Consider the following 72,089-nt stretch of genomic DNA (forward strand, 5'->3'; position numbering starts at 1 on the left):
TAACCTTATTTATCTTAACCATAACTAGTTCAAATGAAACTATTTAAAGAGTTATTCAATTTCTATATTCTCATAAAAGTATACAGGAACACAATTGAAGCAAAATCGGTTTGATTCACTCGAATTAATTCATGAACATTATAGCCACGGTTTGCAAAGATTGCATTCCTTATTATATAGATTTTTAAGTTCATGTACACAACCGATTTTAGAACTTTAACCTTCAAGTATGCAAACGGGTACGCATAATTGAAATACCCGGACCAAGATTGGATTTATCCAATACGCAAACGGGTACGCGTACTTCCAATCCCAGCAAAAATTCTCGGACATGAACTCACGCTAATACGGGTACGGGTACGCATACTTAAGTTCTTGGATTTCTCAAACCAACAGGTACTATAGGGTACGCATACTATGGTTCCCGGATATGGATTTACATATGTGCAAGAGTACACAACATGTTACAATCCAATAATGGTTAAGTATTCTAAACTCTTATTTCAATCATTGAAACTTTCTTTGAGGATGACAATATCCGTTTTCACACACTAATAGCATCAAAGCAATTTTCATGTTATTGAAATAATCATAACGAAACATTCCAAGTCTACACTAAATGATTGTATCACATAAACCATGTAAGATGTTACTTGGCAATTTTCACATGATCATCTTTTGACTTGCGTCAAGAATATAAGATGAACTTTGTCGAAGTGAAAGCTTACCAACACATATTTCGTGAAATATGTAAGCGAGTCAAACTCAACTCGAAATCTCAGATGTGTATAATAGAAAACTATATCGTAAAACGACTTATGTCTCAATATAGGAGATAAAGTAGAAATAGACTTTCCAAGTGATAGATGAGTTTCAGCTCCACATACCTTTTGTTGATGAAGTTCCACAAGCTCTCCTTAGTAGTTCTTCGTCTTCAAATGATGAATGCCGTGAAGTCTAATGCTCAACTGCACAATCTATGTCCTAGTCCGAGACATCTATAAGTAGACTAGAAATCAAGACTTATAGTTTTGATCACTAACATTAACAAACATGCTTGAGATATCAACATATGCGAGTTTGACCGAGAAGTGTTCTAACACCTTTTTTATCCACGCAACTAGCCTACTTTGGCTAGCGATCTTGGGCACTGCCTACAGGCTAGGGGAGTTTATATTGGTTGGAATAGAAGTAGTCCTGCTGGTGAGTATAATGGGAATTGTTTGGTCATGTTTTCAAGACTTAGGATTAGCTAACGGAGCTTACCAAGTTGTGTGGTCGCGATCAATTTGCGATTGTCTTGGACGACCAAGATCTATTTTCTTAAGGAATTTAAGTGCTCGACCAACTAACTTCCACCTTTAATTAAAAGTATAGGTTGCGGCTTTGGAGAAATTTGATTGGCCAGTGGGAAAGAGGGGCCGGCAGACAACAACATGGGGTATGGGTGGTCGGTGATAGGCGATGCAAGATAGGGCAAGCCGGCTGTCCAAGTGCAGCGGCCGCGCCCTTTCGGATGCTTCTTTCACTTGTCTCTGTTTCCCCTTTATTTCTTGTTATCCAACTTTTGGTAGGATTCTGCTCCTACTAGTTCCATGATGGATCAATTTCCTAGTTTGCCTAGGTTTAGTCTCGACCAATAGGGATCGAGATATTGCGCAGGCCACAAAAACCTAATTTTGTAAATTAATAAAATTAAGTTAGAAAAGTTGAATCTTGCGAGCTGACACAAAATTAATCAAATTTGGTGAATTTTGCGCGTCGATACAAAATCACTAATTTTATTCTCAGAGAGCAGCGCAACTTGTGTGATTCTGATTAAGTACTTTCATGCACATCTTAATCCTGACACTTCGGGAAACTCATGCTGCTCAGCCGAGAACGAACATTAGTTGTCATATCATGTCAATATTAAGAGTTCAGCTGAGAACATAGCATAGGAAAAATACTCAACAAGCCATGCATTGATGAATAATGCAGGTGGGAGATTAATAAAATTTACATAATGTCTGGGATTTTGCAACCAACACTATTCTGAATAAATTTCATATATAAGTATACTGAATTGCTCAATACATATGTAAGCAAAGAGGCGTAGGCACTCATTACTTTTAAATGCCTTTATTTTTTTGCAGAACGATAGATTAAATACATGGTTTTACAATTTTAGCTCTGAACTGAAAACCACCATCAACATTAAGTCCCATACTTAGTACATAACAGTGACATTGTTGTGGGGTAAGCACCAGATGGTGACATGCAGAAAATATAATTAATGAGTAGAGATAATAGATGTTACCCGGGAGATTTTAGTTGACTTCAGAAGCAGGGCCGTGTAGCTAGCTACTAACATGTTGCCAACCGAGTGATATGATACAAACATGGCAGTGCGGGCCCGGCCAATCACTCCGGTACACGAACCAAGAAGAGTTCCTTCTTCCACTCGGATTCGAAAAATCACGTCGTGTATAAAAGGGACATTAGCCATCCTTTCGTCCACAGCGTGCGTCCTTAGTTGCCAACAACTCTATCACTAAAAGCTTCGAACGTCGGCTTCGAGGTTAGTGTCTCTTGCTCTCTTTTTTTGCTTTTATACAGCAGTTTGATGAGAGTGTTCACAACGAGCTTGATTGGTAGCTTTGGAGACTTCTTCCGAGTGATACCCGTGGTGCTTCATCCAGCAGCAACAAGAGAGGTGTTAGCAGCAAGAGGAGTTCGAGGTAATCTTTGCTTCCCGTTTTTCTTTTGCAGGTACGAACCCTAGTTGTATGTACAACCTTCATAAACTTGAAAACCTATGCCAATATGAATGATTCTTCTTTGTTGGCAGTATTGGGGTGAGCACTAATAACAACATCAGTAAGGAAGTGATCAACATTAATCAGGATCAGCAGCAAGACTAGCAAGGAGAATTCGGGGTAAGTGCTGATGCTCTTTTCCTTTTGTAAAAGGCGGCATTTTTTTTTGTTCGAGTGGGCGCAAGCCCCAACTCAACCTGGTGGTGGGTGTAATATCCTGCGACCAATATTTTCCCGTGATTTTTTCTTTTTTGTTGTTGGCATACGAACTCCATATTACTCCATGTAAATTCGACTATTAGTGGCTATATCGAATTTTGATAATAACTTGCATGCATGGATCTTCTCTTTTAAAGTATGAAGTATTGACTCTTTTTCTATCTAGTTCATTGTAGTTCTTCAGAAGTAAATAGTAACGTAAGAAACTTTTATTTGGATAAAATTTCACCTGGAGATATTTCCGCTGTTAAGCCAGGAAGTATTAATGATTCCAAAGATATGCCGAACATAGATGATGAATTCTTCACAGTGCCTTATACAACTATCAGGACTCATCCCGGTCATATAATAACTCTCCTTACCTGATTCAGAGAATGAAGAAGTCATTCCGTCAATTTCTCCCGAACACGTAATAAGATTCTGTCTCTAGTAGAATGAGTATCCAACTTCTCCTATTGATTTTAAAATTTTCCATAACCCATTGCGTTCTTATGATGGTTGGATGATATATATGTTCGGCAATGATCATGTCAGGGACAATCTGAACAAAGCAAAAATAGCTGAAGCTGCCAAGGCGTCTACAATACTTCATATTAGAAAAGACGTGCCAGGCTTGATTACTTTCATTTCTCGATGGTGCACCGCTAGCCATACATCCATATGCAGATGGGGCGAAATAAATATTACTTTAGAGAGTGTGGTTGTTCTGTTGAGCCTCCCAGTTGTAGGAAATGTTGACTTCAGCTTATCCGATAAAGAAGAGATATTGTACGCTGCTTTAATAAAAAAGATAGGAGAATATGACCCAAAGGAAAATTTGAAAAATGCTTCTACATCTGGTGGGCATCTGAGTGGTATCCTATGGTACCGAAACCGGGCCAGGTATTGAACGACACACTCAGTGTTGTTGCATTTTTGTGTTTGTGGCTGTCTAGAGATGTTTTTGATGACGGTTTTAGTACAAAGGCAATAAGACCGAAGATTGTTCCCCTTTCCATTAAGATGGCGCAGGGTGTGGTACTGCCTATAGGCGGCTTGTTTCTTGGTTCCGTGTATTCCCATATGGATTCTCTAGCAGCAGATATGTATGCTTCCAATGGGTATATGAAGGTAGAATCACACATTCACATTGCATTTCTCCAAGCATGTTTATGGGAGCATTTCGAGGGTTATGCTCCTAATCCTTCATCTTCATTCTCTAGCATATATGGAGGCGCCAGAATACTTCGTTGGTTGAATAGGCGTCCAAAACCTGGCCTAAGACTTATTGATTTCTTTAATAATATGCATGAAATGAAATTTATTCCTTGGGCACCAGTTCACCCATCTATAGTTCAGCCGAATACCTTTGCTTCCGTCTCGGGTATAACATTGCACTCGGATGGAAACGACATGAGTATTGGAGAAACTGTATTCATGCGAAACTGCACATCTGGATATGTTCCGTCTTTCTTCATGGGATATTTTGTTGTGGTTCCTTATAACATTGATAGAGTCGCTCGCCAGATGGGTTTTGACCAAGGAGTTCCATTTTGTTGTCTGTCAATATCCTCAGAAGACCTCTTGAAGTCCATTTTGGATTTGAGTGTTCATGTAACAAAGAAAAGACTGCCATTCTTGCTTCTCGAAAGGAAACCAGAAGTAACTCCAAATATAAAGAATTCTGGCAGAAATAGCTTCTTGATCTTCATAAGTTTGTACAGGAAGTTGTAACAGTCCCGCGTGGCAAGCCTACTCTTGAGATCCTAAAAAAACACCAATTGTTGAAACTGCTCCCTTCGAGTAAACGGAAGCCCTCTGATGAATTGGTTCAGGTAAGAGCTCGTGTTTCTAAGAAAAGTGTGAGAAGTCTCCAGCAGAAAGAAATTAGGTCGAAGAGGTTGGCAGGTGACACCCGATCAACTCCTTCATCCCCGATGGTATTTAATTCTTCGAACATGAAGTTATATACAGGTTTCCATTTGGCCGACTGAATTATCTAAACATCTTCGAACTAATCCCATCGATATTTTTTTTCAAAATTTTAGTGCCTTGGGAAAATGAGTGCCTTCGCAAGACTTGCTCATAACCAAAACAAGGCATCTCCAGAAAAAAAAAAAAAAAAGGGTTCTGGTAATACTAAGTCCCTTGATAACGAAGATGAAGTCCGAACAGATTCAGGATCCGATGGCGATGAAGGAAGTACTTCTGAACATAGTAGTAGCAGGTCTAGATCTGCAAGCCAGCAGATGATCCGGTGAGTCTTCTACACGTTTTCTAACTTGAAATCATTTGTTCTTTAATAGAAAATAGGTATTAACCAGTGATGTTGCAGGATGAGACTGTACCAGGAGATAATCCCGATATGGAGGTGATTAATGATGTTGGAGATGCTATTGTACCTTCCCAGAAGAATGAGGATGTAACGTCCATGTATGTAGGCGCAAATGTCTCTAAAGAACCTCCCGAAACCGAAATGGAGATAGTTGTGCATTCCGTTGTAGGGGATGCCTTGATCCTTCATTTGATGTCCCTTTTACCGACCACGTGTTGATCGAAGGATTCAGAGTGCCAGCTAAGTATGCAGAGTTGTATACCCAAACACGGAAGAAGCAAGGACACATCGCCACGACCAAGAAAATAAAAAGTCGTGTTTCGTTGGTTAAACGCGTGGAGGAAACTCTACCTTCAATCCGTGATATGTGCAGCGTGACTGGACACACCGTTTATGAAGAAATAGTCTCAAACTGGGAGTACCATCGGGATATGTATGTGAATTTTGAGTTTAACACCTCCTGGTTCTGTGAAGGGTTTTCCAAAATCCAAAAGCTGCAAATTGAAATGAATGAAGTTCCCTCCATGGATCTCATTAATCAACATGAGTTGAAGTTGAAGCGGGCTGCTCTCCAGAATATGAAAGATGCTTTCTCTAAGAAGAATGAGTTGTTGTTCAACGATTTCCCTTGAATGCTTTTGTTTTTTGAACTTTCTCCTCTTAGGTTCTTTCTGAAAGGCAAGAGACGCCGCTTTTATGGTTTGATTTTCTGTTTTTGAGCTAGTAGGTAATTGTTTTGTGAGGATTTTGAGTTTATTTGAGATTTTGTTTTCAAATGATTCAAGAGTAATTTTTTGAAAAGAAATAATGTTTCGGTTAACTGATAAACTGAAATCCTAATTATGAATGCAAGCCAGTGCAGTCATTTTGGAGGAATTACAATTATTGCATGAAATGAAAAATGCTAGAGGAAATCCTAAAGAAAAGGCGACACGATATCTTAGGTATTGAAAGATTTGAGCCACCTGGCGTGTATTACCACGCCTTCCAAATTTCCAGTGTTGATAAGTTTATAATATCCACCTAATATAGCTTTAGTAACCAGATACGGCTCTTCTTTAGAGGAAGCAGTAATCTTATTAACCGTGTCTCTGACTTTGAAAAGATTAGGTATTGGTATATTAGATACGCAGTATGCTCCTAGAATAACCGGGTTGCTGGCTTTGTTCTTAATTAGTATAGGAATGGGATATATATTTGTATCGATTCGCTGACAGATTTCGAAACAATTCGTTATATAGACGATTGCTTAACGGAACTTACTTGTTCACGAAATCTCCTAAAAAACAAAACTGGACTTTCCCCAGGTAATTGCTTCAAATCCGAGTCCATTACGTGACACGACTTTGGTAACAAACAGTAAAGTCTTGATGGTTTGTTGGAGATCCTGGGTGGTATAGTTGTTGGTGAAAAAGATGCCTTCGTTTTCTTATCACAGATGCATGGGCGTCCCAAAATCAAGTCGTAGTCCAATCCCCTTTTGAGAACTCGGAAACTCGTGCAGGAAGTAGTGAGAAGTCTCCATCCGGGTTTCTAATTATTTTTTGTTGATTGCAACATCTTGAATCGGCTCAGACGGAGTTGTTATTCTCTCGGTAAATAAGAAGTGCCCACCAGAGACGACATTATTGAGAGCTGTGAAAATATCTTTACGTTGATCTGCGAAAAAGTGGAGAATCTTCGGTTCCTAGATGCAATTCTCCCGAGTTGATCTTTTCCTGGACAATGCACTTCAGACCGTTGCATTCACTGGTAGGATGATGGATGAATCTGTGATAGTGGCAATATATCGAATCTAAAATCTCCTGATCAGTCGGCGGGCGCCATACGAGAGGTAGTAGAACAACCCCGTCTAGTACCCAACTTCCAGCAACTCTAGAAATTTTCTTATTGGGAATGGAAAACATGGGTACCTCGAGTCTGGTTTTTATCGCGTTAGAAATTATTGTCGTGGAAACTCTTATAGGCTTTGACATGAAGCTCATTTCAAGGGTGGAGTCGAGACTTGAGTGGGTTTTGATGTAGGCGCGGATCGTTTATCTTGGAAATTCTGTTGAAGTGCAACTTCTCTCGAAGGCGCTGCATCAGTGACAATGATATGAGGTGGCTGAACCGAGTACTGTTCGTTGGCGCAGTTCTCATCTTCATGGATGCCTTGGTAGATTTCCCCTTCTTCAGGTGTTTCTCTTTTTAGCAAGGTTAGGTCGGTTGTAGCTGCGGACCATTGGACAACTCTCTGAACTTTTGCAATGGTCTGGAGATACATATTTTCCAACAAAGTTTCATAAGACGGTTAGATTAAGTGCTAAACTAGCGTATCTTTTTTAGCGAAGTTTCATGCAGGTATTGTGACACACCTGGAGTATCTCTTCCCTTAGCTTTGGAAAACTGCTCCAGATCCTTATCGTCGGCTAGATTCATTTGGTCGTTCCCTTTCCGCTCCTTTTCGATACGTCTACGCGATTTGTCTTCATTGTCGTTGGCGGATACACATACTTCAGACAAAGATTCAATATTTTTTGTGTTATCTCTAAAATTGGTGGTATTCCCCGAGCAAACGTTTGTTGATTCTTGCCACAACCGGTTTTGCCATACTCTTTAAGAAACAAAACGTCTCATTTTGCAATTTGATGATATCGGCTTGATTTGCGACGACATCTTCTTGCATTTTTACTATTCCTTCCACGGTGGTTGGACTCCGAGCATTCGTGGCTTTGGAAGAGTTTAACTGGCGGAGGTACATCCTAGAGTGGTAAGCTGGGATCGGTGGTTAAAGTGAATTCTGGTTAATAATTGAATTTAGACCTAAGATCCACCATTTTGAAATTGAGAAAATTGAGAAATTTATTTTGCAACCTAGAGATTAATCTCCCATTGTAGTCGCCAATTTGTAGTAGGGTAAAAACTGATTCTGCTGAAAAATGGTAAATTGGGTGTGCCGCCGAGAAACGGATCTAAACCCTAAACAAAGTGTTGCACAAGAGTACTTTAGATTCGAGAGAAATGGTCGTTCTAGTATTTATTTGGTCACAGAATGAAGGAGAAAGGGATGATCTTAAGGAGGGAAGCAAAGAAGGTATAAAGATCAGAATGATGAATTAGAAAGGGTGGTTGTTTTATGACTTGTGTCAAAATGTAGAACCTGCTTGCAGAATTTAAGCTATAAGTTCTTGGTGTTTTCTGGATACTTGTATTAATGAACTCTTTTTTGTGAAAATAGATTGAAAATCTATTTATACAAGTCATAGTCGAACAACCCTGATCTCATAGGAAGTGGAAATAGTTAAGTGATGGAGAAATGGGGATCGTGTAAAATGATGAAAACCACGTCCCTACTATGAGGGGAAAACTGGTCGGTTTTACACCCACTACTTCTCTACTGCCACTAACTATCCGCTTTTCCTGACACTTTCTCATAATAGGCATATTGCACGCCGCACGCTATAAACCGCCAGAACAATACCCTGATGAACATCCCCCAGTTTGTTACATGTTTGACGTCTCGAGTATTTTGTAGAAAATATGTAGCAAGTTGCTGAGTGGGTTTTGCTTTCAAGACCTAATTATTTCGATTAATCACGCGCAAGTTAGGAGGTAGGTAGTCATATAAATGAGACTTGCTATAAGCCAGTGCTCAAAAAAATATCATACAATGCTTTCAGGTAATATAATTAAATTATTCATGAAATCGATATTTATAAATATCATTTATATTCGGTACATGTAAAGTATCGTTGTTAAGCAAGCATCTCAAATTAATCGATGCATATAAAGTGCCGTTGTTGGGAGCGCAACCATCCTTCTTTGGTCGAACGGTTGGCAGCCAAATAAGTCGAGTAAAGATGACATCACTGACTCATGTAGAAGAGAAGTAGCTGCCACCAGTCATGGTGTCTCATTGGTCACCTAAGATTGGATCTAAGCCGGTCAACTCATCTAGCAAAGTTGGATGGTTGAGATGATTTGCGACAGTTGTTGATTATCTCTAACTTATTTAATACTCTTATGAGTAACGTGGCCAACCTACTTTGGGCAGCTGCCAGGAGCCGTTTGGGTAGGTTGAAGACAAGTCGACCGGTCCTCATGAAAGAGGGGCGGACGGCAATCACGACGGCATCTTATTGGCTCTCTGAAATCTTGGCTGGCCGAGATCGTTTTACGGCAGTTACATACTGTCGTTGATCGAATTCAAGGATTTTAAAGCCGTGTGACCGGCCTACTTTGAGTAATCACTGTGCCGCATTGCTGGTAGGTTTGAAGCAATGCAATTGGTCGGATCTACAGTTGAGCCGCCGTTAAGCATGTTCACGCCTGGCTGGTTGCTTAAAATCAAATCTAGGTCGGTCGATTTGGATAACGAAGTTGGACGACCATGATTTATTTGAGACTGCCATGTGCGGTCTTAATTCGATTAGAACCCTTTTTTATCTGCGCGACTAGCCTAGCTTGGCTAGCGATCTTGGGCGCTGTCTACAGGATAGGGGAGTTTCGATTGGTTGGAATGGAAGTGTCCCGGCCGGTGAGTACCATGGGATTTGTTCGGTCATGTTTGCAAGAACTATGGTTAGCTAATGGAAATTACCAAGTTGTGTGGTCGCGATTAATTTATGACTGTCTTGGACGGCTAAGATCTATTTTATTAAGGAATTTAAGTGCTCGACCAGCTAACTTCCACCTTTAATTAAAAGTATAGCATGCGGCTTTGGTACAATTTGATTGGCCAGTGGGAAAGAAGGTCCGGCAGACAACAACATGGGGTATGGCCGGCCGGTGATAGGCGACGCAAGCTAGGGCAAACCGGCCGCGCCACTCTGCTGCATTCACTTGTCGCAGTTTCCCCTTTATTTCTTGTTATCCAACTTTTGGTAGGATTCTGCTCCTACTAGTTCCATGATGGATCAATTTCCTAGTTTCCTTAGGTCTAATCTCGACCAATAGGGATCGAGATATTGCGCAGGCCGCAAAAACCTAATTTTCGTAAATTGATAAAATTAGGTTAGAAAAGTAGAATCTTGCGAGTTGACACAAAATTAATCAAATTTGGTGAATTTTGCGCGTTGATACAAAATCACTAATTTTATTTTCACAAAGAAGCGCAACTTGCGTGCTTCTGATTGAGTACTTTCATGCACATCTTAATCCTGACACTTCGGGAAACTCATGCTGTTCAACGGAGAACGAACATTAGTTGTCATATCATGTTAATATTAAGAGTTCATCTTAGAACATAACATTAGGAAAAATACTCAACAAGCCATGCATTAGTGAACAATGCAGGTGGGATATTAATAAAAATTACATAATGTCTGGGATTTTGCAACCAACACTATTCTGAATAAATTTCATATATAAGTATACTGAATTTCTCAATACATATGTAATCAATGAGGCGTAGGCAATCATCAATTTTAAATGGCTCTATTTCTTTACAGAACGACGACACATTAAATACAGGGTTTTACAATTTTAGCCCTGAACTAAAAAACACCATCAACAACTATTATTGCAGTATACGTTGATGATCTACTTCTCGTCGAGACTCTAGAAGAGCTTTCAGAAACCACAACTTATTTACAAAAGGAATTTGAGATGAAAGATCTTGGTAAAACCAAATATTTTCTTGGTTTACAAATTGAGCATGTCACAAATGGGATATTTGTCCATCAATCTACTCATACAGAAAAGGTCTTAAAACGCTTTTAAATGGAAAAAGGACATCCATTAAGTTCCCCAATGGTCATGAGATCACTTGATGTGGATAAAGATCCATTTCGTCATAAAGAAGATGGTGAAGAACTCCTTGGTCTAGAAGTACCATATTTAAGTGCAATTGGTGCTCTTATGTATCTTGTAAACTGTACAAGGCCTGACATTGACTTTTCAGTTAATTTACTAGCTATATACAGTTCTGCTCCAACTCTAAGACACTGGAATGGTGTAAAGCACTTATTTCGATATCTTAGTGGTTCCATTGATTTAGGTTTATTTTATATTTATGGATCTGAATCGAAACTAATTGGATACGGAGATGGAGGTTATCTTTCTGATCCACACAAAGGACGATCACAAACTGGTTATTTGTTGGGTCTATTAATTAAATACCCTTAGTTTTGACACCCAATAAATATACCCTTATATAACAATAAAAATACCCTTATCATTTAAAAACCTTATCCATTAAAATATAGATTACATTAATACCCTCACTTATAATTATTTTCATTTACAAACCTTATCCTTATCCATTAACAAATTTTTTTCTTATTTCACGGCCACTACCACCACCGCCATTCCACCAGCACCGCCACCACCACCAATCCACCACCACAACCACCACTAATATTTCACCACCACCACTAATATTTCACCATCGCCACTAATATTTCACTACCACCACCACCATTATCATTGTTGTAACCGTTGTTGCTGCCGTTGTTGCCGCCGCCGCCGCCACCACCGCCGTCAAAATTTGGTGTCAACAACCGAAGGTGATCCAAAAAAATAAAAGTTCAAAAATAAGTTTACTAATACATATTCTAGTTCTTTTATTGTGTCAACAATCAAAGTGGATCTCAGTGAATAGGTCAACAACAAAAGTTGATCCCTTTAAGTGGGATCAACAATGAAAGTTGTTCCACAAAAAATGAGATCAATATATTTATATAAGTATGTTTCCTGTAAAAACCAATAAACCTGGAACCTGCAAACTGACATATCCTTAAGAAACACAAGAATAACATTCATAAAAACAAATCATAATGTATGGCATAATTATACTAATCCAAGGAAATGTTGTCAACAACAGTAGTTGATCCCATAAAAACGGTGTCAACAACATGAGTTGATCCCATAAGTGGTGTCAAGGTTGATCCCTTAAAAATGGTATCAAAAGTAGGAGTCTATCCCATAAATTATCAATATCATGCATTGTTGGTGATTTCAGTACCTGATACATACATAATCCCCAGTGTAGTAGTTCCCAACTCTGCTCCTGAAGCCAAAATAGTTGCAAAATAAGTCAATCTCCATTGTTGATTCCACCATCCCAACAAAAGCCACCACCAGCACCTTCACAACCACCACTACCATTATCTTCACTATAACAACATCCATCACCACATCAAACAATAGGAGTCAGTAGTTGATCCCATAAAAATGTTGTCAACAATAGGAATTGATCCCACAAATGGGATCAACAGCGGTTGTTGATCCGCTGAAAAAGGCATCAACAACATGAGTTGATACACAACCAATGTTGTAATCACCACCACCACCACCCTCACTACTATAAAAAAAATCCATCACCACCACCACCACCCTCACTACTACAACAAAATCCACCACCACCACCCCAACAAAATCCCAGCTTCAGCAATTAACTCAACAGAAAAACATTGCTGCTACCAAAAAGATAAAAGATAATAAATAAAAAAAATTACCTGCAAAAGTTCTGGTAGCAAAATTAACACCAATAGTTGAATTAGATTCCAAAACAGAACTCATTTCTCTTAAATCTCAAAAGAATACTAGATTTTTCAAAACCGGAATCGCCAATCGAGTCAACACGATCGATCTTCAATAGATAATCGAGAACTAATAGAAAACGATGGTGGTGGTGGAAATTAATAGTGATAGCAGCGGAGATAAGTGCTTGTGGCTGTGATTAAGATGATGGTGGTGAAGATTCAATTTTGAGATCTGAAATTAAAAGAAATCATATTATTTTTATTTAATATCTTACTAATATATCAGGGATACAATCTTAATGATAGATCTGCTGCTAATAATAGAGGAAGTCTTGGTGGTGGTGGCAGCGACGGAGCTGGTGGTAGTTGCAGAGGTGCCGGTGGTGAGTTGAAGGAGAAGGAGAGAAGGAATAAATACGATTTCAGATTTGGAATTGAAGTGATTCGATTTGGTTTAGAAGAGAAAGGGTAAATATGGAAAGAACATAAATGGTTAATGGATCCCTGATGGGATTTGGATGAAAAGGGGTAGTTTTATTGTAGGACAAGGGTATTTGTGAAGCCCTTTATAATTGAGGGAAATTATATAATTCCCACTTATTTTTTCACTTATGGAGACTTGGCGGTCGGTAAAGCAAACCACTGCAGCTACCTCTACAAATCATTCTGAGTTATTGGAAATCCATGAAGCAAGTCGTGAATACGTTTGGTTAAGGTCAGTAATACATCCTATTCAAGAATCATGTGGATTTTCTTCAGTTAAATATTCACCAACAATATTATATGAAGACAACACTGCTTGCATTGTACAACTAAAATAAGGTTTCATAAAAGATGATCGAACGAAACATATATCTCCGAAATTTTTCTTCATACATGATCTACAGAATGATGGTGAGATTGATATTCAAAAAGTACGTTCAAGTAACAACCTAGTAGACCTCTTCATCAAAGCATTACCAACTTCAACATTCAAGAAATTGGTTCACAAGATTGGAATGCGTCGTCTTAAAGATTTGTAAGTCAAGATTTTCTGAAGCATCCATCAGGGGGAGCATCTTTGTAAAAGATATTTTATCGGACTTATCGCGTTGTACTCTTTTTTCTTCGTCAAGGTTTTGTCCCACTAGGTTTTCCTTGTCAAGGTTTTAAAAAGGCGGCATGTGTGTGTCCAACACTATTCTAAGTTTCATTTTCAGGTTTTACTCTCTTGAGTTTCCTGGCATATTACAGTGACTTAGACACGGTGGTCATCAGGGGGAGTGTTATAAACGTCTCTTTATGTTAACAATATCCAGGGTAAATCCCGTTTATTATTAGGATGCCCTTGTGTCTATCCCTATAAATAGAGGCTGTAATGTTTATTTATTCTACTCATTAGTAAGAATTCTTCCTCTCTTTCTATACTTTTCTATCTTTCAAACTACAAACCTAATTAGAAGAAGTTTTTCTTTAATATGTAATGTGATTATGAAATTCCTTCATCTTTCTTTGGCTTCTACTGAATACGTCTAAGTGCTTCCACGGGATTGATCGAACACGGGATAAATCCTGTTGAAAATTTAGTATATGTCTAAGTGATTCTATTGAATAGTCCAAAGAATAGTATTTTTCACTAATGGGTCGAACTTATGCACATTTCTGATAGAAGTGTTGCGGGCGAAAAGTCATGCGATTTTCTTGCGACGCTTACTTAGTCAAACATAATTTTCTCATCAATTTCATCTTCATCTCCGTCTAAATCTTGATCAATCTTAAAGTTTATCATGTTCTCCTATTGATTCTATCTATTCTTATGTCCTATTTTTATATTTTTGATTATGTTTTCATCTCTAATTGATGATATTCTAGTTATGACCTAATTCCTAATGTTTTGATTTTTGATTTCTCATAGCAGTTGTTAATCAATCAGGATGTTTCTTTCAAGATCTTAAAAGCCTAAAGATTCTATTGTTTAATTGTTATTTTTACTTATCTGACTCACTTAATTTTATCTCTTTATGTCTCTATTTTAGGTCATGAGCTAAGGGAGGAGTGTTCATAGAGTTCTAGATCCACATCATGAGATTCGCAACAAGATAGGGTTTCAGGCAAGATTCGAAAGTTGATAAGATGGGTCTAATTTTATCAGTGGGTATTGTTCATTCTTTATTCACCCCTTTATGAATGAGTTTTGATTCATCTTAAGATTCGAGGTTTTGATATGATATTTAATTGGGTTGGGACATTATGAATGATGTGAGATCCTATAATATGTAGGGACTAGATTTGGTTTCTGCTACTACTGATTGTTAAGAGACAGTTATATGTAGCTAGAAATTTTTTGGAAATGGAATTTTATAGGTGATGTTTTTCATACAGTTTATGGTTATCTCTGTAAGGAAACTAGAGGATTTTTTGATTACCTCTGCTCTGTTGATTAGCTTGTTTATGCTAATCCTCTCTTCAGTTGCATCAAAAGTTGTGTTTTATTTATAAATTCTCAATTAAGAGGAGTATTTTATTTCTGAGTGGAGGGAAGAATTAAAGATTAATATTGTTTATCTGATTTAGAGTGGTTTATTCTGCAGTTTTTTTACATTTGGCATTAGAATTCATTACTCTCATCAGTTTATATGGTTATTGATCAAGTGGGAATTTTGCTCAGTCTCTGCCAATTAATGATTATTTCTCAAAGATTGTGTTGTCAAATTCATTTCAGTAAGCATGCTTATCACTTACTTAACTCTGTTCAGTTATTCTTCCGTGACTGATGGGATGGATTAATGAACTTTAATTATCCAGAACCTTATTGTCTCTCCCAATTCAATGAATTGTCTAATACTTATTTGCATGCATAAACTCTATATCTTCTCCAATTTTTGTATAAATGCTCTTTATTGTATGCATCCTTTATTCATCCTAAGCCATCAATTTTCTTCTCATATATTTCTTTTGTACCCTGATCTTGCTTTTCCAATACCTTTAGTTAGTTGCAGTAATGTCTCTTCCTGCAGCTCAGGTTAGAGTGTTAGATCTTGATGAAGATGTTGAAGAGTTCCCCTTTAGGTTTGCTGCCTTGATTTGTGATGACAGTAAAAATTATCATAAAACCTCTGTTAAGCACCATCTCAATAGAATTTTGACCTCAAATCTCCCGATTTTAAGCTAGCCAAACCTTACATCCATGGAATGGGTAACCAGAATTTATTTGTAGTTATGTTTAAGAAAAATCAAGATAAGGATATCGCTTTTGCTGCAAGACATATCTTGCTCTTTGGTAAACTCTTTGCAGTTCATCCACTAGGTGCTTTGGACTCTATCTTTGATCTGGTTTGGGAAAAAACTTTGATGCCAGTTCAAATTGAAATACATTCTGACTTAGTAAACAAAGGAAGAGTTAGAGGAGTTTTGGATCAACTTGGGTATTTTGTCTCAGCAGACTCTCCAGCTGGTAGCCTTTGTGAAGCAAAGCTGATGGTGCTCTTGAAAACTCCTTTGACAAGGAAAGTGGTCATCAATTCCACAAAGAGAGCATATTTCATGAGGCCTTTTTTTATCCTAAGTTGCCTTTTAGGTCTTGTACAACATGTTTTGTTTTATATCATGATGATGAACAATGCAGGCAAATTCGGAGGAGTATTTTTGTAAGGGCATTGCCCTCTCCTACTTTGAGAACTTCTCATGTTGTTGTTACCAGGGTCCAATCAAATTCAGAGGTTGGCGAAAGCTCGAGTCCGAGGAATGGCAAGCCTTCTTCTGCTGCTGCTGATGCTATTGCTGCTATGGAGATTTCCAAGCCTTCTGATTTCTCCATTAGCCTTAGGCCTGCTCCAGCCTTCAAAACACGGGTTTTCCACTTTTGCCCCTGCTTCTACCAGCTCTCTGCCTAAGGCTGCACCACTTACTATTAGGGAGCTTGCTGCACCTGAATCTGCTCCAGCACTGTGCCATCACTCAGCTAAGACTTTTACTGGTCTATCTCAATATTTTGATAACATTTCTTTTGGGTTGGATGGACTTATTCATGATAGGAAAGGTAAAAGAACGAGGACTCTTTTGAAACAATAGTTCATAGGAATAGCTATGTCTCCTCTTCTTTTACTATGGTTCCTACCCCTCACTGGCCTCCTACTCTTCAGTCCCTCCTTTTAGTCCTCCTTCGGAGATGTCTTTTAATGTTGGTAGTACTGTTCCTTTTGTTAGTCAAGGAAATTTGGAGTCTAGCATTATTTGGTCAACTTCTACTTCTACTTTTGCTCAATCTGTTTTCACTTCGTCGAGTTTCATCTTCAGTTCTGCCTCTGAGGCATGTTACTCTTCAGAATCTCTTGTTCAAGCAAATTCATATCTTAATGATGCGTCTTTGGTTGCTCAGAAAGTAATGCCTCTTGAAGATACTTTACTTGAACATATGCCTTTAACTATTCTCCCTTCGGAACCTGAAATCACAGTTGAAGAATTCGAGAAAGAAGTCGATCTCATGATGTTGGATGCTGACTCTTTGGATGCATATCCTGCCTCTTCTCATGACCTAGTAAGTCTATTATTTATTCCCTCATATTTTTCTTGTTAACTTTTTATTTCTGTGATCGACATTTGTTTTTAGCTTCTTATTTCCTTTTGCTGCTGAGTCTGGTTCTACTGTTTCTTCCTTTAACTTTCATTGGTAACTCTAGACCCTTGTGACTTGGTCTGTTCTTCTGGGTGAGCTTTCAGTATTTATTTTTCGGTCTTCCTTTTATCTGCTTGTTATCATGAAGTTCTTGTGTTGGAATATGAATGGATGTTGTTCGGACAAGAAATGGAGGCATCTTTTGAATCTTGTTAGAAAATATAAACTTGATAGTATTTGCTTGTTAGAGACTATGGTTGATGAAGACACTGTTAGAAAATACACTCATCACTTGCCTTTTGTTTCTTGGAATATCATTCCTGTAGTGGGGAACTCTGGAGGTCTTGCTTTTGGTTTCTTTGGTAATTCTTCTATTGAAGTTTTAGGATGCTCCCTTAATATGATACATATTCTTTGTGACATTACGCTTGTTCTCAAGAATTGTGTAATTTCCTTTATATATGGATCCTTAAACTTAGCTAGTATGAAAAATCAGTGGAATTTTCTTAGTGATATGTGTGATAATAATAAAAATCCTTGGATGTTAGTGGGTGATTTCAATTTCATTTTGCATGCTTCAGAAAAACAAGGTGGTAACCCGGAAAAGTCCTTTCCACCAAATTTTATTAAGGACAACCTGAATAAGATGAATATGCATGAAGTTCTCTCTTTTGGCAACCCGTTTACCTGGTGTAATAGGAGATTTAAAAATCCTGTTGATCTTATTTTCGAGAAGTTAGATAGGGCTTTTATGAATGATAGATGGGTGTCGATTCTTCCGAAAACTAGGGTCACCAATTTGGGTCGTATTTACTCTGATCATAGTCCGATTGTAGTCAAATGTTTTCATTTTGAGAAGCATTACAATATTTCTTATAAGTTTTTCAGATGCTGGCAGCTTAATCCTGAATTTAAAGATGTTTTGCATTCTTCTTGGTCTAATTCTGTTAAAGTTTATCCTAGTTTTATTATTGATAGGAAGCTCAGTAATGCCAGTCGTGACCTGACCAAATGGAACATCAACTCTTTTGGTCATATTAAATCCACAATTGGTATGCTGAACACAAAGTTAAAAAAGCTTCAAGCTCTGCCTTATTCTCCTCAAATTGGTGGTTTCATTCTTAACTAGCCAAAAAACTTGACCATTGGTATGAAATTGAGCACTCTTTCTATGAACAGAAATCTAGAATTCAATACTTCACTCAATATGATAGGAATACACACTACTTTCATAATTATGTTAAGCTTCGAAACATGTATAATACTATTCATACTATTAGGGATGATCAAGGTAATTGGTTAGAAAATAGAGATCAAGTTTCGGATATGCTCACTAGACATTTTAAGAAATTTTTTACTTCCTCTTGTCCTAGCATGGTTGATGTTGAAGACTCTCTTAAGTATGTTTCCCCAATTATCTCTGATGATGTTAATGCTTCTTTAACTGTTGTGCCGTCCCCAAAAGAAATAGTGGATATTGTTTTAGCCTTAGCTCCTTGGAGTTCTTCTGGGCCTGACGGTTTCCCAGCTGGTTTCTATAAGGATAACTGGGACACTGTTAAGGATGAAGTCATTGCTCATGTGCAAAATTTCTTCACTAATAGGTACCTGCTCAAACATTCTAAATGTACTTTTATTACTTTAATCCCTAAAATCAAGAATGCTTCTTCTCCTCATGATTTCTGACCTATTATCTTATCTAATTCTGTGTATAAAATAATGGGTTATTTGGTTTTTGGTACTCAGGTTTTGACCAAAACCTGGGTTTGGTCTAACATTTGTCCAGGCTTTGTGTTTGGTCTAAAGACCAATGTTGACCCGCACTAACTCGGTTTGACCTTGACGTGTCACTTATTCTGTTAACTAAATAGGAAAATACTAAATAAAATTAAACTTTAGTAACAATTACTTGTCATGTCCTAACAGTGCACGTGTGTACGGTAGCGGATCTTTTAGGTTTATGGACGAGATTCATTGAGAATTTAATTCATATAGCCGTAAAATCTATCGATCCAAATCATCGTCACCGACATCATCTCTAAAATGAAACCAAATTGAGAGACATAGGATATTGACTTTGATTCAGATGGAGTAATAGATATGTAGGAAGACTGACTTTGATTCGAATGGAGTAATTTTGTTGCAGATATAATGAATTTCTGAAATTGAAAAGTTAGGGTTTGCTGTGAAAAACAAGATCGAGAATGGTGATGAAACAAGGAAGAATTGATGTTGAGATGTGAAATTAGGTTATAGATGCAGTGATGTAACTGGTGTTGTGAAGAACTGACGGAACAATGATGATTTTTATAGGTACGATGGTGTCTAGGTTGGGGTTTGGTTGATTGAACATGGAGTAGAAATTGAAGACGATGATGTTACTTTTTATTTGTATGAGGTGGATTTATTGATTTGAAATTCCTTAAATTTGAGATGATGGGTTAGGGTTTATTGAATTTAAATCGATCGATTAGGTGAAAGCCAGCTACTGCTAGAAGACTCAAAGCATTTGAGCTTGAACAATCTCAGTCATGTAGAAAAGTGCAATCTCGAAAACAAAAATCACTCGAATCGTTGTCTAAATCGCTCTCCGATTGGCTGAATTTTATGTTCGAAAACCCTAAGTCTTGCGGTTGTGATGTTTCTTCCTTGCCAGGAGAAGGAACTGATCGAGGGGAACAATCGAGAAATGGGAAACGTGATAGTGGAGTTGGAATTAGGATTTCGACTAATAGAACATGGAGGAGTCCTAAACGGCTGAAGGATTGCTATGGAAGGTGTTATCATCTGCGATGTTTACTACTCTGAAAGTGTCGTTAATGATCAGATCTTCACTTACGATATTGAATTGAATTTTTTCTAGTCGGTGTTGAGTCCCTATCAAATCAGGGATGAATCACTTGCCGTTACCAGCGTTAATTAAATATCTGTGTTTTATGTTTTTTTAATAATTACCAAACAGAAGTCAATATCTAACCGGGTCAATGATGGTCAACGTTGGTCTTTAGACCAAACACAAAGGCTGGACAAATGTTAGACCAAACCCAGATTTTGGTCAAAACTTAAGTACCAAAAACCAAATAACCCTAAAATAATTTCCAAGATTTTAACTAATCGCTTAAAACCTATTTTAGATGGATTTGTATCTCCTTTTCAATCTGCATTTATTGCTAATAGGCAAATTCATGATAATATAATCATTATCCATGAAATTCTCCATGCTTTTTAAAAAAATTTGCCAAAAATGGTCATATTGCTATTAAGTTGGACCTTTCAAAAGCTTTTGATAGGCTGGAATGGTCTTTTATTATTGCTGTTTTTAAGAAACTGTGTTTTTATGAAGCCCGGTGTCAAATGATACATCAGTGTATTAGTACGGTCTCCTATTCGGTTTTGGTTAATGGCTCGCCAGGTGAGACCTTTTTCCCTTTTAGAGGTATTAGGCAGGGTGACTGTCTTTCGCCCTATATCTTTATTCTTTGTATGGAGGTTTTTTCCCAACTGTTGTTGAAAGCTGAGGAACAAAATGTGATACAAGGTTTCAAATTTAAGAAAAACAGTCCTTCAATTTCCCACTTATTTTTCGCCGATGATTGTATGCTATTTGCTAGAGATTCTATAACATATGCTAGAAATATAATGAAGATTATTAATGTGTTTGCCAAGGCTTCATGTCAAGCGATTAATTTTGATAAATCAGGTTTCTTTACCAGTGGAAAAATGCATCATCGACACATAAAACTTTTATTAAAAACCCTTGGAATGAAGTTTCTTAGTAGTGCTGAAAAATACTTAGGTACTCCTTTGTTTATTGGTAGAGATAAGATTAAATCTTTCAATTTTAGCATTGACAAATTTTATTCTAGGTTAAGTTTCACTAAGAAGACTAATCTCAATATAGCTGGTAGAACTGTTGTTACTAAGCATGTGCTTTCTTCTTTAGCTATTCATCATATGGCTTGTTTTCCTCTGCCTAAATCTGTTACTTATATAATTGATGCTATTCAAAGAACCTTTTGGTGGTCTAAAAAAAAACCCTAGACATGCGGCTTATTTTCGATCTTGGGGAGATTTAGGTAAGTCAAAAATGTCGGGTGGTCTTCGTATTAGAAATACTCACGCCACCAATAGAGTCTTCATTTGTAAGCTTGGTTGGCGAGTTTTGAAAAACCCCAGTCTCTTATTGTCTTCTTTTCTTAAGGATAAATATTTTCCAAACCAAAATCTGCTGGAAATTGATAAAGCGGCTGCTTCTTCCTCCTGGATTTGGAAAGGTATTATTAATGGTCTTAAGTTTCTTAAAGCTAATTCTGTTATCAACATTGGTAATGGGTCTTCTAAAAATTCGTGGAATTCATTTTGGATCCCAGGTATAGTTACTCCCCCTATTTCTTCTCATCCGAGTCGATCCAATTTCACTTATGTGAGTGATCTCATTGACTCTCATTCTAAGAACTGGAATCTGAACTTGCTGTCTACCCTTTTCTCTTCTGAGATAGTTACTAGGATTAGAACTATTAGATTAAACCATTGTCAAAAGGACACTGTTATGTGGGCTCATACAAAATTTGGTAAGTTTACAGTTAAATCTGCTTATAAGATCTTTGTGAATGATATAGCTACTTCTGAGAACTTTGCTTTTTGGAAGAAAGTTTGGGGTATTGATTGCTTGCCAAAGATTAAGTTTTTTCTATGGAAAATCTTCGCTTCCATGTTACCTATTAGTACTTTGATTCATGCTTATAATCAATCTGTGGATATTATATGCCCTCTTTGCCATAGTCATGAAGAAACGATCATGCATCTTTTTATAGAATGCCCTATTGCTGCTCATATTTGGTTTGGCATGTCTCTGCAACATCTGATCTCCTTTGATTTAGAATGTATTGATGAATTGTTTCTGATTTGGCATAGTATTGATCTCCCTGAGTCTCCTTATAGAGTCTCATGGCCTTCGATTGGAGCTACATTAATGTGGTGTATATGGAAGTTGAGATGTGATGTTCTCTTCAGGCATACTTCAATTGATTTACCTCGAGTAATTATTAATACTAAGAGAATGATTAACTCCTATATTACTCCTCATCGTAGTATTTCTATTCATCTGAGTGATTATAAACTCCCATCTTCTGAGGTGGATCATTTCATGTTTGTTGATGGCTCTTACAAGGATTTTAACATGTGTTTGGGTGTTATCTGGTGTGACTGTGAAGGGAATGTAAAAAGTTCGAGGGCTAACTTTTGATTGATTTCAGATGCAGTAGGTGTTGAAGCTGCTGCTATACTTTTGGCATTCTCTTGGGCAGAAGAGATGAATCTCTCCAATGTTGTCTTTGTTAGTGACTGTCTCCATTTGGTGCATTTTGTTAATGGAGTCAGCTGTAATATAGAGTGGTGGAACGGGGATATTTTAGAACAATGTCAAAGCTTTATTTCTAGGTATTTATCTTATAAACTTGTGTATGTTAAGCGTCTGAACAATAGGTTAGCGGATCACCTTGCTCGTTGAGCTAGGATTGATAGCCTTAATGGTCTTTTTTCTCCTTTTCCTCCATTTTTAAACTTGTTGTTGAGGAATGAGAACCTATCGGATGTCTGTAATTCTTTTTTGTGTTAATGGAATGGTGTGTGTTTTTCAGCAAAAAAAAAAAATATATATATATATATATATAGTCCAAAGAAAGATGCTACCCATTTGTGTTAATGGTATACTTAATGTCTCTAACAGTATTAGTCGCCTATAATTGGACAACTACAGATTTAATAAATTCTGAATTTTGTCGTTGCTATTAGAACGACTAAGATCAGCCGGAGTAGGATAGTTACAAGCATCAATGGGTAGCAGTATGGCATGTACCTGTTAATGAATGGGAGTGCCCATATCTTATATTAGATTGTAGTTAGCTTAATTAGTGTTAACTGTAACGGGTGGTTGAGATGTAACCACGTGGCGGGTTAGTGATCGTTAGATATTTGAGAGAGAAACCTAGATATATAAGCTAGGGATGCTGTAATGAAACTCTTATCAGATTATTAATCCAAATTAGAACTTTGTTCTTCTACAGGCTGTGTTCTTTTGAACTCAGAGGCTTGATTATCACGAATCAAGAGAGGTTTATCCTCAATCTATCCACCCAACCTTGTCACTGTACTTAGGTACATGACAATTGGTATCAAGAGCCGTCTTTCCTGAGAAATCATGGTTGATGGGATGAATTTACATGAAGAAAAATGGGTACAAATGAAGGGAAAATTGGTACCCATAGTGAAGTTGGAACAACTAGAAACGGAGAAATTAGACTGGTATCGGTGTCACTTTGAAAAGAGTATATCTCTAGGTCGAGAATACTCCATTCGGAGGTGGTCAAAATTGATGAACAAGGCGTTGAAGAAATTGAAATCAATCATGTTTATTAGGTATACTTCTCCAGCTCATAAACCTCCTTTTAGAGTGAAAAGAGATTCTACAGATATTTGTGACTCTTCCGATGAGTTGATTCCTTCTTATTTCTTTGAAGAAATGGTTGATTCAACAAAAAGTTTGAGTTCTCAAGCTAAAGAAGTTTCAACCGTGGATAAATCAGTTCACCCCACTGTCGATGAACTAAAAGATGATTCAATTGATGTCGTGAGTTTCAATTTAAAGAAATCGGCAAAGCTGAAGTGAGTTATTTCGATAGCAAGAATCATGTTCAAGTGGTTGAGGTTAGTTTAATCATTCTTTACAACAAATTGAAATGTCAGAGTTGTTTTCATATTGGTCTTGATGAGTTTAGAATCATTTTTGATCGTGGTAAGTATACAGTGGTACAACTGTATTATTATTTTGGAAAATTGATTCTTAGCCTTGTTCAATTCAGATTTTGGATTTCTATATTTGATAATTCCCCTGTGTGTTCATGATACTGAAATTTCTGTGGATGGGAAGCTGCTTGCTAAAATGCCTGAAGGTGTAACTTGGAATTTGGAGAATGATAGAGATGATTTTCTCTTACAACTTCAACAAGGTAAGATGGTTATTAAAATGCTCCTAATGGATATTGTATGTTGTGAGCTCAATTTTTTTTCAACCAACTGCCTATTGGGTTATTTTCTTTCCGTTGTTTCAAGTCAGCTGATATAATATTTGATCGTGGTAAGGATATAAACCTTCTCATATGGGTTTATTGTTTTCCTACACTTGATTCTAAGTTTGTGCATCGAATGAAAGTGTGGCTTAGGGACTTTTTGTTCATGGTGTTGGATATATCTGGTGATTTTGGTGATATGAGTAAGATGTTTGTTGAATTATCGACAAGCAATAAATTTTTCTTTCTCTTGTTGGCTAGTGTGGGGTGCATTAAGAAGGCTCGTCCATGGTCTGTTCAAGTGCTTGAAATTCAGGGAGCAGAAATTTTTTTCTTACAGCTCAAGTGTGTGTTGCTTGAGGTGAGTTCCAAGTTACTAATGGATGATTATTCCTTACTTTCCTTCGATTCTCTGCGTAGAATGTTTGATCGTGGGAAAGGATTTCAACTTATTAAGGGGTTATTTTTTTTGTTGGTGATTATTAATATTATTTTGATACAATTACTTCTGGTGTGATTGTTCTTCTGGTGTACTGTTTCGAGTTGTTATTTGAGTATATAACTGTATACTTGTTTAAGAACGGTGATCATGGGCTCGACTCAGATTCATTGTGGTGTGATTCAATTCCCTTGGTGTTGGTTAAATCGGGTGATACTGGTACTAGCAGTGGGCTATTTTTTCAAATATCAGAGAGTAGAATTTTGAGACTTCGATTGATTATAGTAGTGGAACATGACAAGGCACTAGAAATGGAAGCTCTCATGTTTGAGATTGTCGTGTGGAATTTGGAGGACGGGGTGCTTGTTTTTATCCTGATTGGCCCCCGATTAAGTTGTCAAGTCAAGTGATTCACTCCTTGGACTCGGCTAGTAATTCTGTGGTGATCTATTTCTATTCTCTTATGCTGTTTTTCTCATTATGTCCCAACGAGTTCAACATTTTAAGAGGGGAGTTATCTGTGCATTATCTTTTACCAGCACCTTCTGTCTATATTTATCTGATGACAGCGTGAACTCAGATCTTAGTCGTGGTATTTCAGATTCTTAAAATGTTGCCGTCAGTAGGATACTTGAGGTGGAAGTTCAGATTGGTTCCACATGTGTTGTGTATTGTGCGAAACATTAATTGGATTGATAAAAATTTCATCTCAGTGTTGTGTTCAGGGTTTAAGTGGGATACTGCATCCTGGAACTCAGTCGTCGTTCAGGTCCTACAAGATTATGAGGTCGAGAAGGCACAAGAGGGATTCGATAGACTACATGGTAGTATTTTGTGCATTTTTAGTAGAAGTGCAGAATTCTTACGTTTGTGGCTTCCAACTACAATCTATTATGGGGTCTGTAAAGTGCAACTTCGAGCTTCTTCTTATCATGCGCTGCTGCCTTTGGATGCTTGCGTTCCTCCCAATTATGCTTGTTATCGAATGTTGTTTGATCGAGGTAAAATTGCTGGGATGAAATTGTTGTTCGTAGCTTCAAACACCCCCACATACTTAATGGACGTATCTAGCCGAACTGTTCTTAGCACAAACAATTACCTAAATGAGATGGTAGAACTTCAAATTGCATTACAGTTGGGGGTCTCCTCGAGATGGACACTTGAAGCACATTCTAATACTAATCTCGACTGTGTACTGATGAGAATTCCTGGTCAGACTTGTATTTTTAATGGGAGGGTCCCAAGTTCATTCCACACTGAAGTTTTCAAGCACCGAAAGGTTCACTCTAGGTTTACTGCCATGTGTTTTGTTCCTTGTCAATTTATCTAAGCTACACAGCTGACGAGACAGCTACATTTTCCCATGGTATACAAAGTCAAGACTAATGCAAGTGGTGCTTCTATTGGTGCCTCCTCAACAAAGATTTACAAAGACAATGGGCCAGTTTACCTTGGGGGAAGAAATACTCGGGAGTTAACTCTACAGGTTCATTTTGAGTGTGTAATTACTACTTTGGGAATCACATGTAGTCTACCAAGACGTCAGTCAAAGGCTGGGCTTGGTATGTAGGTGTTTATGGATCTCATATTGGATTTCAGTGGCATTATGAGTTCTGGTCTTTTGATGCGTGCCTTTCCAATTGTCGGGCTGATTCTTTTCACTTCCATCCTTGAGGACAAGGATGTTTTCAAGGGGATTGGAATGTCATGTACCTGTTAATGAATGGGAGTGCCCATATCTTATATTAGACTGTAGTTAGCTTAATTAGTGTTAACTGTAACAGGTGGTTGAGATGTAACCACGCGGCGGGTTAGTGATCGTTAGATATTTGAGAGAGAAACCTAGATATATAAGCTAGGGATGCTGTAATGAAACTCTTATCAAATTATTAATCCAAATTAGAACTTTGTTCTTCTACAAGCTATGTTCTTTTGAACTCAAAGGCTTGATTCTCACGGATCTAGAGAGGTTTATCCTCAATCTATCCAACCAAGCTTGTCATTGTACTAAGGTACATGACACAGTCCAGTATATGACTACCGTGAACTTTCTTTATCTAGGATTTTTTTTATATGGAATAAGAAAAGATGGTGAAGGTGAAGGTCATGGGGCGGAGATGGAGAAGAAGAAATAATTTTTAACTTAGGTTTTTTATTTTTATTGGATAAAGGGTATTTACATTAACTAGCTGGAAGCCTAACAAGCTAAGCTCCAACAACATACTAATACATTAATTGAACAGGTTGTTGTGCTAGCCTATCAGCGAGCCTCAAGGATAACCTAGTCAAGGGAGCCGAAGCGGATGGGGCAGAGATTGTGTCACAAGGGGGCAAACTAACTCTACCTTTCATGTTAATTTCTACAATATTACGTCATTGGGGGCTTGAACTTGGGACCTCCTAGAACGCATGAAACTTTGAGGAACGAGGATGACCAGCTGAGCTAGATACCCGTTATTAAGTTATTGGGTGGTTTTACTGTTGGGTGTAAACAAAAAAGTCATGAGTAATATTTAGGATATTTTAAATTTGTAAGGGTCGTAATTAGGATAGGAGGGGTGACAATTTATGTGAGTGGCAAATAGGAAAAGTATGTGTGATAAATAGAGAAAACCAAAATATTTTAGAAAACTTTGTGGAAGTGCTTGAATAACGTTCTTCTAATTAGTTTCAGTTTGTCTATATTCATAAAATGCAAAATCTGGATTACCTTCTGTAGATGTGATGATCGGATCCATCACCGATATTATCAACATTTAGCCATTTCGGTCATCTGGCAGTGTGGATTTTCCCATGGGCATCGCTGTGATCGCCAACAACAGTTTTCCAGAATGTCACCCATCCATGGATTACTCCCGTCTGAGCAGTTTCACTGTAGAGATTTTAGCTAACTCTGGAGCCAATCGCGCTAAAAAACCTTGGTGCTAGAAAAGATAAACTATTACCTATATTCCATTCGACGAACACTACCTGTCGACCTGAGGTATTATAATAGCACCATCTTAAATTGGAGTCTTCTTTGGGTCCAAAATATATTAAAGATCTCCGTCGTTATTGTCATTCATGAGACCAATACCCGACCCAATCAGTCCAACGTACTTCTCACCCTCGACAGGTGACCCATAGTTAGCTATGATACCATATGGAGTTATTTGATCCACCACCGATACCGTCCCTACTTGGCCACTGCGGTCATCAGACAATTTGGGGTTTTCTAAGGGCACCGTTGTGGTCATCCAATAACAGCTTTCCAGGACTAAATTATTCATGCCTGAGCAAGCTTAACTGCAGAGCTTTTAACCAATTCTTGAGCGAATTGACGAGAGTAATCCATGGATGGATGACCTTCTGGGAAGCTGCTGCTGGATGACCGTGGTGGCTAAGTGATAACAATATTGGTTGTAGGTCGGGTCATCACAAGAACTAAAGATGGAACATAGAAATATTTGGAGTTGAGATAGCTCTTGCTGAAGTTCACTGATTTTGGATTATATGTGGCCAAAATTGATCTTATTCCATTTAGACTTATGATGCCTTGTACTGGAAAGCTCACTTGTAAGAACACAAGCTGTAGAAATTGTAACGTTAACACCCCAAGCATTCATAATCTCGTTGCATCATTCTAAAGCCAGTGTTCCAAAAATTTCAAATTCCCGTCACAAATATTGTTTTGACTATAGAGATTAAGTAGTATAGGAGAAAACAAATTTGAGGAAAATGAGCTAAGGTTGCATTAGGGTAACTAATAGTCCATTCACTATTGACTAGACCGTTATCAAGTCTAGAATTTACTTTACCTGGGGGAGTTTTTTAAGGAAGAAAAATGTGAAAGTGGATTTGTACTCTTTTTCAAAAGAGGCTGAAGAACGTGGGAGAACCAGAAGAACGTGGGAGAACCAGTACAGCTGATGCATAAAGACTCGTCTATCAACAAGGGTACCATTAGGCAGTAGTGACCCAAGATGAACTGCTTCCTGTCCATCTTAAACACTGTTATGGGAGAAAATATACACCCAAAGCTTAACAACATATCCATACCAAAGTTTAGATTTTTCATTACAAAAAAATATAGAAAAATTAATGTGACCAATTGTTATAAAAAGGTGCACCAATTACTATTGGCTACAAAGCATCTTGCTCCTATGTTTTTCTCTTTCGACTGTAGCGCGTACTTGTACTTATGTTCTTTGACGTCCCAACGTCACTCTTTGAGGATTCTACACCACTGTTATCTTCTTGATCAGTTGGTTCATGATAAGATTCAGTTTTACCGGATGACTCCTCTTCTTCCTGAGGTGATTTGCCACTGTGTTCCTGCTTCGATAGTCGGTCTCGCAGTTCTCTCAGTTTTGCCTTTTTTGAGTTTAAGACACCAACAAACTGAAACAGAAACAACAGTTGATAGGAGAACAAGGATTATCATCCATCCTGCATTCTAATATTATTGAGAGAAATACAAGATGACCACTAACTTTACTAGTTGTATCCTGTTGCATGTTAGTAACCAACTCATCAGGAAGTACAAATTTGGGGCATCACAAGTAGCTGTGTTTCAACTTGAGTAAAGGCCACCAGACAGAAGAAATAGTTAAGTTCCCTTCGACAAAACGACAAAGTATAAAGCAAATTATATACAAGGTTTATGTGGCGGGTTATCAAGTTAGATGTTTCCAGTGGCCAGTGCACGTTGGTATAACCTTTCATCATTAATGATTCAACTGATGAGATCATTAAAAACATTTGTGTATCTGTGAAGCACCTTTGCATACAGAGCTGATTCAAGCTCTGCCTTCTCATTGCTGAACTTCTCACTCTGGGCTAAGCATTTTTCAGCTTCCAGTTTCAACCTGTCAAATGACTGCGCCTTTCTAACGACTTCTTCCTATTTATGCCAAACAAAAAATAGAGTTATAACTTTGCGGTAGGAGGTAAAGTATAGAAGTTATTTTGAGGGCTGATTTAGCAAAATGAAAATATATTGCATTCAAATAACAAACTTTTGCAGTCATGTGGGAATGAATATTTACCGATGATTTTCGCACAAGTTAATCAACTATGTGTACTGATACTCCAACAATATCTTAAGTTTCTTTATCTTAAAGCAATTAGTAACCCGATAACAAATTCCTCATGCCTAAACGACATTTTAGGGAAAAAAGCAAAAGAGTCCAAGTTGTAGGCAGTAAAATTTGCAGGTGGGTGATGGCAGCCCGTGGTGGGTGAAGGCATATTAAATGGTAAAATGACTAAGTTAACAAAGTCATACATATCCTGATTTCTGAAGTTTGTAAACTCACACTGAGGCGTATATTTGCATCCATAAGAAAATCCAGAATTTCTGAAGTCGTCTTTTTGTTATCAGGTGATGGTTTACATTTCCATCGCCATTCTAACGTTGTTCCTTGCTTCTCAAATGTCCACGACAACTGCAAGAATACCATCAGTACAAGCATCAATCCATTTTTTTAACACAACACAAAAGTTAATTCACAAATTAAGTTCTGCAACCCAACATTGATAGAGTAAACAATTCAATTGACTATAACCCCAACATTATGCAGGTATACATTTATAAGTATCCTCTCGATGACTCAATGACGGTATAAATAAACTAAACCTAACAAAGCAGATCAAATATTCTAGATACAATGTCACTACGTCAGTACCCTTTCTTCCGAAAATGCTTATACTTGAGCACAGAATTTTCAAGGGAGTGTTACGCCCCTGTTTGGAGGAATGAGATTTGGGTTGCAGGACCATATAATTTACACTATCAACCAAGATGCTGGAAGTTTCAGGCTAAGAACATGATCAAGCTCTAGAATCTACATAGCAGTTTTCCATCCTCATAATGAACCCTTTTCTAAAAATTCAAAATCCTATTTATTTCAAAATCAGAGATTATATAATCAGGATCAAATGACAAAGAAACCCTAAAATTGCAATTGAAATAGTAAAAACCCTAACAATCAGAAAGACAAGTAAAAGAAAAAAAAATGGGATTTGACTAACTCTCTTATGTCCATCACCAGCATCAACAAAACCATATGTAGAACCAGGTTGTCGAAACCCTAGATGACGTTCAGCAGTCTCAATGTAATCAGACACAGGTTGATCCCATTGACTTGCTCTCCCTTTGACTTCACTTTCCAAAGCTACAAACAACAACAACAATTTGAACAATCACAATTTTTTTCTTACATGGGTCTCAACAATCACAAATTTGAATAATACCTTTGCATATCCAAGTGTTGATTCCGTCGGTAATGAAAAGTTCAAAACGAGAATCAAACCAGTTCCCTTTGATGAAAATTACTTCTTGTTGTTCATTTTCTCTGCCGGGAATTTCAAGTCGTAAACATGTTTGCCTGTAACTGGAATCCATCGCTACAGCGGCTCCGTATCTCTCTAGTCTTAACTCTCAACTTAAAGATTCCCGCCCACACCATACGAGAGCTAATGTAGAACTGCTGATGGGTCGCGCTATGTGGTGTCTTGGACCCGAGTTTCGCAAAATCACTTTTGTGATGGGAATAGGACTACCGGACCCCTCAACAATGCTGAGCGTTAAGACGTGTGGTTATGTAGCATCTGGTGACATGCCCATCTGGGTGGTAAGTTGTACACATGGGTTCTTGTTCATGTGTACGGGCCAGTCATCAGGGTCAAGTCTTTCGTGGCTATACCTTTAGCATGCGAACTTGTTACACCATCGGCTAAGCAGAGGCTACAGTATACTACTTTAACGGTCGTGAATGGATAAACCCAACTAAAGTGGTGTACCCAATCACTGCTCCGTAACCTTTGCGGTACGGCATGTGTCAAACTTATTTTTGCCTTCGGGTTGTGCAAGGCGTAGGCAGGCAGGCGTAAAATCCATGTCTTACTTTCGGGAGTTAATATTGTCTCCTACTCACCCGACCCGGTACTTGTTACTGGAAAAGGGTTTTGGTCTTTGGGTCTTAAGGGTTTTTCCAAGCCATTCCCAATTGCCTTTCCACGTCAGCTTGTGAAGAACCTAGGCTCAGTGGTAATTTCCAATTGTCATCGGGAAAAAAACGGTTTAGTCTAAAAACGCGTTAAAGAATACGGATTAGTTCGTCACAAGTTAATTAGATATAATTTAGTCCAAAAATTATTTAAAATACGGAAAATGCATGAATAGCCTTCCTGATTACAATTTAGTCCAAATAATTACAGTTTAGTCCAAAATGACTCATGATGGTGTCAGTAATTTTAAATAATATAAAAATAATTTATTTTTCGAATCGTTTGTCCATATTCGCAAACTTTATATATTCGGAAAGCTCTTTCCGAGATCTACAAAAATAATACCCATATGATTATATAATTTTCATTTTAATTTTTATTTTAGTTTATACTAGTGTACAACTATGTACACATATGCAAAATTCCAGAAAATCCAACGTTTGTACTCTCAAAACATTCAATATATTCATGAAACGGGACAATGGTGTACAATCATGTACATCTGCAAAAATCCGATATCAATACTCATAAAACATACAATATATTCATGAGACGGGACAATGGTATACAACTATATACACATCTATAAAAATCCAGAAATTCCAACATCTATACTCACAAACGTGCAATATATTCATGAGACGGAACAATGGTGTACAACTATGTACACATACAAAAATCCATAAAATCTAACATCCATAACCGCAAAACATATTCATCAGACAGGACAATGGTGCACAACTATGTACACATCTACAAAAACCTAGTCAATCCAATATCCATGTCCGTAAGACATTCCATATATCAATGAGACAAGACAAGGTGCACCCGTTTGTACACCACATACAACTTGAATCGTCTACTTAAGTACCAATAACGTTATCCATATTGAATAAACGTAACATGGAAACTCAGATGGATTTGAACCATCAACCTCCGTAAACCTTGTGATAGGCTTGGGCGTTCTACCATTTTGAGATTACGAGTCAAGTCCCTAAAGTAAATGCATAAAACCAAAAAAGATTGATGTCAAATGTGCATCAGGGTATATAATATAGTTATGTACCATAAATAATCAACATATGTACAATTATGTACACATTAACAATCAACAGGTGTACAACTTTGTATCATTAACAATCTACATGTATATAATTATACATTAAGAATCAACATGTGCACAACTATGTGCACATTAGCTAAAAAACATGAATATTTTAAAGATTATTTTAAGAACGGGGGGTTAAATTATTCAACTCGGACTAGTAAAGCTTTCATCAGGACCCTTACGCAATACATTTCAGATGCGTTAACTAAGTCTTTTGATGCTTATGAGTCCCTAAATTTAATTCATATATAACTAGTGTACGCATAGCAAATGACAAACAAGCAAGCTACATCAATAGTGTCAGCGAACGCGAAGCCTACTCCTCCAATAAAATATATTGTATGAACAGCGGCTATACTGATAAAACTCAACTAAAAAATCCTAATGCACACAATCCTTTTGTTAGCTGAGACCAATATTAAGATATGCATCAAAAAGGGAACCAGGTATATAACAACATAAGATGAGGACTCATCTCTATCAGCTTTGACTTTCATTCCACCTGCAATTGAGAGAAAGAAAAAGGTTGAGAATTTGAGATATTAACAGATTATGTGTTCATAAATCATGCAAAATATTAAAATAATAAGCTAAAATAAATTCGTACCAGTAATACAAACCATAATTTTCCTTCCCGACAAATCAGTCGCATGCTGTAAACCAAATTGAAACATACTGGAGTTCAATACAGGTGTACAACTATGTGTGCATTAAAAATCAACATGTGTACAATTATGTGGACAATAACGATCAACAGGTGTACAATTATGTCAACATTAACTAATATGTGTACGACCATGTGCACATTAATGAATAACAGGTGTACAACAATGTGCACGTAGGAAGACAACATGTGTACAATTATGTACACATTAAGAATCAACTCGTGTACAACTATGTACACATTAACCTATATACTTATTATGGTGTTTATAGGCTAATCCTTAACTGAAGACCCAGATAATAAACTAGAAAGTTGAATATTGCCTGAGATTTTGCAAATATCGGGCACCAGCCCTCTCCAAGAAAAATTTGTTTGGTAACATCAGAAATAAGCATACTCAAAGTATCACGCTTTCTCCTTTCTAACCTAAAAAATTAGGGAAGTGACTAAATGCAACCCTTGATTTGATTAAATACAACTCTCACCTTTAAATATACTACCAATATCACCTTACACGAAGTATGTGATGGTTACCCACCATCCAGACCGGTTACTATCACCGATTACCATCTTCTCTTTTTTAGTTCAATTTTATATCTTAACATGATTAGTTTGTTTTACATTTTGAGTCTAAATATCAATCCACAGTAGATTATATTACAACTTTGTAATTATATTTCCTTTACTAATCACGATTGGTCTAAATATAACCCAATTTAATATCAATTTAATATGATATCAATCTAACATTAGTTCTAAATTTTAAACTCGTTAATCTGATTTGATCGAAACCTTCACTTGAGTTTTTGGTAAGCATGGAATCAGGGGAAAATTAACTACTTTCTGTTCATGGAATTTAAAGACCTAATCAAACGATAACATAATCATGTCATGTGATTCATGTTACATGTGTATTTTTATTTTTTCTTATAGAGGGAATAAGTATACATGCCTTCATTCTAAAAGAGAAACCGTTTAATTAATGATTAATGATTCATGATCATGGATCTTTATAATAGTGTGGGTTTCCAATGTAAAGAAGATAAGGAAGGTGGTTTTTTTTTACACATATTAATTGGTTTCCAGTATTGAACATTTAGAAAAAGGGTTGTATTTAACTATAACGAAGGTTGTATTTAGTCATTGCTAAGATTAGATGGTATAGAAAAGTAAAAATAGACATTTAATATCAAGCTACATAAGGCCTAATCCATTACCATCCCCGATATCTCATTAGTAGTTTCTAATACAAATAACATATACCACGAAATTTACAAAATGAATGATACACAGATCTATAAACTCACCAAATACATCCACTTCTACAGGGGAACCTTACTTTCCATGAGTGCATTATTTTGTTGCCTTTTCCCAACATCCATGGTGGCTTCTAGGTCAGAAAGACATGATAAAACCTACATACAAATTTGATTTATGTAACCAAGTGATTAATTGAAAAACTGTAGGTGTAATAAATTCAAAAAATAAAATAATTTATAAACACTCCCCAACGCATAACACTTGATATGCAAACTACTTCCCTGAGTAGATAAACTAATAAACAACTCAATGCGAGAAACAAGCAGATGAACCAATATGACAAATCGAAAATAGTTGAGGGGTTACTTCTAGAGTCAGTTTCCGATGTTTGGCAATGTCCTCCAGAATAGGGTAGCGATTTGTACCAAATTCTTCACAAATGTTCACGACACTAGTTTTTACCTCTCCCAAGAGAAAAAGACCACAAACACAATTTTCTCAACCTGCAGACAGGAAACCTGAGGAGTTGGTACCTTTTAAGACAACTGGGAGTTCCAACTTCCAAAGGTAAACCTAAAATCATGCATTTCATTTGTGTGTAACAAGCTAAGTTTTCGATCCAACGGTTGAAAGATATTAGCTTGAATCTAATCAGGTTTTCATCTAACGATGAATATTGAATGCTTTGTTACTAAGCTAACATTGATTGCAAACCCTGATTTGAAAGACTATATAAGGGAGAACTCTAGCAACTGGGAAACCTAATCCCCACACCTCCTGTGTGGTACTAGTTGTATAAGCTAGAGTTGATTTTCCTTTAACCTTAGGTTTCTTCTCGAGACCCTGTAGGTTAACGACTTGAAGACTTCAATGGGATTGTGAAGCCAGACCGATACTACTTTCTTGTAGTTGTGTGATCTGATCTTGCTGATTCTATCGTGTTGAGTACAATCGTAACGATTGGCTTGAGATTTTTATCTCCGATAGGCAATATATAAAAGTAGTCACAAACATCTCCGTCTCATCGTTTGTAATTCCACAATATCTTCTTTCGCAGCGTCGATTAAGATTATTGTGAGGTGATTGATAATACTAGGATGTTCTTCGGGAATATAAGTACGGGTTATCAATTGGTTTCTGTTCACCTTGATTTATCAAAACACGGAACAAACCTTGTAGGTATTTCTGTGGGAGACAGATTTATCTATTATCGTAGACTTTTATGTGTGATACAGATTTGTTTATTAAAGTCTTCGACTTTGGGTCGTAGCAGCTCTTAGTTGTAGGTGAGATCAGCTAAGGGAATCAAGTGCGTAGTATCCTGCTTGGATCAGAGATGTAAGGAGCGCAACTGTACCTTGGATCAGTGTGAGATTGATTGGGGTTCAACTACAGTCCAGACCGAAGTGAATTTGTAGTAGGTGAAAAAGTGGGGGTACAACAACCACACCCAATATTTCGCTTAGCAATCTGTATGGACAAACTCCAATATACTTTCTAGAGAATCAACTAGACAGTCAGACTCAATTTAGATAAAAAGTATATCAAAGAGTTTATATCTCAATCTCTTGATTTGATATATACTCAAGAAAATAGAAATCAGCGAGTCTTTATAAAAAACTAGAGAGATAACTTGGATGGTACCAAAGACCAATATCCAAGTGTCAATCAATTTAAATCAACAACCAAAAGATCGGATATTCTAATTGATTGAACAACGCACAACCTGTGATATTTCAATTATACAACAAAATATAATGCGGAATAGAAATAACACAGATACTATAATTTTGCAAATGCAGAAAAACCCCGGGACCTAGTCCAGATTGAACACACACTGTATTAAGCCGCTACAGACACTAGCCTACTGCAAACTAACTTCGGTCTGGACTGTAGTTGAACCATAATAAATCTCACACTGATCCAAAGTACAGTTATGATCCTACGTCTCTGATCCCAGTAGGGTACTACGTACTTGATTCCCTTAGCTAATCTCACCCACAACTAAGAGTTGCTATGACCCAAAGTCGAAGAATTTAATAAACAAATCTGTATCACACAGAAAAGTCTACAGTAATAGATAAATTCGTCTCCCACGAATATACCTACGAGTTTTGTTCCGTATTTTGATAAATCAAGGTGAACAAGAACCAATTGATAATCCGGACTTATATTCCCGAAGAACAACCTAGCATTATCAATCACCTCACAATAATCTTAATCGACGCGGCGAAAGAAGATATTGTGGAATCACAAATGATGAGACGAAGATGTTTGTGATTACTTTTTAATTGAAATCGTACGATAGAAAATGGCAAGATCAGATCACACAACTACGAGAAAGTAGTATCGGTATGGCTTCACAATCCCAATGAAGTCTTTAAGTCGTTAACCTGGTTTAGAAGAAGAAACCAAGGTTAAAGGAGAATCGAATCTAACTTAGCACAACTAGTATCACACGTAAAGTATGGGGATTAGGTTTCCCAGTTGTTAGAGTTCTCCCTTATATAGTCTTTCAAATCAGGGTTTCCAATCAATGTTAGCTTGGTAACGAAGCATTCAATATTCATCGTTAGATGAAAACTTGATTAGATTCAAGTTAATATCTTTCAAACGTTGGATCGAAAACTTAGCTTGTTATATACAAATGAAATGCACATTTTAGGTTTGTGTAACCGTACCTATTAGAGCATTACACGGTCGAAATCGCATGTTTTGCTATCTCAAGCATGTTTGTCAATGTTAGTGATTAAAACTATAAGTATTGATTTCTAGTCTACTATAGCTAAGTCTCGGACTAGGATAGAAAGTGTAGTTGAGCTCAAGGACTTCATGGCGATTCATCATAAAAGAAGAAAAACTACTCAAGGAACCGGTGAAACTTCTCAACAAAAAGGTATGTGAAGACTTGAACTTATCTGTTACTCAAAATTCTATCTACTCTATCTCCTACTTCTTGAGACAAAAAGTCGTATGCTATATAAAGACTTGGATTATGCACATTTGGTATTTCGAGCCGAGTATACCTCGCCTATCTATATATTGAAATATGTGTTGGTAAGCGTTTCGCTTCGACCATGTTTATCTTTACCTAGTGACGAAAGTCATGATATGTTTCAATCACTTTGAAAATTGCTTTGACGAGAAATGGTGTAACAACTGTATAACGTCCTCTAAGAATGTTTCAATGGTTGGAATGAGAGTTTAGATTATATAACCAATGATGGACATAAGTATTGTTGTGGAAACACACATGTGCATAAGTCATATCCCTTGAACCAAAGTTTGCGAACTTTGTTGATCAAGAGAAACCGGAAGAATGTCTTGTTGCCAAGTCCGCGAACTACCGAACTTCTCATCCCGAGAAATTCTGCTGGAGTTGACAAACTTGTTGCGGGAGTACCAGTCCGCGAACCCAGTCTGCGAACCAGCGGAAAACCTTTGCCGAGATTTTCTGCTGGAGTTTGTAAACTCTGCCCGGTTTCTTAAGTCCGCGAACGTAGTGTGCGAACTTAAGAAGGTTATATATCTGAAGATGATTTCTGAACTTAAACTTATAAAGACTAAGGAATGAAATTTGCAAACTGTGGCTATAAAGTTCATGAACCGATTCGAGTAAATCAAATCATCTTTGCTTCAACTGTTTCTTGTGTAGTTATTTGAGGGTGAAAATAGTTTCTGCTGGTTTCGATAATTTCGTGTGATGTGGGTGAGAAACAAATCTACACCATGAACAATGTACTGCAAGGGAGTACTTTAGATTCGAGAGATCAATCTGTAAAAGTTCGGCCTAAACCATGAAATGGCCATTCCATACTTGCTTCGGTCACAAAGTGGAGGAGAAAGGTTGGTTTTGGGGAGGGAAGCGAAAAGAGTGTTGAGACCAGAATAGTTGATTCTGGAAGAGTAGTTGTTTTGTGACTTGTATCAGAAAGTGGGAAGCTAACATATGGGAAAGCTAGCAAACGTTTTCTGATTGTTGTATGTTCCTGACCAGAACTTGTTGTTCGGTGGAAATAGGTAATGCCTATTTATACAAGTCGAAGTGAAACGTACTCTGGTCTCATTAAGAAATGGAAAACGGGTGAGTAAATAGGAGGAGGTGGTAACCGGTAACGCTTGGAATTGATGTTCCATAAAAGAAAGTGTTTCACCATTACTTCCTGTATTTACTAACCGCCTCATCCTTATGACCCTTTATAATAACGAGCGTAGTGTACGCCGCACGCTGTAAACCGCCAAACCAATACCCAATGAGCATCCCCCAGTTTGTGACATGAGTTGAGGTCTCGAGTGTTTTCGTGGAAAACATATAGAATGTTGTTGTTTTCTGGCAAGTTGAGTTTGGGAGACTTGCCGGCTCCGTGGTGACCTTCAACGGTCGAGATTTTGCATCTTAAGAGGAATGTAGCGGTTGATTATGGCGACCTTTCGTTTGGTAGCCAGTGGCATGAAAGTATGATCAGTATGGCTTTAGTATGTCCCAGTTTAGGCGCGGCCAAAAGTTAGGGTTTTGGCTTTGTTTAGGCGCGACCAAACTAGGGCCAAAGGTTTCAATGCGCTAGCTGGTAACCTTGGACGGCTAAGATCTGCATCTTAAATGAAAAAGTGGTCGTTGATTGTTGTAGGCCTTTGTTTTGGTAGCCGCATAGGGAAGGCCGGAATGGTATGGCTCGGCAAGGTGGTTGGCATGCCATTGGCACATGTGGCATGGCATGCCTTGGCGCGGTTTGGCGTGGCCAAAACTAGGGTTTTGGTCCAAAGGTTACCATGCGTTGTTTGGCGCCGGCTATGATTTGCGTCTAGGATGGAAGGGTGGTTGTTGATCGTCGCACGCCCTCGTTTTGGTAGCCGCATGGGGAAGGACGACATGGTGTGGCGCGACAAGGTGGTTGGCATGCCATTGGCACATGTGGCATGGCATGCCTTGGCTCGGTTTGGCGTGGCCAAAACTAGGGTTTTCAGCCAAAGATTACCATGCGTTGTTTGGCAACCTTGGACGACTTGTATTTGCATCCAGGATGGAAGGGTGGTCGTTGATCGTTGCACGCCTTCGTTTTGGTAGCCGCATGGGGAAGGCCGGCATGGTATGGCGCGACAAGGTGGTTGGCATGCCATTGGCACATGTGGCATGGCATGCCTTAGCGCGGTTTGGCGTGGCCAAAACTAGGGTTTTGGGACAAAGGTTACCCTGCGTTGTTTTGCGACCTTGGACGGCTAGGATTTGCATCTAGGATGGAAGGGTGTTCGTTGATCATCGCACACCTTCGTTTTGGTAGCAGCATAGGGAAGGCCGACATGGTGAGGCCAAGGCCAATGGTGCAGATGGCTTGGCATAGTGGGGCCAAGGGTTTGGTACGGAAGGCTTGACATGGTGGGGCCAAGGAAAGGTGCAGTTGGCTTGGCATGGTGGGGCCAAGGGTTTGGCATGCCATTGGCGCATGGTGCGGCTAGCATGGTTGGGTCCAAGGCAATGCGCGGTTGGCTTGGCATGGTGGGGCCAAGGGTTTGGCATTCCATTGGCGCATGGTGCGTCTAGCATGGTTGGGGCCAAGGCAAGGTGCGGTTGTCTTGGCATGGTGGGGCCAAGGGTTTGGCATGCCATTGGCGCATGGTGCGGCTAGCATGGTTGGGGCCAAGGAAAGGCGCGGTTGGATTGGAATGGTGGGGCCAAGGGTTTGGCATGCCATTGGCGCATGGTGCGGCTAGCATGGTTGGCATGCCTTGGCGCCGTAGACGTGGCTGGCATGGTTTGGATGCCTTGGCGCGGAGATGTGGCTGGCATGGTTTGCCATTGGCACAGTGGTGCGGCTGGCATGGTTGGCATGCCTTGGCACGGAGATGTGGATGGCATGGTTTTCCATTGGCACAGTGGTGCGGCTGGCATGGTTGGCATGCCTTGGCGCGGAGATGTGGCTGGCATGGTTTTCCATTGACACAGTGGTGCGGCTGGCATGGTTGGCATGCCTTAGCGCGGAGATGTGGCTGGCATGGTTTTCCATTGGCACAGTGGTGTGGCTGGCATGGTTGGCATGCCTTGGCGTGGAAATGTGTCTGGCATGGTTTGCCATTGGCACAGTGGTGCTGCTGGAACGGTTGGAATGCCTTGGCGCGGTAGCATGAGAATTAGGGTTTGGTATGTACAAAGATGATGTCAGTCAATACCAAGGGTTCTGCCGTGGAACATGACACATGTATATAAAAAAAAGGTACCCTGGTAATTCTTACGTAGGTATGTCGAATGATTCAATAAATGCGCTAGTGGTTGTAGTGACGTCATGTCAGATGTAAGGTTTTACGATTTTAACCCTAAGCTAAAAACCACCATCAACATTAAGTCCCCTGCTTAGCTCGGAACAGGAGCATTGTTGCGAGGTAAGCATAATATGGTGATAGGCCAGGACAAAATCGAAATGGAAAGTCATGAAAATATGGTTAGGAAGACCCGACTAACCTTTTTCGAGAGGTAAGGAGAATTCTTGATTCTTGTGTTGGCGGCCTTGCGTAAATTCTACTCGTGGTGTTGTTGGCTAGACCTTGAAATGGTAGAGGCGGTTGCTGGTTGAGATGCAGACTGTCGGCTTGGCTTGGTCACGCATCATCTTGGATGGGCTAGGGAACACGGAGGTGTTGGATTGGCGAGTTGTCGGTGTTGGTGTGGCTTGAGCGGAGCCGCTGGCGTTGGTCGGCTTGGAATGGGAGCCGCAGGCGTTGGTCGTCTTGGAATGGGAGCCGCAGGCATTGGTCGGCTTGGAATGGGAGCCGCAAGCGTTGATCGGCTTGGAGTGGGAGCCGTCATCATTGGTCGTCTTGAAATGGAGCTGCTTGCATTTCTCGTCTTGGAGTGGAGCTAGCTTGAGTTCCTTGGAAGGATGACGACTGGCTTCAGTTCCATGGAAGGATGACGACTGGCTTCAGTTTCATGGGATGATGGCAACTTTGTCTGAATAAGGATTTTGTATGTCGAAACCCTAATTAGCGCCCTTTACTAGAATCGCTGTAGAATTCTCGTACGAACTCGGATTTTAACGGTCCTCCCCTCCACTCTGAATGGAAAAGAATTTCCTATCTCCCCTCGCGAGAATATTTAGGTTTTGAGCTCGTTCGGGAGGTGAAAACTCGACAGTAAAACTCAGGAATAATTGCGGGCACGTGGAATGATGGCAGCTTGCTTTAGTTCCGTGGGAAGATGATGACTTTCTTTGGGAAGATAAAAACTTGCTTCAGTTCCCTGGGAAGGTGACGACTGGCTTCGGAAAGATAACAACTTGCTTCAGTTCCCTGGGAAGGTGACGACAGACTTCGGGAAGGTAACAACTTGCTTCAGTTCCCTGGGAAGGTGACGACTGGCTTCAAGAAGATAACAACTTGCTTCAGTTTCCTGGGAAGGTGACGACTGGCTTCGGGAAGGTAACAACTTGCTTCAGTTTTGAGCATGTTACAACCCTAATTAACGCCTCTTACTAGAATCGCTGTAGAATTCTCGTATGAACTCGGATTTTGATGGTCCGCCCCTCCATTCTGAACGGAAAATAATTCCCTATCTCCCAACGAGGGAATATTTAGGTTTTGATCTCGCTCGAGAGGTGAAAACAGCTCGACAGTAAAATTCAAGAAGAACTCAGGAGGGATGTTGCGGGCCCGAGGTGGCATAGTCGCGCCCAGTCATCCGTTTCATGGAGAAAGAAGGAATCTTTATTTTGTTCAAAATCTAGAAACTCCGTCCGCATGAAAAGAGATATTGACTTTCTTCTGTTTTCTGTTGCTCGTCCAGATCCGTGCTTTCGTCTGCAGTGTCTCTCCAGTGGATTCCAAAATTTATCAAACTCCATTGCATTCTTGGGACGGATCATCTACTTGTGGCTATGACCTTTTGGTTGAACGTGTCTTCTGAGCTTTGACAGTGAAGGGATTCCGTGTATATCCTCAGTCCCCAAGTATGGTTTACATGTTTCCATCTTGTATGGTCAGTGGGTTGACAATGATAAAGACATCACCATCATGCGTTCGTACTGGTGATTTTGTTACTTCTTCCACGTGGAACTTAAAATATGGAGGAGTACAGGTTACTTTTGTAGTGATTACTGCTGTGGTGAAGCTCTGGATGGTATCAACAAATGAGCGGCAACAGTTCTTGGTAGCAGATGTAATCAGAAGAGACTACAATTTCGTGGTAACAAAGTAGGTTGGATGGAATTATATGGGCATCCATGGAAGTAAAAGGATGAGATGGATGCGTAAGCGAGCAAACTGTCCATGATCACGAGTTTTGGCGAGATGGATCAAAAGACGGTCATGAATACGAAGGTTGGGTGACTGTGATCATGATCCTTGACATGGGGAGCGTGGTGGTACGACCCTTTGCAGGAAGAAACGGCGTTGAAGCAGCTTCAGCTCTTGAAAAAGATGTTCAAACTTAAGGAGCCAAAGGCTGAAGCTTCGGCTTCGAATTATGGAGCATCTTATGGAGAGAACACTGAAGCGGAGCGGAGCGAGCGTTGAAGCAGAGCCGCTGTCGGAGCAAACGTTGAAGCGGAACCGCTGCTGAAGGACGTTGAAGTGAAACGGCTGTTGGAGCGAACGTTGAAGCGGAGCGGCTACGTTAATCAGTATGATGTCAAACTGGACACTCTTCAAGCGAATAATGGTTAGGAGTCCCCAGTTCCATCTGTCAATCGTGCTTTCCAGGAGAGGTTGGGGTTTGGGAACGTCTTCTCTGGTTGGAAACAACTGCTTCCCTGATGCAGTGCGGTTGAGGGCTGTGAATATGTCTTGACGCTACGCCTGCAGAATCTCACATAAGTGTTTCATCATAGACTGCACGATTTTGTGGGATAAGTCCCCGGAAATCATGCATCTCCTGATAGGATGAGATTCTTTGTGAACTCAGGGTGGTTGCTGATTATCTTTGCTTCGATTTTGGAGAAGTCGTTCCTGATCTTTACGTATGATGAAATTAGATTGCTGATTCCATTCTACTGGGCGTTCAAAAGGCAATGCTGGAAGGATGCAAGTTGCTGGCGGTGGAAAGATGCAAGTTGTTAGTGCTGGAAGGATGCAAGTTGCTGGCGCTGGAAAGATGCAAGCTGTTAGCATTGGATCGGCTTGGAACGGGCGCTGGCTTGGGATGGACGCTGGCTTGGATTTGGTATGATGCGGACTGTTGGCTGGGCATGGCGCAGACTGTTGGCTTGGAACGGCGTTGGCTTGGCACGACGCTGGCTTGGCGTGGCGGGGACTTGTTCTTATGGTCCCAGTTTCCTATTTCCATACGTGGCTCAAATAGAAAATCATTTCCTTATTCAAATTCCAAAAGTTTTATGCAAATGAAAGGGGTTGGCTCTCTTTTTTATCTCGTATCTTTGTTCTCACGTCCTGGTGTTAGCGGTAGCGCGGTAGCAATAAACTGGGCAAGCGAATTCCAGCTATGTACTCCAGTGTTTCTCTTTCAATTTGTTTTCTTGTTTTAGGGCAAATCCTAGCCATAGGTATGCCTTCCATGAATCTATAGAAATATTGTTCTTCTCTTCGAATATCACTGTAGTAGCGTCGGCTACCTCATGAATAGTGACTGGTAATCGTTAATATGCAAAGTAGGTACGTACGGGTGGGTGACTAATTCCACGAGGAACTGGGAGTTAGGGTTTCTCTGAGATCCAAAAGTTGCAGGCCAAGGTGACCGAAGGTCCTTCTGCGGACGTGGTCAAACAACAAGAACCGGAGGTCGAAAGGTTGTCTAAAGAGTTGGAGATGAAACATGCGGTCCTCCAAATGACGAAGGACGCCTTCTTCGAGAAGAGAAAAACACCGTTAAATGGCTTCCTTTGAATGCACTTCTGTCTTATGAAATTCTTCTGTTTCGTTTTTTTTTTGAAAGGCAAATGAAACACCTGGCTTTATGGTTTTGATTTTTTGGATTTTTGGGTTGATAGACAAGTGTTACCTATGAGGGTTTTGGATTATTATTCGGGATGAACTATTTTAGGATGACGCCGTTTTTGGTTATGATTGTAAGTGACACAAACATCCCAGGGAAGATATGGAACCGTGAACATTACGTGTCGGTAGATGACATGGGATGAAACATAACATGGCTATCGGTTTTATCATTCCCGTGAAAACTTGAAATAGTAAACCATGTATTTTTTTCTAGGCAATACTTACTCGGTTTTTTGGATCTGCTAACTAAAAATGAGTCAGGTGCAAGTCTGAGTTTTGTGAGAAGCACCGCAATTGTGGAAAGTCCCCAGTCGTCCCTGAGTCACTTGATAATCGATTCGTCAATCCCTGTGCGGATCGTTTGCTTTTAACCTCTGGGAAGTCCCCAGTCGCCCCTTGTCGTGTCATGACTGGTAATCGGGTCGTCTGGTAACTGAGTCGTCGATCCTTGAGCGGATCGTATCGGGCCGTCTGGTAGCTGAGTCATCGATCCCTGAGCGGATCGTTTGCCTCTACCGTCATGACGTCTGGGACGAAGTATGAGATCGAGGATTGAAAATTGACATTGTATCCGAAAGACCAATCTCCCACTGTGGTCGCAAATTGTTTGAGGGTGAAAACAGTTTCTGCTGGTTTCGGTAATTTCGTATGATGTGGGTGAGAAACAAATCTAAACCCTAAACAATGTACGGCAAGGGAGTACTTTAGATTCGAGAGATCAATCTGCACAAGTCCTTCCTAAACCAAGAAATGGTCGTTGCAGACTTGCTTCGGTCACAAAGTGGAGGAGAAGGGTTGGTTTTGGGGAGGGAAGCGAAGACAGTGTTGAGACCAGAATAGTTGATTCTGGAAGAGTAGTTGTTTTGTGACTTGTATCAGAAAGTGGGAAGCTAACATATGGGAAAGCTAGCAAACATTTTTTGATTGTTGTATGTTCCTGACCAGAACTTGTTGTTCGGTGGAAATAGGTAATGCCTATTTATACAAGTCGAAGTGAAACATAATATGTTCTCACTAAGAAGTGGAAAGCGAGTGAGTAAATGGGAGGAGGTGGTTACCGGTAACGCTTGGAATTTATGTTCCATAAAAGAAAGCGTTACACCATTACTCCCTGTATTTACTAACCGCCTCACCCTTATGAAACTTTCTAATAACGAGCGTAGTGTACGCCGCACGCTGTAAACCGCCAAACAAATACCCAATGAGCATCCCCCAATTTGTGACATGTGTTGATGTCTCGAGTGTTTCGTGGAAAACATGTAGCATGTTGTTGTTGTCTGGAAAGTTGATCTTGGGAGACTTTCCGGCTCGGTGGTGACCTTCAACGGTCGAGATTTTGCATCTTAAGAGGAAGGTAGCCGTTGATTGTTGCAACCTTTCGTTTGGTAGCCAGTGGCATGAAAGTATGATCATTATGGCTTTAATATGTCCCAGTTTAGGCGCGGCAAAAAGTTAGGGTTTTGGCTTTGTTAAGGCGCGACCAAACTAGAGCCAAAGGTTTCCATGCGTTAGCTGGTAACCTTGGACGGCTAAGATCTGCATCTTATATGAAAAAGTGGTCGTTCATTGTTGTAGGCCTTCGTTTTGGTAGCCGCATAGGGAAGGACGGCATTGTATGGCGCGGAAAGGTGGTTGGCATGCCATTGGCACATGTAGCATGGCCAAAACTAGGGTTTTGGGCCAAAGGTTACCATGTGTTGTTTGGCGACCTTGGACGACTAGGATTTTCATCTAGGATGGAAGGGTGTTCGTTGATCGTCGCACGCCTTCGTTTTGGTAGCCGCATGGGGAAGGCCAGCATGGTATGGCGCGGCAAGGTGGTTGGCATGCCATTGGCACATGTGGCATGGCATGGCTTGGCGTGGCCAAAACTAGGGTTTTGGGCCAAAGGTTACCATGCATTGTTTGGCGACCTTGGACGGCTAGGATTTACATCTAGGATGGAAGGGTGGCCGTTGATCGTCGCACGCCTTCGTTTTGGTATCCGCATGTGGAAAGCCGGCATGGTGTGGCGCGGCAAGGTGGTTGGCATGCCATTGGCACATGTGACATGGCATGCCTTGGCGCTGTTTGGCGTGGCCAAAACTAGGGTTTTGGGCCAATGATTACCATGCGTTGTTCGGCGACCTTGGACGGCTAGGATTTGCATCCAGGATGGAAGGGTGGTCGTTGATCGTCGCACGCCTTCGTTTTGGTAGCCGCATGGGGAAGGACGGCATGGTGTGGCGCGGCAAGGTGGTTGGCATGCCATTTGCACATGTGCCATGACATGCCTTGGCGCGGTTTGGCGTGGTCAAAACTAAGGTTTTGGGCCAAAGGTTACCATGCGTTGTTTGGCGACCTTGGACGGCTAGGATTTGCATCTAGGATGGAACGGTGGCCGTTGATCGTCGTACGCCTTCATTTTGGTATCCGCATAGGGAAGGTCGGCATGGTGGGGCCAAGCCCAATGGAGCGGATGTCTTGGCATAGTGGGGCCAAGGGTTTGGTACGGACGGCTTGGCATGGTGGGGCCAAGGCAAGGTGCGGTTAGCTTGGCATGGTGGGGCCAAGAGTTTGGCATGCCATTGGCGCATGGTGCGAATAGCTTGGTTGGGGCCAAGGCAAGGCGCGGTTGGCTTGGCATGGTGGTCCAAGGGTTTTTCATGCCATTGGCGAATGGTGCGGCTAGCATGGTTGAGGCCAAGGCAAGGTGTGTTTGGCTTGGCATGGTGGGGCCACGGGTTTGGCATGCCATTGGCGCATGGTGCGGCTAGCATGGTTGGGGCCAAGGAAAGGCGCGATTGGCTTGGCATGGTGGGGCCAAGGGTTTGGCATGCCATTGGCACATGGTGCGGCTAGAATGGTCGGCATGCCTTAGCGCGGTAGACGTGGCTGGCATGGTTGGCATGCTTTGGCGCGGTAGACGTTGCTGGCATGGTTTGCATGCCTTGTAGCGGAGATGTGGCTGACATGGTTTGCCATTGGCACAGTGGTGCGACGGGCATGGTTGGCATGCCTTGGCGCGGAGATGTGGCTGGAATGGTTTGCCATTGGCATAGTGGTGCGGATGGCATGGTTGGCATGCCTTGGCGCGGAGATGTGGCTGGAATGGTTTGCCATTGGAACAGTGGTGCGGCTGGCATGGTTGGCATGCCTTGGCGCGGAGATGTGGCTGGCATGGTTGGCATGCCTTCGCGCGGAGATGTGGCTGGCATGGTTTGCCATTGGCACAGCGGTGCGTCTGGCATGATTGGCATGCCTTGTCGCAATAGCATGAGAATTAGGGTTTGGTATGTACAAAGATGATGTCGGTCAATACTAAGGGTTCTACCGTGGAACATGACACATGTATATAAAAAAAGGTACCCTGGTAATTCTTACGTAGGTATGTTGAATGATTCAATAAATGCGCTAGTGGTTGTAGTGACGTCATGTCAGATGTAAGGTTTTACGATTTTAACCCTAAGCTAAAAACCACCATCAATAGTAGTACATAAGATTTCCTTGCAATTGAACAACTCTCTAACTAGTTCAATTGAGTCATTTGAACTAGTTATGGTGAAGAAGAATATGGTTGGTATGAAATGCTCATATGGCTAACCTTTTGGTTAACTATTGTTGAACCAACAAATGTACACGTTTGGGTACGGTTAACAAACCTAGAAGCGTGCATTTCATTTGTGTATAACAAGCTAAGTTTTCGATCTAACGGTTGAGAAATATTAGCTTGAATCTAAATCAGGTTTTCATCTAACGGTGGATATTGTTTGCTTTGTGACCAAGGCGAAACCCTGATTTGAACGACTATATAAAGGAGACATCTAGTATTGTGCAAAACTAATCCCCACACTTCATGTGTGATACTAGTTTGCGTGCTAGAGTCGTTTCTCCTTTAACCTTTGGTTTTCTTCTTCTAAAACCAGGTTAACGACTTAAAGACTTCATTGGGATTGTGAAGCCAGACCGATACTACTTTTATCGTAGTTGTGTGATCTGATCTTGCATCTTCTATCGTACGAGTACAATCAGATTGATTGACTTCAGATTAATATCTCCGATAGGCAAGATATAAAAAGTAGTCACAAACATCTTCATCTCATTGTTTGTGATTCCGCAACATCTTGTTTCGCTACCATATTATGATTGTTGTGAGGTGATTGATTTATCTAGGCTGTTCTTCGGGAATATAAGACCGGACTATCAATTGGTTCCTGTTCACCTTGATTATAATCAAAAGATGGAACAAAAACTTTAGGGTTTTTCTGTGAGAGACAGATTGATCCTTTAATAGACTTGTCTGTGTGAGACAGATTTGTTTATTGTCAAAGCCTACGATTTTGGGTCGTAGAAACTCTTAGTTGTAGGTGAGATCATCTAAGGGAATCAAGTGCGCAGTATCCTGCTGGGATCAGAGGCGTAGGGAGTACAACTGTACCTTGCAACAGTGAGAGACTGATTGGGGTTCAACTACAGTCCAGTCCGTAGTTATCTTGGAGTAGGCTAGTGTCTGTAGCGGCTTAATACAGTGTGTGCTCAATCTGGACTAGGTCCCGGGGTTTTTCTGCATTTGCGGTTTCCTCGTTAATAAATTTTTTGGTGTCTGTGTTATTTCAGTTTCCGCATTATATTGTTTTATCTTTATGATTGAAATAATACAGGTTGTGCGTTAGATCATCAATTAGAGTAATCCAACCTTTGGTTGTTGATTGTCATTGATTGATCCTTGGATATTGGTCTTTGGTACCATCCAAGTTATTCCTTGTATTTGATTAATACTCACAGTTTCTGTTTGAGGAAATCAAATCAAGAGAGATATATAAACTCGTTGATGTACTTTTAATTGATTGAGTCTTGTTAATTCTCTTAAAAGTATATTCGAGTTTGTCCATACAGATTGCTAAGCGAAATATTGGGTGGTGTTGTTAGACCCCCGCTTTTTCAATTGGTATCAGAGCAGGCAAACACGTTCAAGACATGACAAGTCTGTGTTTGTAGCAATCTGAGTTTGAGGACATAATCTCTTACGCATACCAGGATGCCTCCTAAAGCTTTCAACTATGTAAGTTGTCTCGAGAATACCTCAAAGGATTGTTCCTTAGTTGATTTTTCCGAATCTCAAGGAAGGAAGATTTTCTCATCTTGTGTTGATCACTCTTCCTCCAATGAGACATTGGACACAATGGCGAAAGATGAAATGGAGCTCATCAGAATCGCAAAAAATTCTACTGAGTTTGTTGATCTTCAGAATCATGATCAACTCATCGATGAATTTGAAAAGTCTATTGATCGAGAGCGTGTACTCTATAATATTATTGAGTCCTTCTCTAAGGATATTGAGAAACTTCTTCAAGAGAATAATCTACAGCGTGAAAAGATTTGTGATCTTGAAAAGGTTATCAAAGAAGGCTCAATTAGAGAAAAACGTTTGATCAAGACACATTCATCTGATCTTGACGGACTTCGTGTTGAAAAAGAGAAGCTAGATGCATCACTTTCACTAGCCCATGAACAGTGTATGACCTTGGAAAAGGAAAACTCTGTCTTAAGGAAAAATTCTTCTGTTCCAACTGTTCCTCTTGACATACAATACATGAAGAAATATCCTCCAAAATAAGATTGTGTCAAGAAAAGTTTATATAACTTACAATCTTCTCACAGGGCTGTAAAGTTAAAACAGATGCCGTCTGTTTCGTCTTCTCCACAAACCTGTACTTTCTGTGGAAAAGGGAATCACTATGCTATCCGTTGTTTTGCCAGGAAGAAATAAATTTCTAAACTTCGTATTTTGCTTCTTTCCGCTGTCAATGGGGTAAATAGTCAGTCGACTACTGCAGTGAATCTCATGCTCACAAAACATCAGACATCTTATAAAAATTATCTCCTTCATAGGAATCATTACATGACTTCTGTGCATTCTAGTGGTATAAAGTCTTATGTTGCTGATGAAAGCATTACCTGTGCTTATAAAAACAACTCTGGTGAATCTAAGTCTAGAGTTTGGAAACCCATCTCGGAAAATCCTCTTGAACCAATCTCTAGAGGTCCTAGACTCAGTAATCAGAAAGCTCATTCTCTTGAGATTTTAGGAAGTTCTATGAGAAATTTCCCTAAAAATGGAAATTACCATGGGAAGATAAGAAATGCTGAGATCAGACATCCTAGTGGAAATCACAACTACTCTCTCAAAACCTATGGTGAGACTATGTCTCCCTCTGCTACCTAGTAGCAGAAAGTTCCATTCTTGTATCTAACTTGAGAGATACAAGGATGATGTTTGAGAGATGCTCAATTAATTAACTGAGTTCCATTAGTTTGTATGTTTGATATCTCTTGATGTGAGTTTTTAGTATTTCATTCCTTCTTCACTGTGACCTTTCTTTTTGGGCTGAATTTTTTTGAAAGCGACACAGTATGCAGTTTTCCTGGTTGGGTCCATTCCTTGGTGTATGGCTTAGTCCACGAACGTCCATATCTCCTCAAGGAACTCTAGGGTTTCCATCTAAGGTATAAAATTGAACATATATATATTTCATATATGTGTTCATTAATCTTCAAGAAAGGAACTCAACGGAAACTGTTCCCAAAGAAGAAGTTAACCCTACTGTAGAGGATACTCTCAAAGGAAGTGATCCTGCTCAATAGTTTATTCTGAAGAAGATTCTTGAAAGGAAAGAGTATAACTCTTGGGTTAGATAATCCGTCAAGGATTTAATTCTCGTTCAGAATGAAGTAAAGAACGAACTTGCTAACCTTCAACTGCAGATCAAACCAGCTTATTGATGGACAGGAAAAAATCCTTAGTACTCAGAATATCTTGATCGGGAATCAGAAGAATGTTATTCTTGACTGTGCTAAGGCTTGACACTTTGTTCGCATTGTTGATCGAAAAACTAACGTTCTGACTCATGAACATGGTGACTCTACGGTCAACAAAATCAAGGATATCAGTGACTCCTATTTCGATGGACCATTCCATAGGTATGAAATCATCAAGAAAAACTGAGTTTTATATGTTGCCTAGTATGTCTTCTTTTTGGTTTAGTTGGAAGAATAACTAGTGCTTGAATAGCAATGATTGTGACCACACATAGATATTATTTTTCATCATCTTGTTCTTTTTTAGGTTTATTGGTTTAAATTCTAAAAATATTTGGAGGATGATGGTTTGCAATATTTAATCTTTATGATTTGTTATATTGCAATTTTTTATGGGATATTGGTGTTTACGTCCGTGAACTATGTTGTCCCATATTTTGTCAAAAGTAAAGTCGTTCATGATCGTTTTTCATGTATTGATTTAAGGATGAATAGACTTTTGACATATACAAAAGTTAAGCATATATTGCCAATTCTTTGGTGGAAGATAGGTTAAAATCTTTTGTGTTCAAGGATTATGTCTATTAAATATCGTTATGCAAATAGTGACGGAAGATAGAATGAATCCTTGTGTATTCCACATTATGATCTTCACTGATCCATATTTTATGTAATATTGTGAGGCTCCGTAATGTGTCTTATGTTGAGCAAGATACAACCAAGTTGATTAATTTTTGATTAGCTTTGTTGGTTGTTCCGTAAGGTACTTTATGTTGAGCATTCTTGAACTAAATTAATCATCTTGTTTGTTTATTTAGTTATTGCTCCATAAGTCTTTTTATGTCGAGCAAAACAAATGACAATTAAATTGATTAATTTTTTAATTAGTTTGGTTGTGTATTCCAATTAGATTAATTATGGGTTCTCTAGTAATTATCTAGTTGAGTATTTTCATACTCCGTAAGATTCCTCTTATGTTGAGTATATGAACGACTATCCTATTCATTTTCTAATGGTTATGTTAGTTGTATGCTCCGTAAGTTCTCTTATGTCGAGCATAATCAATTAAGTTGATCACTTTTGTGTTTAATTTGATTGCGTATTCCGATTAAATTAATCATGGGTTTACTTGTGATTAATTTGATTGAGTTTTTGGATATATAAAATCATTCACATGGTTTTCGGTGTCCAATCAAAATCCTTCTTTTCTTTTGAAATTAAGGTCGCTCTTGTTGTTCCCTTGGGAATGACATCAAATGGGGGAGAGTTCTTTTGAACTTTTGCTTAATGGTCATATCTTGAGGGGTGTGCGGCTGTGGAATTTTAAAGAGGTTATCTTATATCTTTGAACTCCTTGATGAATGCTACTAGCTTCGGCTATATGATTGCATCTAAATTAGATGGTATGTATTTTCTTTTAGTCATGAAATGTCTCTTACGGAAATTTCATTATGATCCCGTTCTTGTACCTTTGCCAATTTTATTGACAAAAAGGGGGAGAATTAATATGTAGTTCACACTACAAATACATACGGTTTTCGGATCATTGTGTAAGGGAGAGTGGTTTCCATGTGAGATGGAGTATTGACTAAGGAGGAGTGATACATATCACCACAGTATTATTGTTGAAGTTATGATACAATTGGACTTTGACACTGTGTAATAAGATTTTTGTTATAGGAAAAGCTGATTTGTTCAGGAGGAAAGCTAAAATAGTTTGACTTCGGTATATTTCTTTTGACTTTGGATCATTAAAGGGGAGGAGTAAAAAATTGTCTTTCCCATTAACAAAATACCAAAGTTTACAGTACTGTCCTCAACTTAATCAAATCATGTATTTGTGTACAACCTTAAACCTAAACCATTCTCATGATTAAACCCAATCGTTCTTTCCTCCACAAAGTTTTCACAACAACATGAACCATGAAGATGCCAATTGGAGCGAGTATAAATCAATCACATAAAAAGAAAATCTAATTTTGTTGCACAGGCGACCTTTCAAAACCGTCCATATTGAACCTTCTGTTCGATGTTAGATGCTCCTTTCTATCCAAAGATGAATAAGATACGAAAAACATAGCAGCAGTCATAATTTGATAGGTATCAAACAAGACACAAACATCCTAAATCTTAAGATAATTTCAGAGTACATCAGCTCACGTACGTTCCCTTAAAAGTCACAGCTGTACAACCCAAAATACAGCAGCCTAGGCAACAATTCACATAGTGCATTGTGTTTCATTAGTCTTGTACAGTTTCGCTAATGTATCAAATATATCTAAGGTATGTTGTTTACATTTTTTGATTGTACCATCTCATTTTTTGATAAAATAAAGAGGAAACCACATACCGAGAAGTTTGAAGTGCAATTAGCCATTTTCAAGGATCAGTACATTGCATTTGAGTAATCAAATCCTTAGTAGATGTGGACCATGTCTTTCCCAATACGCTCAGAGCCGTGTATACTGAAATCTCAATAGTACCATAGAGTTTCCTCCCTGTTACCAAATACCGAAATTCAAAAACAACTTAAACAAAAAAAATGCAGTGGGCTTGTCAAAGGGTAAGAACAGTCGTCGTCGTGCAATTCCGCATAGTGACAAGGCATTAGAATCAGTTACTCCAAAACCAGAAATCATCAGTAGATAAAAGAAACACAGGTTAGGTGAATTTAACTTTAAATTATAAAAATCCTAAAGATGCTACAAACATTTAAGATTACTTACATCAAGGGCCTTATCTAAACAAAGAGGAAGAAATTAGATTAATCCCTTAAGAATAATCAAACAACCTTCTTCTCAAACTTTTAGATGGAGTTCTGGATATTAATTGAAATTTTAAGTTGTTGATTCTCGAGAATGGGTGTCAAATCGATTTCGAAATGTTTTCAAAATGTTTCTCTGATGGACTGGATAATGATGGTGAAGATGCTGCTGCGATGGTGCAGAGGGTAATTTGGCCATATCAATAATTTGTAAAACCAAAATTGCATTACATAGTTCCCCTTATACAACCCTCTAAAATGATAGCTTTACCCTTAAACAAATCAGCTTTCCCTATAACAAAAATCTGTAATAATATTATGACACTGTATAACAATGAACGAGACCGATGCTTTCTCATTGTTATAGCTACGGATCTTCAACAACGGTGATGCTAAACTTACAATCTTTGGGATCATTGGAGTACTTGAAAGTGACGAATATTTCGAGGAATGTTGAAGATTAGACATGTGGAATAGGAGCTACTAAAGTTTCTTTATCTTTTTTGTATTCCATATGTATTGATAGTTTTGTTACTAAAATTGACAAAGGGGGAGATTATTAGAGCATTGCTCGGTCGAACTCGCATGGTTGATATCTCAATCATGTTTGTCAATGTTAGTGATCAAAACTATAAATCTTGATTTCTAGTCTACTATAGCTAAGTCTCGGAGTAGGATAGAAAGTGTAGTTGAGCTCAAGGACTTCTTGGCGATTCATCATACAAGAAGAAGAACTACTCAAGGAACCGGTGAAACTTCTCAACAAAAAGGTATGTGAAGACTTGAAATTATTTGTCACTCAAAAGTCTATCTACTCTATCTCCTACTTCTTGAGACAAAAAGTCGTATGCTATATATAGACTTGGATTATACACATTTGGTATTTCGAGCCAAGTATACCTCGCCTATCTATATCTCGAAATATGTGTTGGTAAGCGTTTCGCTTCGACCATGTTTATATTTACCTAGTGACGAAAGTCATGATATGTTTCAATCACTTTGAAAATTGCTTTGACGAGAAATGGTGTAACAACTGTATAACGTCCTCTAAGAATGTTTCAATGGTTGGAATGACAGTTTAGATTACATAACCAATGATGGACATAAGTATTATTGTGGAAACACATATGTGCATAATTCCTATCTCTTGAACCAAAGTTTGCGAACTTTGTTGATCAAGAGAACCCGGAAGAATGGCTTGTTGCCAAGTCCGCGAACTCAGTCCGCGAACTGCCGAACTTCTCATCCCGATAAATTCTGCTGGAGTTGACAAACTTGTTGCGTGAGTACCAGTCCACGAACCCGGTCCGCGAACCGACGGAAAGTCTTTGCCGAGATTTTCTGTTGTAGTTTGTAAACTCTGCCTGGTTGCTTAAGTCCGCGAACCTAGTGTGCAAACTTAAGAAGGTTATATATTTGAAGATGGTTTCGAACTTAAACTTATAAACACTAAGGAATGCAATTTACAAACCGTGGCTATAAAGTTCATGAACCGGTTCGAGTGAATAAAATCATCTTTGCTTCAATTGTGTCTTGTGTAGTACATAAGATTTCCTTGCAATTGAATAACTCTCTAACTAGTTCAATTGAGTCATTTGAACTAGTTATGGTGAAGAAGAATATGGTTGGTATGAAATGCTCATATGGATAACCTTTTGGTTAACTATTGTTGAACCAACAAAAGTACACGTTTGGGTACGGTTAGCAAACCTAGAAGCGTGCATTTCATTTGTGTATAACAAGCTAAGTTTTCGATCTAACGGTTGAGAAATATTAGCTTGAATCTAAATCAGGTTTTCATCTAACGGTGGATATTGTTTGCTTTGTGACCAAGGCGAAACCCTGATTTGAAAGACTATATAAAGGAGACATCTAGTATTGTGCAAAACTAATCCCCACACTTCACGTGTGATACTAGTTTGCGTGCTAGAGTGGTTTCTCCTTTAACCGTTGGTTTTCTTCTTCTAAAACCAGGTTAACGACTTAAATACTTCATTGGGATTGTGAATCCAGACCGATACTACTTTTATCGAGTTGTGTGATCTGATCTTGCATCTTCTATCGTACGAGTACAATCAGATTGATTGGCTTGAGATTAATATCTCTGATAGGCAAGATATAAAAAGTAGTCACAAACATCTTCGTCTCATTATTTGTTATTCCGCAACATCTTGTTTCGCTACCATACGATTAAGATTATTGTGAGGTGATTGATTTATCTAGGATGTTCTTCGGGAATATAAGACCGGATTATCAATTGGTTCCTGTTCACCTTGATTATTATCAAAAGACGTAACAAAAACTTTAGGGTTTTTCTGTGGGAAAAAGATTGATCCTTTGATAGACTTGTCTGTGTGAGACAAATTTGTTTATTGTCAAAGCATGCGATTTTGGGTCGTAGTAACTCTTAGTTGTGGGTGAGATCAGCTAAGGGAATCAAGTGCACAGTATCCTGCTGGGATCAGAGGCGTAGGGAGTACAACTGTACCTTGGATCAGTGGGACACTGATTTGGGTTCAACTACAGTCCATTCCGAAGTTAGCTTGGAGTAGGATAGTGTCTGTAGCGGCTTAATACAATGTGTGTTCAATCTGGACTAGGTCCCGGGGTTTTTCTGCATTTGCGGTTTCCTCGTTAATAAATTTTTTGGTGTCTGTGTTATTTCAGTTTCCGCATTATATTGTTTTATCTTTATAATTGAAATAATACAGGTTGTGCGTTAGATCATCAATTAGAGTACTCCAACCTTTGGTTGTTGATTGTCATTGATTGATTCTTGGATATTGGTCTTTCGTACCATCCAAGTTATTCCTTGTATTTGATTAGTACTCGCAGTTTCTGTTTGAGGAAATAAAATCAAGAGAGAGAGATATAAACTCGTTGATGTACTTTTAATTGATTGAGTCTTGTTGATTCTCTTAAAAGTATATTCGAGTTTGTCCATACATATTGCTAAGCGAAATATTGGGTGGTGTTGTTAGACCCCCGCTTTTTCAGTACCCAAACTTGTACATTTGTTGGTTCAACAATAATTAACCAAATGGTTAGCCATATGAGCAATTTCATATCAACCATATTCTTCTTCACCATAACTAGTTCAAATGACTCAAATGAACTAGTTAGACAGTTGTTCAATTGCTTAGATCTTATGTAACTACACAAGACAAAATCGAAGCAAAAACGATTTGATTTACTCGAATCGATACATGAACTTTATAGCCACGGTTTGCAATTGCATTCCTTAGTTTAAATAAACATGAGTTCAAGAATAATCTTTTTTAGATATAACCAACTCAAATTCGTGGACTTAAGTTCCCGGAAGGAGTTCACAAACTCCAGCAGATTTTCTCGGGTCGAGAACTTCCTCCAGTTCGCGGACTGAGTTTGCGTACTTAGATCACTCCACTATTCCGGTTCTCTTGATCAACAAAGTTCGCAAACTTAGATTCAAGGAATAAGGACTTATACATATATGCGTTTCCACAACAATGCTTATATCCACCAATGGTTATATAATCTAAACTCTCATTTCAATCATTGAAACATTCTCAGAGGACGTTATATAGTTGTTATTCACAAACCATTTTTCGTCAGAGCAATTTTCAAAGTGATTGAAACATAACATGAGTTTCGTCACTAGGTAAAGATGAATTTGTCTAAAGTGAAAGCTTACCAACACATATTTCGAGAAATAGACAGGCGAGATAAACTCGGCTCGAAATACCTAATGTGTATAATCAAAGTCTATATAGCAAAACGAATTTTGTATCAAGATAGGAGATAAATAGACTTTTGAGTGATAGGTAGGTTCAAGTCTCCACATACCTTTTAGTTGATGAAGTTCCACCAGTTCATTGAGTAGTTCTTCGTCTTGTATGATGATCGCCATGGAGTTCTTGAGCTCAACTACACTTTCTATCCTAGTCCGAGACCTTAGCTATAGTAGACTAGAAATCAAGACTTATAGTTTTGATCACTAACATTGACAAACATGCTTGAGATAGTAACGCATGCGAGTTCGACCGAGCAATTCTCTAACAATCTCCCCCTTTGTCAATTTCAGTGACAAAACTATCAATACATATGGAATACAAAAATAAATGAATTAACTTTTGTAGCTCCTATTCCACATTCTAAACTTCAATATTACTCGAAATCTTCGTCACTTCCAAGTACTCCAATGATCCCAAAGGTTGTAAGTTCAACATCATCGTTGTTGAAAATCCGTAGCTATAACAACGAGAACACAAGAGTTCTCAATCATTGTTATACAGTGTCATAGTATCATTACACAACGTCAAAGTTCAATTATATAACAACTTCAACAACAATACTATGGTGATATGTATCGCTCCCCCTTAGTCAATACTCCATCTCATATGGAAACCACTCCCCTTCACATAATGATCCGAAAACCATATGTATTTGTAGTGTGAACTACATATTAATTCTCCCCCTTTTTGTCAATAAGATTGGCAAAGGTACAAGAACGGGATCCTAATGAAATTTCCAAAAGAGACATTTCATGACCAAAAGAAAGCACATATCATCTTATTTAGATGCAATCATATAGCCGAAGCTAAATGCATTCATCAAGGAGTTTATAAAGATACAAGATAACCCCTATAATATTCCACAGCCGCACTCCCCACAAATATATGGAAATGAACTTTCCCCTATAAAATGTCATTCCTGAAAGAACAACAAGACCGACCTTAATTTCAAAAGAAAAGAATGATTTTTTTGGACATAACAAATCACATACAAGTATGAATTTGAATCCAAAAACTCAATTAAATTAACCACAAGAGAACCCATGATTAATTTAATCAGAAATTCTCAACATAAGTGAACTTACGGAGCCTCAAAAATACTCAATTAGATTAATCATAAGAGAACCCATAATTAATCTAATCGGAATACACAACCAAATTAATCAAAAAAGTAATTAATTTAATTTCTCATGCTCGACATAAGAAAACTTACGGAGCAACAACTAAATAACCAAACAAGGTGATTAATTTAGTTGAGAATGCTCGACATAAAGTACCCATGGAGCAACAACTAAGATAATCATAAGAAAATAACCAACTCAGTCGATAGTGCTCAACATAAGACACTTTATGGAACAACACCGTATATACACAAAAATTGTGGATCGGAGATCGACCTAATACCGTGGAATAAGCAAGGACTCATTCTATTTTCCATCACCATTTGCACAATGACATACAATAGACATAATCCTTGTAATAATTTTTTTTAACCTATCTTCCATCAATAATTGACATAATAGGCTTAACTTTTGTATTTGTCAAAAGTTCATTCCTTCTTTTTATCAACACATGCATATCGACATATAAAGGACTTAACTTTCGACAAGGTATGGGACAATAAAATTTCACGGACGTAAACACACATATCCCATAAGAATTGCAATACATAAAACCATAAAGATTAATACTGCAAAAATCAATCTTTTCCTTTGAAGGTAGAATCAATATTTTTCGCACGGATTTACACCAAGAGTGTTTACCAAAAGCGTATAAAAAGATTTTCTTAACAAAGAATAACCATGCATCATAGTTCACATAAGATGATTGTGAATATTTAAGAATCCCATAGAAACGCGTACTACTTCCCATTATTGAATTTCCTTCTTTGTGATTCACCAAAATCATTCTTGTAAAATCTACGAATGATCTTAGAAGAGAATTACTCCAAGAATCCAAGTGCCCAAGTCCAGTAGAACAAGTGCGACTAAACGGAGCAAAACACTCAAAAACAAGATACGGGACAAAGACCAACCTAAACTCATTCACACTTAGTCTCATCACCATTTTGAAGCTACTTCAAATAGGAAGAGAATGCAAAAATAATGAGGTCATTCCGAGTTCGGACGAAGAAGTTACAGCCAAAATAAATTTACCGAATATCGACGTCAAGTATGCATACGGGTTTGCAAACGAATTTTCGTATACTGGAGCAGTATGCAAACGGGTATGCGTACCTAAACCCCTGGATTTTGATTTTAAATGATGTTATGCATACCTGGTATGTGTACCATGTAGTCCAAACATCCAGAACTATTATTTTCAAACCTAAACATTTAAGAACCTTAAACACAGATCAAGTTAGGTAGAAAAGAAAGATAAGAAAGGTACGTGAATCATTATAAGTTCTCTAAGCAAATAAAAGCATAAATCTTGTTCAAGTTTATAGACATACCTTTTTAGATGAATCCAATTGAATTCTACAGCCTTACCAAACATAATCTGTGCGCCCCAATTTTCGTGCTTCCCTCACCGTATACATAACAAGGCATTCCTTGGTGAGGATGCACTTAAAACACACTCAAGTTGTGTTGAGGTGAACAATGTCTTTCTCACCACAAGTGACTTTTGAATTATCATGAAAGAGATCATTTTTAGAACCTTTCACATCCAAATCCATCTTTTCAAATAACTCTTTAAGTTCCAATATCATGGATACTGCCTTCTCCATAGTCATGGAATTTTATGGGAGATCATTCCTTTTCACACTCAAAGTGTCATTGACTTTCTTTGGAACCCACTTATGAGTGCATTTAGAAACAACCGGAACCTTCTTCCCGTTACTCTCTTCAAGATTTCTCGAAAGAGGATTGGATTTACTATTCTTTTGCAAGTTAGTCTTTCTTCAACTAGGAACATCGGATCTTGTCTTCGTCTTTTACGAAGTTATCCTTTTGATAACCATTACGATTGTGAAAAGGATTCGTATGACGTTTATAGGAAAAAATAGTTTTATCACAACACTTATTCCTTTGCCTCAAGGTTGGACAGTTACAACCTGTAGCATTAAGGGGATTAGCCTTAACATATGATCTTGGTTTTACAACTTTTTGTGATGCCCAAACAAGAACATCATGAAGTTTCTCATTCCTTATACGGAAACGACATCTCCTTTCTAGGTTACCTTTATTTCCACAATAGTGGCAAACATAAGGAATGTTCTTACCTCGATCCGTATGTGATGACTTTGGAGGTTGATATACTATGCTCTTTCGAACCTTAATTGCCGGTGAAGGTATTTCACTTTTTCCATCAGTGGAAACCTTTTTTTGAGAAGAATCACTAGCCTTGACAAATTTTACCTCTTTGTTAATACTTGGAGCATCTATTCCCTTATATCCCAATCCTCGTGTATCACGATGATTTTTACTTGCTCCTAACATAGTGATTAATTTGCTTGAATTAGTATTGAACTTTTTCAAGTCATCTTCCAACATCTTGATTTTATCAAGAGCAGCAGCTAAATCAGCCTCAAGGCGTTTTTCTCGAGCGAGAAAAGCACTTTCTTTGTCATCAAAACTAATTTTTTGAGAGTTAAACCTTGCTTCAGATTCTGCAAGTTTCTCTTCCAATAAAAAGTACTTTTGATAAAGATTATCACATTCAAGTGACTTCATACGTAGGTTTTCCTCAGAATCCTTGAGGATCGATTCGAAAAATAAACACCTGCGTAACATCTTCTCAATTTCTTGTTTTCTCGACAGAGAGGAGTCAGAAGAGGTGAGACATAAGAAGTCGTAATGTTCTTCATATTCCACGAATCAAAAACTTAGCATACTCTGAGACTTCCTCATCAACATCTCTTCAATATCTGAATCACCTTCATCAGAAAGTTCATCCAACTGTTCTTCTAGGAGAGTTTCCCAATCAACAGTTTTTACATCAAGAGAATGTTAAGATATTAACTTAGATGTGACAGTTCTCTCAGGCGAATCCAAGCTTTTAGAATCATCTGGTAATTTCTGAACTGGTACGTTATTAGAGATAGACTCGTCCATAATCAAATCGCTACAAACACAGACTTATAAGGTCTTTAACGTGTTTGCCTGCTTTGATACCAATTGACAAAGTGGGGGTACAACAACCACACCCAATATTTCACTTAGAAATCTGTATGGACAAACTTCAATATACTTTCTAGAGAATCAACTAGACAGTCAGACTCAATCTAGATAAAAAGTATATCAAAGAGTTTATATCTCAATCTCTCGTTTTGATATATACTCAAGCAAATAGAAATCTGCGAGTCTTTATCAAATACTAGAGGTATAACTTGGACGGTACCAAAGACCAATATCCAAGTGTCAATCAATTTAAATCAACAACCAAAAGGTCGGATATTCTAATTGATTGAACAACGCACAACCTGTGATATTTCAATTATATAACAAAATATAATACGGAATAGAAATAACACAGACACCAAAATTTTGTTAACGAGGAAACCGCAAATGCATAAAAACCCCGGGACCTAGTCCAGATTGAACACACACTGTATTAAGCCACTACAGACAATAGCATACTCCAAACTAACTTCGGTCTGGACTGTAGTTGAACCCCAATAAATCTCACACTGATCCAAGGTACAATTATGCTCCTACGTCTCTGATCCCAGCATGATACTACGCACTTGATTCCCTTAGTTGATCTCACCTACAACTAAGAGTTGCTACGACCCAAAGTCGAAGACTTTAATAAAAAAATTTGTATCACACAGAAAAGTCTATGTTAATAGATAAATCCGTCTCCCAGGAATATACATACGAGTTTTGTTTTGTCTTTTTATAAATCAAAGTGAACAGGAACCAATTGATAATCCGGACTTATATTCCCGAAGAATAGCCTAGTATTATCAATCACCTCACAATAATCTTAATCGACACGGCGAAAGAAGATATTGTGGAATCACAAACGATGGGACGAAGATGTTTGTGATTACTTTTTATCTTGTCCTATCGCAGATATAATCTCAAGTCAATTCTTTCAGTTGAACTCGTACGATATAAAATGGCAAGATCAGATCACACAACTACGAGAATGTAGTATCGGTCTTGCTTCACAATCCTAATGAAGTCTTTAGGTCGTTAACCTGGTTTAGAAGAAGAAATCAAGGTTAAAGGAGAGTCGACTCTAGCTTAGCACAACTAGTATCACACGTAAAATGCGGGGATTAGGTTTCCCGATTGCTAGAGTTATCCCTTATATAGTCTTTTAAATCAAGGTTTGCAATTGATGTTAGCTTGGTAACAAAGCATTCAGTATTCACCGTTAGATGAAAACCTGATTAGATTCAAGCTAATATCTTTCAACCGTTGGATCGAAAACTTAGCTTGTTACACACAAATGAAATGCACGTTTTAGGTTTGTGTAACCGAACCCAAACTTGTAAATTTGTTTGTTTAACAATAGTTAACTAAATGGAAAACAGTGCAAGCCACGTCTACCGCGCCAAGGCATGCCAACCATGCTAGCCGCACCATGCGCCAATAGCATGGCAAACCCTTGGACCCACCATGCCAATCCAACCGCACCTTTCCCTGGCCCCAACCATGCTAGCCGCACCATGCGCCAATGGCATGCCAAACCCTTGGCCCCACCATGCCAAGCCAACCGCACCTTTCCTTGGCCCCAACCATGCTAGCCGCACCATGCGCCAATAGCATGCCAAACCCTTGGCCCCACCATGCCAAGCCAACCGCGCCTTGCCTTGGCCCCAACCATGCTAGCCGCACGCGCCAATGGCATGCCAAACCCTTGTCCCCACCATGCCAAGCCAACCACACCTTGCCTTGGCCCCACCATGCCAAGCCGTCCGCACCAAACCCTTGGCCTTCCCTATGCGGCTACCAAAACGAAAGCGTGCGACGATCAATATCCACCCTTCCATCCTAGATGAAAATCCTAGCCGTCCAAGGTCGCCAAACAACGCATGGTAACCTTTGTCCCAAAACCCTAGTTTTGGCCACGCCAAACCGCGCCAAGGCATGCCGTGCAACATGTGCCATTTTCATGCCAACCACCTTGCCGCGCCATACCATGCTGGCCTTCCTCATGCGGCTAACAAAACGAAGGCGTGCGGCGATCAATGGCCACCCTTCCATCTTGGATGCAAATCCTAGACGTCCAAGATCGCCAAACAACGCATGGTAACTTTTGGTCCAAAACCCTAGTTTTTGCCACGCAAAACTGCGCCAAGGCATGCCATGCCACATGTGCCAATGGAATTCCAACCACCTTGCCGCGCCAAACCATGCCGGCTTTTCCTATGCAGCTACCAAAACGAAGGCGTGCGACGATCAATGGCCACCCTTCCATCCTAGATGCAAATCCTAGCCGTCCAAGGTCGCCAAACAACGCATGGTAACCTTTGGCCCAAAACCCTAGTTTTTGCCACGCCAAACCGGGCCAAGGCATGCCATGCCACATGTGCCAATGGAATGCCAACCACCTTGCCGCGCCATACCATGCCGGCCTTCCCCATGCGGCTACCAAAACGAAGGTGTGCGACGATCAACAGCCACCCTTCCATCTTAGATGCAAATCCTAGCCGTCCAAGGTCGCCAAAAAACGCATGGTAACCTTTGGCCCAAAACCTTAGTTTTGGCCACGCCAAATTGTGCCAAGACATGTCATGCCACATGGGCGAATTTCATGCCAACCACCTTGCCGCGCCATACCATGTCGTCCATCCCCATGCGGCTGCCAAAACGAAGGCGTGCGAAGATCAACGGCCACCCTTCCATCCTGGATACAAATCCTAGCCATCCAAGGTCGCCAAACAACGCATGGTAACCTTTGGCCCAAAACCCTAGTTTTGGCCACACCAAACCGCGTCAAGACATGCCATGCCACATGTGCCAATGACATGCCAACCACCTTGTCGTGCCACACCATGCCGGCCTTCCCTATGCGGCTACCAAAACGAAGGCTTGCGACGACCAACGACCACCCTTCCATCATATATGCAAGTCCTAGCCGTCCAAGGTCGCCAAACAACGTATGGTTACCTTTGTCCCAAAACCCTAGTTTTGGCCACGCCAAACCGCGTCAAGGCATGTCATGCCACATGTGCCAATGGCATGGCAACCACCTTTCCGCGCCATACCATGCTGGCCTTCCCTATGCGGCTACCATAATCAACGGCCACTTTTTCATCTAAAATGCAGATCTTAGTCGTCCAAGGTTACCACCTAACGCATGGAAACCTTTGGCCCTAGTTTGTTCGTGCCTAAACAAAGCCAAAACCCTAACTTTTGGCCGCGCCTATACTGTGACATATTAAAGCCATACTTATCATACTTTCATGCCACTGGCTACCAAACGAAAGGTTGCAATAAACAAAGGTTACTTTCCTCTTAGGATGCAAAATCTTGACCGTTGAAGTTCACCACCGAGTCGGGAAGTCTTCAAGCTCAACTTGCCAGACAACAACAACATGCTACATGTTTTCCACGAAAACACTCGAGACATCAACACATGTCACAAACTGGGGGATGCTCATTGGGTATTGGTTTGGCGGTTTACAGAGTGTGGCGTACACTATGCTCGTTATTAGATATTTTCATAAGGATGAGGCGGTTAGTAAATACAGGGAGTAATGGTGAAACACTTTCTTTTATGGAACATCAATTCCAACCGTTACCGGTTACCACCTCCTCCTATTTACTCACCCGTTTTCCATTTCTTAATGAGACCAGAGTACGCTTCACTTCGACTTGTATAAACAGGCATTACTTATTTCCACCGAACAACAAGTTCTGGTCAGGAGCATACAACAATCAGAAAATGTTTGCTAGCTTTCCCATCTGCTAGCTTCCCACTTTCTGATACAAGTCATAAAACAACTGCTCTTCCATAATCAACTATTCTGGTCTTAACACTGTCTTCGCTTCCCTCCCCAAAACCAACCCTTCTCCTCCACTTTGTGACCGAAGCAAGTCTGGAACGGCCATTTCTTGGTTTAGGCCTGACTTGTACAGATTAATCTCTCGAATCTAAAGTACTCCCTTGCAGTACATTTTTTAGGGTTTAGATTTGTTTCTCACCCACATTACACGAAATTACCGAAACCACCAGAAACTGTTTTCACCCTCAAACAATTGGCGACCATAATGGGAGATTTGTTTTTCGGCTACAATGTCAATGTTCAATCCTCGATCTCATACTTTGACCCAGACGTCAGGACGGTAGAGGCAAATGATCCGCCCAGGGATCGACGACTCAGCTACCAGACGGCCCGATATGATCCGCTCAGGGATCGATGACTCAGTTACCAGACGACCCGATTACCAGTCATGACACGGCAAGGGGAGACTGGGGACTTCCCAGAGGTTAAAATCAAACGATCCGCCCAGGGATTGATGACTCGATTATCAAGTGACTCAGGAACGACTGGGGACTTTCCACAATTTCGGTGCTTCTCACAAAAATCGGACTTGCACCTAACTCATGTTTTTTTAGCAGATCCAAAAAACCGAGTAAGTCTTGCATAGACAAAATACATGGTTTACTATTTCAAGTTTTCATGACAATGATAAAACCGATAGCCATGTTATGTTCATCCCATGTCATCTACCGACACGCAACGTTCACGGTTCCATATCTTCCCTGGGATGTTTGTGTCACTTACAATCATAACCAAAAACGGCATCATCCTAAAACAGTTCATCCCGAATAATAATCCAAAACTCTCATAGGTAACACTTGTCTATCAACCCAAAATTCCAGAAAATCAAAACTATAAAGCCAGGTGTTTCATTTGCCTTTCAAAAAAAAAACGAAACAGAAGAATTTCAGAAGACAAAAGTGCATTCAAAGGAAGCCATTCAACGGTGTTTTTCTCTTCTCGAAGAAGGCGTTCTTTGCCATTTGGAGTACCGCCTGTTTCAGCTCCAACTCTTTGGACAACCGTTCGACCTCCGCTTCTTGTTATTTGACCACGTCCGCATAAGGACCTTCGGTCACCTTGGCCTGCAACTTTTAGATCTCAGAGAAACCCTAACGCCCAGTTCCTCGTGGAATCAGTCACCCACCCGTACATACCTACTTTGCATAATAAATATTACCAGTTACTATTTGTGAGGTAGCCGACGCTACTACAGTGCTATTCGAAGAGAAGAACAATATTTCTATAGATTCATGGAAGGCATACCCATGGATAGGATTTTCCCCAAAACAAGAAAACAAATTGAAAGAGAAACGCTGGAGTACATATCTGGAATACGCTTGCCCACTTTATTGCTACCGCGCTACCGCAAACACCAGGACGTGAGAACAAAGATATGAGATAAAAAAGGAGAGCAAACCCCTTTCATACGCATAAGACTTTTGGAATTTGAATAAGGAAATGATTTCCTATTTGAGCTATGTATGGAAAGAGGAAACTGGGCCGCAAGAACAAGTCCGCGCCACGCCAAACCACGCCGATCCAGCGCTAACAGCTTGCATCTTTCCAACGCCAGCAGCTTGCATCCTTCCAGCGCTAACATCTTGCATCTTTCCAGTGCTAGCAGCTTGCATCCTTCCAACGTTTCCTTCTAAACGCCCAGTAGAAGGGAATCAGCAATCTAATTTCATCACACGTAAAGCTCAGGAACGACTTCTCCAAAATCGAAGCAAAGAAAATCAGCAACCCGCCCTGAGTTCACAAAGACTCTCTTCCTGTCAGGAGCTGCATGATTTCCCGGGACTTCGCCCACAAAATGGTGCAGTCTATGATGAAACACTTATGTGAGATTCTGTAGGCGAAGCGTCAAGACATATTCGCAGCCCTCAACAGCACTGCATCAGGGAAGCAGCTGTTTCCAACTAGAGAAGCCGTTCCCAAACCCCAACCTCACCTGGAAAGCACGATTGATAGATGGAACTGGGGACTCCTAACCATTGTTCGCTTGAAGGGTGTCCAGTTTGACAGCATACTGATTAACGTATTCGCTCCGTTTCAACGTTCGCTCCAATAGCCGCTTCACTTCAACGTCCTCCAGCAGCTGCTTCGCTTCAACGTTCGCTCCGACAGCCGCTCCGCTTCAGCGTTCTCTCCATAAGCTGCTCAAGAATCCGAAGCCGAAGCTTCAGCGTTTGGATCCTTAAGTTTCAAAATCCTTTCCAAGAGTCGAAGCTGCTTCAACGCTGTTTCTTCCTGCAAAGGGTCGTACCACCACGCTCCCCATGTCAAGGATCATGATCACCGACAACCAACCTTCGTAGTCATGACCGCCCTTTGATCCATCTCGCCAAAACTCGTGATCATGGACAGTTTGCTCGCTTAAGCTTCCACCCAATCCTTTTACTTCCATGGATGCCCATACAATTTCAGCCAACCTACTTTGTTACCACGACAATGTAGTCTCTTCTGATTACATCTGCTACCAAAAAATGTTGCCTCTCATTTGTTGATACCAGCCAGAGCTTCACCACAACAGTAATCACTATAAAAGTAACCTGTACTCCTCCATATTTTAAGTTCCACGTGGAAGAAGTAACAAAATCACCAGTACGAACGCATGATGGTGATGTCTTTATCATGGTCAACCCACTGACCATACAAGATGGAAACATGTAAACCATACTTGGGGACTGAGGATATACATGGAATCCCTTCACTGTCAAATCTCAGAAGACACGTTCAACCAAAAGGTCATAGCCACAACAAGGTCATCAACTCTTCCAGCGATGCGGCTGAAACAATTTCTTGAAGAAACAGAGGGAACGATGATAAACGACATAACTCTCTCATTCCTACCACTTCACTATCCAAAATATTTCATCATGTGATATTCTGATCACCCCAGCGTCACATCCAGAAGAGTACGATAAGCTTATATCAAATCCCGTGGACGTGGATTCAAGGCGATGCACTGAAAGTAGGCTACACATGGGGACTACCAACATGGGACGCTTTCACTCCCCTCAACCAGGTTATTTCTGATTTCAACATCATCGCTGTCGAAGTTTTACGAGCCGCATGAATTTCTCAACATGAAGCCATACATGTGCACCAAAGACTCCAAATGCACGCCACAAACATACATTCACATATTCGGTCAAGCCATCATATCTAATATAAGCATAACCGGAGACTTGTCACCACATCCCATTCCACACGATAGTCCAAGATTCGGAAGATGGTTCGAAGGATGCCACTTGGAACCAAGTCCTTGAAGACTTGATAGTAGCACATCGCCAACGAAACGTCTCCCAACTCATCTATTTCATCCAGTATCTCCGGAAGATTTCGACCAATACAAGCATCCACAACATATTGTCATTATAGGATCCAGGCACTGAACAACCTAAAATCAAGGATGGACCGAAAACACAACCACATCCATCCGTCCCAAGAATGCAATGGAGTTTGATAAATTTTGGAATCCACTGGAGAGACACTGCAGACGAAAGCACGGATTCGGACGAGCAACTGTAAACAGAAGAAGGTCAAGATCTCTTTTCATGAGGACAGAGTTTCTAGAGTTTGAACAAAATAAAGATTCCTTCTTGATCCATGAAAAGGATGACTGGGCACGGTTATGCCACCTCGGGCCCGCAACATCCCTCCTGAGTTCTTCCTGAATTTTATTGTCGAGTTGTTTTCACCTCTCGAACGAGCTCAAAACCTAAATATTCCCGCGTAGGGAGATATGAATTTTTTTTCCGTTCAGAATGAAAGGCGGACCTTCAAAATCCGAGTCCGTACGAGAATTCTACAATTATTCTAGTAAGGGGCGCTAATTAGGGTTGCAGCATGCTAAAAACTAAAGCAAGTTGTTACCTTCCCGAAGCCATTCGTCACCTTCCCAGGGAACTGAAACAAGTTATTATCTTCCTGAAGCCAGTTGTCACCTTCCCAGGGAACTGAAGCAATTTGTTACCTTCCCGAAGCCTGTCGTCACCTTCCCAGGGAACTGAAGCAAGTTGTTGTCTTCCCGAAGCCAGTCGTCACCTTCGCAGGGAACTGAAGTAAGTTGTTATCTTCCCAAAGCAAGTCATCATCTTCCCACGAAACTAAATCAAGCTGCCATCATTCCACGGGTCCGCAATTATTCCTGAATTTTACTATCGAGCTGTTTTCACCTCCCGAACGAACTCAAAACCTAAATATTCCCGCGATGGGAGATAAGAAATTCTTTTCCGTTTAGCATGGAGGGACGGACCATCAAAATACTAGTTCGTACGAGAATTCTACATCGATTCTATTAAAGGGCGCTAATTAGGGTTTCGACATGCCAAACCCTAATTCAAACAAAGTTGCAATCATCCCATGAAACTGAAGTCGGTCGTCATCCTTCCACGGAACTGAAGCCAGTCGTTATCCTTCCAAGGAACTCAAGCTAGCTCCACTCCAAGCCGAGCAACGCATGCAGCTCCATTTCAAGACGACTAATGCTGACGGCTCCCATTCCAAGCCGACCAACGCCTGCGGTTCCCATTCCAAGTCGGCCAACGCCTGCGGCTCCCATTCCAAGCCGACCAATGCCTGCGGCTCCCATTCCAAGCCGACCATCGCCAGCGGCCCCGCTCAAGCCACACCCACACCGACAACTCGCTAATCCAGCACCTCCAAGATGACGCATGACCAAGCCAAGCCGAAAGTTTGCATCTCAACCAGCAACCGCCTCTACCATTTCAAGGTCTAGCCAGCAACACCACGAGTAAAATTTACGCAAGGCCGCCAACACAAGAATCGCGGATTCTCCTTACCTCTCGAAAAAGGTTAATCGGGTCTTCCTGACTATCTTTTCATGACTTGTCATTTCGGTTTTGTCCTGGACTGTCACCATCTTATGCTTACCTCGCAACAATGCTCCTGTTCCGAGCTAAGCAGGGGACTTAATGTTGATGGTGGTTTTTAGCTTAGGGTTAAAATCGTAAAACCTTACATCTGACATGACGTCACTACAACCACTAGCGCATTTATTGAATCATTCAACATACTTACAATAAGAATTACCAGGGTACCTTTTTTTTATATACACATGTGTCATGTTCAACGACAGAACCCTTAGTATTGACCAACATCATCTTCGTACATACCAAACCCTAATTCTCATGCTACCGCGCCAAGGCATGCCAACCATGCCTGCCGCACCACTGTGCCTATAGCAAACCATGCCAGCGACATCTCTGCGCCAAGGCATGCCAACCATGCCAGCCGCACCAATGTGCCAATGGAAAACCATGCCAGCCACGTCTACCGCGCCAAGGCATGCCAACCATGCTAGTCACACCATGCGCCAATGGCATGCCAAACCCATGGCCCCACCATGCCAATCCAACCGCACCTTGCCTTGGCCCCAACCATGCTAGCTGCACCATGCGCCAATTGCATGCCAAACCCTTGGCCCCACCATGCCAAGTCAACCGCACCTTGCTTTGGCCCCAACCATGCTAGTCGCACCATGCGCCAATGGCATGCCAAACCCTTGGCCCCACCATGAAAAGCCAACCGCACCTTGCCTTGGCCCCACCATGCCATGCCGTCTGTACCAAACCCTTGGCCCCACTATGCCAAGCCATCCGCGCCATTGGCCTTGGCCCCACCATGTCGGCCTTCCCTATGCGGCTACCAAAACAAAGGTGTGCAACGGTCAACGACCACCCTTCCATCCTAGATGCGAATCTTAGCCGTCCAAGGTCGCCAAAAACCGCATGGTAACCTTTGGACCAAAACCCTAGTTTTAGCCACGCCAAACCGCGCCAAGGCATGCCATGCCACATGTGCCAATGGCATGCCAACCACCTTGCCGCGCCATACCATGCTGGCCTTACCCATGCGGATATTAAAACGAAGGCGTGCGACGATCAACGGCCACCCTTCCATCCAAGATGCAAATCCTAGCC

General features: G+C 39.8%; 1 protein-coding gene and 1 long non-coding RNA gene across 3 annotated transcripts; one reads left to right on the plus strand and one right to left on the minus strand.

The window, feature by feature from the left end:
- The first annotated feature begins 23,434 nt into the window (after positions 1-23,434).
- LOC113349980 lies at positions 23,435-26,818 on the plus strand. Of its 2 annotated transcripts, XR_003360524.1 has the most exons (3): positions 23,435-24,096; positions 24,320-24,398; positions 24,720-26,818. It is a non-coding gene; the product is annotated as an uncharacterized LOC113349980 (long non-coding RNA). The 2 variants fall into 2 exon arrangements; XR_003360523.1 differs by having other exon boundaries at positions 23,435-24,398.
- Positions 26,819-28,905: 2,087 nt separating this feature from the next.
- Positions 28,906-31,428, minus strand: LOC113354307 (DNA repair protein XRCC4-like). Its single transcript, XM_026597674.1, has 5 exons — positions 31,132-31,428; positions 30,910-31,052; positions 30,195-30,323; positions 29,657-29,779; positions 28,906-29,277 (listed from the first exon to the last, which is right to left on the minus strand). Exons 1-5 carry the CDS (start codon positions 31,280-31,282, stop codon positions 29,038-29,040), a joined length of 786 nt encoding a protein of 261 aa, XP_026453459.1. The 5' UTR covers positions 31,283-31,428; the 3' UTR covers positions 28,906-29,037.
- Positions 31,429-72,089: the final 40,661 nt, after the last annotated feature.

Source organism: Papaver somniferum, chromosome 2 (genome assembly GCF_003573695.1).
Source record: "Papaver somniferum cultivar HN1 chromosome 2, ASM357369v1, whole genome shotgun sequence".
Classification (NCBI taxonomy): Eukaryota; Viridiplantae; Streptophyta; class Magnoliopsida; order Ranunculales; family Papaveraceae; genus Papaver; species Papaver somniferum.

Excerpts from the sequence above, each read along its gene's own strand:
- LOC113354307 (XM_026597674.1), bottom strand. The coding sequence starts at position 31,282 with ATGGATTCCAGTTACAGGCAAACATGTTTACGACTTGAAATTCCCGGC. Across the intron at positions 30,324-30,909 it reads CTGGTGATGGACATAAGAGA|TTGTCGTGGACATTTGAGAA; the intron begins GTTAGTCAAATC and ends GTATTCTTGCAG. Across the intron at positions 29,278-29,656 it reads AATCAGCTCTGTATGCAAAG|TTTGTTGGTGTCTTAAACTC; the intron begins GTGCTTCACAGA and ends TTTCTGTTTCAG.